At 38.0% G+C, this 51,548-nt stretch overlaps 5 protein-coding genes and 1 pseudogene across 5 annotated transcripts; 2 read left to right on the forward strand and 4 right to left on the reverse strand.

The window, feature by feature from the left end:
• Positions 1–2,096: 2,096 nt before the first annotated feature.
• LOC115230678 lies at positions 2,097–3,474 on the reverse strand (annotated as a pseudogene).
• Positions 3,475–9,614: 6,140 nt separating this feature from the next.
• Positions 9,615–31,479, reverse strand: LOC118761659 (enkurin-like). Its single transcript, XM_036499764.1, has 3 exons — positions 31,373–31,479; positions 10,264–10,396; positions 9,615–9,975 (listed from the first exon to the last, which is right to left on the reverse strand). Exons 1-3 carry the CDS (start codon positions 31,465–31,467, stop codon positions 9,658–9,660), a joined length of 546 nt encoding a protein of 181 aa, XP_036355657.1. The 5' UTR covers positions 31,468–31,479; the 3' UTR covers positions 9,615–9,657.
• Positions 31,480–33,699: 2,220 nt separating this feature from the next.
• LOC115230682 (smad nuclear-interacting protein 1-like) lies at positions 33,700–34,347 on the forward strand (the record flags this gene model as incomplete). The annotated part of the gene is made up of 1 exon (XM_029800817.1): positions 33,700–34,347. A coding segment is annotated over exon 1 (648 nt), but the record flags the coding sequence as incomplete, so codon positions are not given.
• A 325-nt stretch (positions 34,348–34,672) lies between these two features.
• LOC115230683 (lipase member K-like) lies at positions 34,673–35,577 on the forward strand. Its single transcript, XM_029800818.2, has 3 exons — positions 34,673–34,758; positions 34,793–35,174; positions 35,379–35,577. The coding sequence occupies exons 1-3, from the start codon at positions 34,673–34,675 to the stop codon at positions 35,562–35,564; spliced, it is 654 nt and encodes a 217-aa protein (XP_029656678.1). The 3' UTR covers positions 35,565–35,577.
• A 221-nt stretch (positions 35,578–35,798) lies between these two features.
• LOC115230684 (tektin-4-like) lies at positions 35,799–36,522 on the reverse strand. Its single transcript, XM_029800819.2, has 2 exons — positions 36,234–36,522; positions 35,799–36,035 (listed from the first exon to the last, which is right to left on the reverse strand). Exons 1-2 carry the CDS (start codon positions 36,482–36,484, stop codon positions 35,816–35,818), a joined length of 471 nt encoding a protein of 156 aa, XP_029656679.1. The 5' UTR covers positions 36,485–36,522; the 3' UTR covers positions 35,799–35,815.
• Positions 36,523–36,645: 123 nt separating this feature from the next.
• LOC115230685 (tektin-4-like) lies at positions 36,646–37,224 on the reverse strand. Its single transcript, XM_029800820.1, has one exon. The coding sequence runs from the start codon at positions 37,222–37,224 to the stop codon at positions 36,646–36,648; it is 579 nt and encodes a 192-aa protein (XP_029656680.1).
• Between the last annotated feature and the right edge of the window lie 14,324 nt (positions 37,225–51,548).

A 51,548-nucleotide genomic window follows, 5' to 3' on the forward strand; every position in this document is an offset into this window, starting at 1 on the left:
CTTTATTAAATAACTGTCAGAGAATATATAGCAAATATCATGAAAATAGACGTAGAATACAAATAATAATAAAAAATGAAACGCTCATAAAGAGCACTTCAGGGTACCCCAGAGTGATGAATGTAGAATTGTCACTTTGATTTACAGTCCTCACAATGTCCTTATTTTCGACAAAAGTCGACTGCTCTTCTTCGAAATCGCAAAATTCATTGCAAGAATCTGAATCGATTGGAGCCGATACAACTGCTGTTGACGAAACCTCCACATTCGAAGCCACCAACTCGCACTTTAAGGACTTTTCGAGAATGGGAATAGACGACACCAAACATGTCTTCTCAGTCTCGTCCTCCATGACTTCTGGGAGAGTTTGATCATGTCTGAACAAGTGAACTAAACACGCCCACCTGACCAGTAAAGGCTGGTGATAATGCCTCCGTGCAGAAGTATAGTCTTTGCGAACTTGATGGAAACTCCTTCCCGTAAACGTATAGTTGGACTGACGGAAACTGCCTCCACTGCGGAACTTGATATATGACGAAACCCCTGATCTGAAATATACACAAAACAAAACCGGAAGAAATTCATTTGGTCATTAGAGCATCTCCAGGCATATTTACAGGAGGAACGACTGGAGAACAAGAAAGTGAGGACTGTGTGTCTGTCTTCACTCCCGACTGGATACCTCAGTGCTCTCCTAAAGGAAAAGTTCTCTTAAAATAAAAATTGAGTACAGTTTTGAGAGAGGGCGCCTGCTGTACTGACTGCATCTAGAACTGACTAGTCAAACTAAACTGACAAAGTATCCGTTTGCAACTGGACTTTGAGGGTTGTGTTGGCAAAACTGATTTTACGTACTGACTCCCTTCAATATAACATTCTGTCCAACCATCTGTAAGTAAACTCGACTGTCTCCTTGCAGAAACAGGTCACTCCGGCATGTGTAAATGAAAGGAGGACATCCACGTTGGTCTTGTTCTTTGCTACATGGGGATCAATTCCATAAGACGCATGGATAGCTGCCAATTTGTTGAATTTGGTCTCCGCCACGGCCTTGTCCATTCCTCTGATAAATTGGACCAAAAGTGGACACCTCAGACTGTTGTAGGCCACAATGACTTGAGGGTTGACTCTTGAAGTGTCATCCCCGGACTGGAAGGAAAGGAACTTGTCGTATTGGTCAGTGTATTTGGAGACATAGTCACCATAGAAAGCTGGGAATAATAAGACAGGACACCTTGAAGTGCCAGAGACTTGAGGGAAAGGGTGTCATCAGGAGAACAGACGAGTCTTCCACACAATAAATCACGTTTTAATTGAAGAAAGAGGTAATATCTAAGATTGGTCCTCGGTGACCGACCCTGTGATTTGGTCCAACTCCAACAGAGCGGTGGGAGGAGGGTAGTATTTTATTCGGAAGAGCAGAATTCTTGAACAAGGATCTGTCAATGAATAGTCAGGATACGTGCCTTTTAATTGTTTCCCAATCGGCTTAGCCAACTGAATCCAATGCTTTCGAATAAACTATAAAACAAACACGTTGATGTGCTCCGTCAAAGAATCGAAGACCAAAGTAGTCCTTCTCCAACACATTCAGTCTATCGCAGACCCGGTGGAGTAGAGTGCTGCTCAATGTGTCCTTCTAAGGCCATAAGACACGTCTAGTACATTGACATCAAACTCGATAGGAGAATTATCGTCAAATGACTTGACAACCAGCCTGAGAGTATTCGCCATTGAACTAAATAATAAAACCTAAATCTATTACAAAAATAATTAATTAATATTTGTAAACCAAGAATATTAAAATTATTAAATCTATGAGACACACTCCTTCAAATATTCAGGTGTCCGAACGGATCTGACTGTATCCCCACATATCCTCACTCCCTCATACCCCTCTGGAGAATCAGGCAACTCAAACATTGGCTCGAGCAGTATCTTCTCCTGCCAATATGTGAGAAAAGACACACCACAATCGCTCTCAGTCCACGGGCACCAGTCCCCTTCCGCAAAGCCTGAGCTGCAATCTCCGCGAGTGCCTCCTCCGTGAACTCGAGAGTCATCTGCAGTTATAAACACAAAAATTGACCTTATCCATCATGAATAATGCCTTAAACTGAGTAATAATAGCGTTGTGTGGCTGTGTAAGAATTCTAATGAGCATGTCGTGCCCCAATCCGTGAAAGGGGACTAATATTGGGAATCTCCCCACAAACTCGGGGATCATTCCAAACTCAATCAAATCCCTTCCTTCCACCTACTAATTAAAATGAACAATCAGCCTGATTCACAAGCCTGTCGCTCTCCTCTTGTCTACGGACAGCCTCATCAAGAGAGTCATCATTGGAGGGCATTCCCAACGTGTTTGACGAAGACTGGACAAAGCCAATAGACTGAGGGTTAGTCAGCAGCCCACCTTAGCACTCGTTCGTCGGGATATTATTTTATCAAGCGAATTGAAGGCCCCCGAGGCTATAAACAGAATTTCAGACGTATCCACCGAGATGAGTTCTCCCCTCACTTTGGGACTCATTTTCTCAGGGACTTTAACGACTGTCCCTTCCAACATTCTAAGCATGGCCTTCTGGACTCCCTCCCCACCCACATCACGGTGGTGGGCAACAGTAGACCGATTGGTGGCCACTTTGTCCACCTCGTCAAAAAACACGATTCCTTGTTGAGCCTGGCCACATTATAATCCGCATCCTGAAGCAGACGGACAATCACGGAATCCACATCCGCCCCCACATAACCAGCCTCGGTGAGAGTAGTGCAGTCACATATCACAATCGGCACATTCAGACACCGAGCAATAGTATGAGCGAACAATGTCTTGCCTGCCTGTCACTCAGCACAGTCACCTGACCCCGTCGGTCCCAGTAGAATAATATTACTCTTCTCCACCACTGGCGGACTGTCGTTGTCCAAGTTGATTTGAAATGTCCCCTGCTTGTGGTCGTCGTCCACAAACACTTTGCTATTTTCTGCGGACTGTTCTACCCGAGCCTGGTTATAAAGTCGTTTGTAATGATTGTAGATTGCCACAGAAAGCACTTTCTTGGCTGTGTCTTGTCCCACGATATATCTTTCGAGGTACTTGTATATTTTACGAGGGGCGATGGGCTTGTATTTGGGGTCATTGTTTTGCACTACGTTTAGGTTAGCCAGTCCAGAATCAGTATTTATATAAAACAAATGATTGCATTTCCCACATCGTATAAAACGAGTCAAAACTGCCATTAAATCTTAAAAAAGTACCCCCAATGTTTTCCAGGCGTGACTCAGGGTGGAGACAGCGGGGACACAGTGATCCATTCTTTTCTCGACCAACACGTCTTGTCTTGGGTCGACGACCTCCTTCTCCACTGAGCAGTCTGGCAGGGATTCCCACTAATGGTACTCCAAGGCGACTGGTCCTTCCCCATAATTTGACCGTATCACGTTTTACAAGCATTCGTAGAAAGGACATTATAGGATAACCACACGCCTTTTTATTTATTTTTTTACTTAATAACAATTTGGTCGAATATTATTATGTAATTAATATAACCGGCTTAATTCGACCTGATTAATTATTTATCCTCTTTACTATCACTCTTAGTGTACCACTTATTGACTTTTAAATTAATTTATACAATCAGTTTTGAGGGATCCCCAGTCTTTGCCAACCGAAATCTTGACTGTGAGTGGAACAGCCAAATTGGCAATCCCTTCCATCACTTTTCGAATAATTTCCGAGACTCGAACCACTTGGTCACGTGGAACTTGAAGAACAATCTCATCGTGGACGACAAGAACAACCAACTGACGTGCTACACAAATATTAAAAATATTCCAACAATATTTTTCATAGAAAATCCCAGTCAATTCTTTTAGACACATTTTGATCAGTTCCGCTGCGGTTCCTTGCACTGTAAAGTTAACAGCCTGCCGTTCTGCCTGAAAAGGTTAATTAAAAATGAGACCTTCGTTCTTGACTGGCTATCCTGTGCCAATATTTCAGGAAATCGCCTGAATGAACCAAAAAGTGTTTTAACCAGACCATTCTCACTCCGACAAGTCTCCACTGTGCTTCTTATATAGTTCGAAAGTCCAACAAAATCCCCAAGAAATGAATCAATCATTTCTCTGGCATAATCGACAGTTTGGCCAATCAAGTTTGAGAGCGAGGAGGCCCCCATTCCGTATATTATTCCATAACACAACTGCCATCATGTCACTCAATACCATCTTTGTCTGATTACGGAGATCACTCCCCACATCCGCTTGGTCTATGTCAGTCCACTGAGCTGCCATTCGACGGAAAACATCCCCACCAGCATTCAGGACTGAACAAAGTCTCTGATCCCCCGACAAATGTGCAATTATTCTCAACTCCAATTGGGAATAGTCAGCAGAAAGAAGAACACAGTCTGATAATGACAGTCAAAATACCCTTCTCTGCAATAAAACAACTTCTGGGAGAAATACTGAGAATACACAAGTCCTTTGGGACACATTGAATGTTAGGACAAGTCGTATAGAAACGACCACTGGGACTGTATGTGTCGTAGAATGTTCTCACTTTATTATTGACCACACTTCTCTCAACTGCTTTCATCTACCAATGACCGAATGGGACACCAATTGGACGACAAAGGACAGACGTCGCCAATCCATTATCAGTCCCACCACTGGGTGCAGTCCTCGCAGTGGTTCCAAAGTCAGTTTATCCGTGCTCAGAAAGGGAAGTGTCTGGTTGTACCATTCTCCTGAGGAAGCACTGCTACTTGGGGGAAGTCTCAACTCGACGTAGAGCAACTGCCACTGATTTACATTCACAACTTTAGAAACATCCACTGGAGACCCCAAATCCACTTTCCGCCCAACCATCGAACAAATCTGGGACGAGATACTCTCCATCAACTCAGTCGATTTGCTAAGTACAATTTCTAGTCTATCGGGGGATATTTCTACAGTAAAAAAGAGAATCAACCCATTCCCACTGCCTCGACGGAGGGGAGCACAATACATGCAAATATGTGTTCGCGTTTAATCAGGTCGTAGTGCTGCACAAAACGAGGAGAACTCAGCATTACTTGGCCAAGTCTCAACTCGACCCGACTCCTCCAAATGACGTCTCTTGCATTCCCTTTGTCAATACAGTCCTTCAAGTCCACTGAGGACAGTAGAGGGCAGTCCTCCTGTAGTAAGTAGACTTTAGCCAACTCGGAGAGAGAAGGCAGTTTTTCGGCCCCTCCGCTGATTATGAGATGACAAATCAGAGGGTCTATGACAAAAAGGGTATCCTTCCACAGCCATTGAGAGGTGGTGACTGGGAGAATACATCTCCGCATATCAAACATACACAAACATCCCTGGTCATTACCAAAATAATGTCTAATAACATCAGTGACCACCTCCTTTCCACAATCAGACCAATCTGGCATGTTGATGACTATAAACAAACCAGGGTGATGAAGGACTACTGTGTTGTCCATACACACCACAATTCCAATGCAGTCAGTCTCTTCTATAATTGGACGAATTGAGAGCATTGGACATGACTCGAGTCTCCTGACAAATTTGGAATATGCATGACTGTCCAGTTCGATGTACTCCACTGAATCAGTGATCGAAAGTTCGGAAAAACTCCGCGAAAACTCAATTTCAATTGAATTCCGTCGGTCTTGGACAGAATCGTCGAAAAGTGAGGGAGAACAAAGAGAGGCTGCCTCCTCCAACACCTCAAAGCCCAGCAAATCTTCCTTAAGAATATCCTTGGCATTCCTCACCATCAATTCAGCCTTTGTTCGTACATGATCAGTCACTGCATCGACACTGCTGATTGTAACAAGAATAGTCAACGTGTGAACAATATTCGACAGGGTCCTGACTATCTTGAGAGGATCGGACATGGCCACCTGAGCCACGGTCGCATATCCTGCCCTGAACAATCCCCTCGCTTCGTTCACGCGGAGATCAGGCAGTCGCATTAACCCAGCCAATTCCCTTTCCACTCCAAAATGAAGACAAACACGCAATTGGTGCAGTAAAAGTGCCATGTTCGCCCTCCCCAGACACTCACACAATGTCGTAACCATCACTGACTAAGTCACCCACACTACCAGAATAGACTGCACAAGATCTTTGGAGTGACTGCAGAGATCCGCGGCTGATGTCATATTTTCTGGCCACCACGGAAAGTGAGTGTTCCATCACCAAATCAAGAAGGGCGAGGGAACAGTAAAATCTGATTATTGACCATGCCCAATGTGCCTTTTGCAATTATGACGGCTGGAGGAACGCCCTGTCACTCCCCGCAAGACAATCTGTTCGGTTATTTCCACACATTTAGCCACAGAATGGGCAGACTGTGGCAATGTAGCCCAAACGTCATAAAAACGAGACCACGAAAACGTGACATCATCAGTCACTTTGTGTGGGGTCACCAGATATATCAAATGCAGGTCATTCTCGAGATTGAGTCCCTTCTCAGCCCTTTCAATGTCCCGGAGGATATTCACTGCGTCAAATGGATCCAGTCCTGCCTGGAATGCCGCATACCCAAGTTGAGTCGTCGTTAGTTTGTCCTTCTCTGAAATATCTCATTATAAAACCATTATCCGAGCACTGGACAAAGTTACTGGCCTCTAGTTCCTCCAGTACAGAACCGACGTTGTCCTCAAGCTGATTTGTGAGGACCGAAGAATGGTAGAGAAATGTGGACTGAATATATAGATTGGGAGGACACTGAGAAATAGCCACCATCTTGACTGAATGAGCACATCTAACCTCAAACAGAGCTCTTCTAAAATTGTTTCCTTGAAGAGCACTCCTAAGGGGACTAAATTGTGCTTGAATAAGCTGAAATGAGTCGTCCAATTCAAGAACTGAGCTCAGTAAATATGATTCCCCCTCCTTCCGACATGTCCGCCCTCCACGCCCCGACATTTGGTGGTATATTTCGGGAGTCAATCCACGAATGGAATTATGGGCAATTATGACTCGACTGAAAGGCAGATTGACTCCACTAGACAATGTCGTCGTAGCCACCACTACTCGCACCTTCCCTGATCTTATCCACGTTTCAATCGACTTTCTTTCATCCACAGCCAGTCCTACCAAGTCTGATTAAACCATCCACCTGCGTGGTGGAACACGACTGAATGTCGGAGGGTCTTTTTTAGGTTCTCGTCCACTACTCCCAAAGCATTCCTCAACTCTTCGACAAGTCCCCGGCACAGTCCTCGTCCAACTGCTGACCGAAGACAGGAAACTTCAGATTCAGAAATATGGCAATATTCTGTCATTAAAGCACCGAGTTGGACGGCAATTTTTACGGCCAGGGCCTCACAGCTGGCCTTGCTTGAACAGAATATAAGAACGGAATGATCCCCCAGTAGACTATCCACCACCAATTCAACCACATTCCCAGCAGAAGGAAAAAGACGGGGCTTTAACTGGCTGAATTGTCAAAAAATAGACTAACCGAACAAGCCCGTGAGAAGTATTGTACACTGCATTCCCACATAACACAAATTGTGAGAGAAAAGACGGTCTAAAGTCAGTAGAAAAATACTCCGCCTTCAACCAACTGGCCAAAACGTGTCCATCCCCCATTGTGGCACTCATTGCTACAATTCGGAGGACAGTGTTGTGCCTTGTTTGTGCCAGTAGTAATTTAGTGAGGAGTACTTCGATCAGATATCCCCGAGAATGGTCAGACATAAAGTGAACTTCGTCGACAAGGACAAAACCTGGAATGGTCAGAGTAATTAACATATTTTGTCCAAGTCCTGCTGTTGTTCAAGACGGTTGACAATGTTATTGGCCTTCTCGATTGTACACACAGCAATGTCCACTCCCTCAATCCCCCCAATCGGAGAAATATTCCCAAAAAACCTCCGACTCTGAATCTTGAATTCTTGCAAATGTTCTGGCTGTTTAGAACATGTGGAACCTCAATGTGATTGACCTGTTCTTCAGCAATGGAGACATAGGGCAGAACTACAAGGACTTTTAGGCCCTTCTGCTTTAATTGTCTGAATGTGAGTATTTCTGAGACAAGTGTCTTCCCAGAACTCGTAGGGGCAGAGATGACCAGGTTTAGTTTGCCTGAATGGTTGTACAAGTTCAGTACTCACTGGATGTCGCCATTTTTGAGAGGCACTCGGCCTGCCAGTCGTATATTTCAGAGATTCCATTCTTTATGTAGTTTTCTGCAATTTCAGGTGGCAGGCCGACTTGAGTGATTTTCATTGAAGGGTCACCACACTTTAAACTACTTTTGGGCGCACATTTTATTTATTTAAATTTTAATTTTTAAATATTTTAAATTATTAATTTTCATGTGTATGTTGACTTTGTTTTTTGTCCGACAACTCCGAACTGAATATCCCCAAATCCGTCAATATTGTTCAACTCCTCCAAGTCGCGGTCAAATCTCCGTAAAAACAAATTATGGAACAGTTTCCGTCGACAAGACAAGGCGAAAATGTTCATTTCCTCTTTATTCTGTTAGCCTTTGATAGACTTATCCCTCACTCCAAAGAAATGTCCCTGGCAGCCCAAAAATGCGATTTTTACAAAGTCAATGAAACCACTAAGAGACAGCGAGGTTGTTCTTTCCAATATTTTAGTGAGCAATAATTCTGTTTATGAAGCCAAGCAGCAGTCGAGTTGTTTTTTGTTTCCTTCAAGCAGGTGGAAAAAACGGGAAGAAATAATAAATATTTGTCGTCAGAATATAATTCACAACGACGGTGATTTCCTGGTGGTCAACAAGCCCTACGGAATGCCAGTCACTCGAGGTTGGGCTATTCTGGTCTATTTTAGACCAATATCATCCTCATGACCTTCGATCGACGTTGCTTTGCATTGGGAATGAACTACATATTTCCGAACCCTCTTCTTTCCACCCAATCGGTCGGCCAGATATTCGGACTACTGGCGTTGTTATTTTCTGCAAGTCGTGTTGTGTTCATATTGTAGAACTGAGGCAGCCAATACGTTATGTCGGGCACACTACACTCAAGGGAGAGTGGACAAGTCGTACAAAGCAGTGGTTGTCGGTCACCCTAATCCAGCACAGGGTAGTGTTTATTTGAGATTAGTAGGTGATATTAATGTGCCCGTTGGACATTTCAAATGTGCTGACAATCGATTCAAGGTAACTCACTTTGTATGTATGTCTGGCTTCGATTCCCAGCAGTGCTTTTTAAGAAATGTTTCTTTTAAAAAACAGTTGCACTACAAAAAAGAAGCTCGGACATTTTATAAAGTGGAGAAGCACAGTCTTGACTCGAAATGCTCGCTTGTTGATTGTACGACCACGTTTGGGAGGAAGCATCAACTGCGTGTACATTTGTCATTCTTTTTGGGCACACCTGTGTTGGGCGACCACCGTTATTCCTCCATCATGGGACGTGTACCTCAAGTCGAGCTATTTTCTCACCTTAGAAACTGACGGAGGCCACTACACAGTGTTTGGGGATTACTTGCTCACTCGCTCGTCACTTGCCGATGCTTCTACACTGCCAGTCGGTCACCCTCCCTTCAGAGGACGGACTGAGGACTTATTCTGCTCATATTCCTGACTATTTCACTGAAATATGCCACTCTCTTGGGTTGAAATAGAGTTGTGGAATGTTAATGGTGTTATTAGTGTTTTAGTTGTCAATCTGCAATGTAGACTGTTTTATAACGAGAAAACAGCTCAATGTCTTTCTGCAGTGATTCCATTTCACTTTCCAGCCTTTCTTTCCTTAGTCGTTTAGGAATTGTGTCAATAATCACGGACAGTCCCAAATACTGTCGATAAACCTCCTCCCAATTTGCCGTCAGTCCTTTCAATATCGATTTCTGTTCATGACTGGAAAGTGTGTGTAGAGAATTGTCCTCGGCCTTATTTTGAGCCGACCTGATCCCACCTGCCTTTCGTTCTTCCTCCTCTTGTTTTCTGTTGTAGAGATACTTGGGCACTTGTCCGTAGTCCTAAGTCGTCAGGTCTCACTTTCAACCTTTTTAAGGACATAGACTGGTTCCAGTCCTGAGGGTTGGAGCAAATTTGTATGTCCGTGTACAGTGTCAATGTACACTTTGGTTTTGTTTTGGGCACAGATGCCTTTGCGTCTTCAATGTTCTTTTATAAAGTTTTTGTTGGCGTCTGAGAGGATGGTTGGTTGATCGCTCCTTGCGGGAAGTCGTGGTTTCCTTTTATCGAGATATTCAAATTTGTGTTCTATGGACGAGTAGGACAACAAGTTTACTGTCAGGAAATACAAAATCATTCGCGTGTTTCCGTAGGTATTGGGTTGTGGATGGCAGGCTTACTTCGGGGGGTCCCATAGTTTTGTAGGGATATCTGTTTCTCTTCAGTTCTTCTCTCGTCTGTTTGGCATATCCCGAGACATATCTACATTTCTATTAGTCACAACTTTATTTTTGGTGGTTGAGGTGCCACTTTTTTTGGTAATAAATCGTAAATGTATTCGTCCGACAGCATATACGGTGCTTAGCAACTTATAATTTATTCACTAAATTAATGTTTAGACAAAAATGACATCCAATCCCCTTAGAAGTAATCAGTTGTTTAGGAAATATTTATTAGTGTCTATTATTGTGTTAGAATTCTAATTTGATGTATTTGGCCAAACTAAGTCGTTTGAGAGTGAAACAGACAACAAGGGCGATTCCCAATCCGCTGTACAGAATTGTTGAAAAAGCCACTTTTGTTAGGTTTAATACTTTTCTGTTATTATTACTGATTGTGAATTGGTTTGCTGGGAAAATTATATAATTTGGGAATTTTTCAAATATCCCATGCCAACCAACATTCAGACTTTGATTTTTTACGCTCCATGTGAGACTAAGAAACCCTCTATTTTTGATAACAGTATCGTTTGTAGAGCAAGATGAGTCGGGTAGTGCTGCTATGTTTGGAAATTCACCTTCCGCATGAGTAAATGTAAACTTAGCGCCCGAGACGTGGACCACCAAGTCAACAAGAGACAATTTGTGGACTAAATCTCATCTTTTTATAAAAATATGAACTTCCCGAGACCTCCATATTGAAGACCACAATAACCCAGGACTCCCTCTCTTTTTTAATTTGTTTTATTCGCGTGTTGAGTTTTGTAAACATGTCATAGTCTCACTCTCAGTTACTCTAAAACTCACATCTTCAACAAGCACATTATAACATCCAATTGACCGAAGCTGTAGCAATCGATGGTGGAATTGTCTGGGATTCGGTTACTTGGGAGTGATATATACTGGAATGGGCGAAGAGAGCATTGATATTCCATTTGGTCGAATATTACGTCCAAAGAATCAGAAATGTTCTAGATTGGTTGGAAAAAGGAAAACTCTGTCGAGACCACATTGATATGTCTTTAAATGAGTAACAAAGGACACTGATGGGATTTTTCCAATAATGTCGTTAATCATATCAAAGGTTTTACCCAAGGAATTAAAGTTATAGATCATAAAGGTCGAATTCTGAAATAAATATACACAAAAAACCTCATCAATTTTAGACACCAATTCCAGTTTGAACTGAATAGTCTCATTGGCTGAGGTATAAATTTTAATCGTCCCATTTTGGTCTTCACTACATGGTACGAGATATTCATAATCACACAAATTGGTTTTACAATTATATTTAGTATTTTGAAGCTGATAAACGTGACCACTTAATATCTAATCAGTAACCAGATTACCCTATCGAAAGTTCACTTTTGATGACAGTCTGGTTACCATAAAAACCCATATTCCAACTTTGTATTCTGCTCAATTTTTTGATATCAATAGATATGCATTTATTGAGTAACTACCTTTATTGTAAGTAAAATGGAATCCCCAGAGTTTTCCTGTTTGGCAGATTTTTCGGTTGTCAGTTGCGGTCAGTTCAAATAGGCAGTTTGCACTAACTAAAAGTATTATAAGTTTCATTTTTGATTTGTGGATGATTAAAATTCTATTTAGTTATAGGTTTGAATTAGTAAAACTTTGATCAGATTAATAATAAATTTATCACAAAAATAACGAAATAAATAAATTTATTGTTTTATAGTTTATGTGTCTTAAATATGGCCAAACTCTATCCGACGAGCGAAAAACGAAATGGCAGTACAGAACTCTAAAATGCCCCAAAAGACAAGAATTAAAGCTTAAAATAGAAGTAAAACGTGAATATTCTTCGGAAAGTGAGGAAGAGAAAGTCGAGAACATAGTCGGGACCTTAGAACTAAGTGGCAATCTCTTAAATTAACTTAGAATTAGATAAAAAATAGTTTTAAATAATATGTCGCGACCCACGCTGGCGACCATCCCACGCTGGCGACCATCAGTGAAGGTTATGACCTTCAGTTGACAGGTGATTAGTTATTTAATTTAAACCGGAAAAAATTCATTTTAAGAAATGGTTTAGCGTCATTTTAGAAAAAAAATTATGGTTTCTCTCAAATATGTTAGCATGAAAAAAGCGACTCAATTTCATTATTAATGATCGGTATATTTGCGACTCCTAACTCATAGTCTTTATCTAAAGGACGAGAATAACCAAAAACACAAATTGGTCATTTGTCTGGACAATGAAATGGAGATGAGGACACTAACATTCGTCATTCACCAAGAATCCCACTAGGGAATACGAAAGCTTCAGAAAAAGTGCAGTGAATTCTATTCACTGTAAAACGTCCTGCAAATCTTTAAAAAATAAAACTGCTTCTGGTAAGACTTGAAATTTAATTGAACAAGTGGTGAATAAATCCAAAAATTGTTTTATCAATTGGATATTGTCAGATCTTGAATCCCCATATGAAGAAAAGGGAAAAATATAATGTCTAAATACAGATTAATGGTTAGTTGTCTTTCCTAACAAACATTTAGTTCGAATTACAAAATAGTTACTATGAATAGAGATAAAAAAAATGTTAAGTTTTTTGATTTTTTAGCAATTATCTTTAGTCAGTAATTAGTGTCAAACTATGTAGGTCGCCCTGTCAATCTTGTCAACAATGAAGGTCGCTCTGGTCGCCAGCGTGGGATGGTCGCCAGCGTGGGTCGCGACATAATAGATAACTCGGCAAAGAATGGAAAGACATTTATGATGATTAAATGTTTAAGTTACTGTATTTCACATGCTGTGAATCACAAATCTAAATAAAGTAGGATTAATCATTGGGATGTAATTGGAATGAGTTATTGTTTGATTATAATTTGACAAACATTATTCACCGCAGCTGCATCTTTAGAAAAAGAACAAAGTAATAAAGGCAAAAAATGCCATTAAAAAATTGAAATCCATTAAAATTTAGTATATAATGTCACAGGCATCGAAAGACCCAAGTTTGAAGGGACCCTACCCTAATTAGATTTTCATACACTTAATAATTGAAATACCCAAAAGGGGATTCTATAGGAATAGGAAGTTTTATTGGAAACAGAGAAGGGTTAAAGGTTAGGGGGGAGTTTGTATAATGAAACAATAGGACTACCCTATCGACTTCTTCCCAAAAAAAAAGAGACCCCCTCAAGTAAATTTTTTTTTTTTTTTTTTTTTTTTTCTTTTCTACCTCTGCAGGTACGTCCCAGTGACAATTGAGTTGGATTTATAACCACTTATAGCTTTTTCGACAGTTTCACCGACCATGGAGGATTTACTTTCAAGCCACAGGGGGATTGGATCTTCAACTTTTTGGTGGTAAGCAAGCTTCAAAGCGAGCCTGCGAGACTTTTCAAATTTAGTTAAGATGGTGTCCTTCTTTTTAGAGAAGTACCATCCCTCTTTTCCGTATAGTAGTCCCAGTAGGATCACCGTATTGAAAACGTAGAGGAAAGTATCAGGCTCCAAATTTAACTTCCTCAGGCAGAACAGAGCATTAGTTGCTTTCCTTTTACTTAATTTTGCGTTTTCGAGATAGTTTCCCTTTTCATCGATGAACAAGCCAAGATATTTAATTGAGTTTTGTCGAGGTATGTTCTTGATCAGGCACGGTAAATTTATTAAATTTCTGCTTTCTGTGATTCTCAGTAATGCGGACTTCTCACGCGCAATAATGAACATATTTTCATCGCACCATTGCTCCACTGTATTCATATATGATATAATCCTTTGTTCGGATAAGGCAGGTTTCGATGAAATGTCAAGGATTACAACATCATCGGCGTATATCAAAATTTCCGTCCGTGTGTTGACAGGAGACGGCAGATTGCTCATCACAATGTTGAATAATAGAGGACTGAGGACTGATCCTTGAGGGACGCCTCTTTTAAGTTTCAGTTCATCCGAGTCATAGTTCAGAAAGCTTATCACAGAGCGCCTGTCGCGGAGGAAGTCTTTTAGCCATAGGAATAGTCCTTTGTCTATGTGACACTTCGCCAGATGTCTAAGGAGACCGAGGTGCCAAACCATATCAAAGGCTTTTGAGATGTCTAGAGACACAATTGTCAGACACTCTTTGAAATCCAGAGCCTTTACAATCGACGAATTGAGTGTATAAAGACAGTCAGCACAGGAACGACCCCTCCGAAAGCCCCACTGCACGTCTTTGAGATAACCATTTCTCTCGACGTGTTCAGAGAGTCGTTCAAACATTACCCTTTCCATTATTCGACTGATGGTAGGAATTAGGCTTATAGGCCTATAACTTGTCGCCAAGTAACCAGGTTTTCCAGGCTTCCGTATCATCCTTACCTCCGTCAGTTTCCATGAAGAAGGGACGTATCCCAAGCTCACACTGCGGGAGAAGAGACATCCCAAATATTCGTAAAGTTGCTTGGGAGCTTCTTTGAACATGCGCATGGTTATCTTGTCCTTTCCCGGAGCGTTATTTTTGGAGTATCTAACTGCATTTTCCACGTCTTTGCACGTTATAGATTCCGAGCACATTGGTAATGAGCTAAGATTGTCTTCCAACTCTTTTTCCATATCAAACAAAGCTGAATCAGATAGATTTGTATCCGGATTGACTTCTTGTATTCTTTTGAGACTATCAGCAATATGTTCGGGATTTCTTCATGAGATGCAGGGGATCCATCTTGTTTTAGCAGTTTAGGTATAGTTTTCTCAGACGTCGAGGTTAATTTCGAGTAGACCTTCCAAAAATTTGGACTTCCTTTATGTAGCTTTTTGCACTCAGTATTCCATTTTTTATCCTTCGCCACCTTCGCCGATTTTCTTATTTCTTCCGTAATGGTGAAGATTTCACTTTCCAAAACGGACCGGTCACGAAAATCTGCGCAGCGCCGGAGTTTGTTCCTTAGACATTGTTTTTTCCTTAGTAGGATTTCAACATTCATGTTTGGCATGTGAGTTTTCCTATTGTTTGAGACGATTTTTGTAGAATATGTTTCCAGATAAGACTTTATGTATCCAATAAGGGAATTGCTAGACTTCTCGAGGTCCTCAGATGAAGAATTTTCGTCAAGTTTAGGAGCGAAATTGCTCAGATAAAGTGTAAAACATTTTCGGTAGTGTTCCCAGTTTATAGTCGAGAGGTTATATCGTATAAAAGTTGGTTTACCCTTTAAAGGTCCAAGGTTGAGTTTGTATAAAATTGGTAGATGGTCACTTCCAATATCATTTAAGGTGTACGGTTGTTCCATAAATTGAAGAGTAGACATAGAGACCAATGCTACGCCCAAATAGTCCCACCCTCCTGGTGAGTAATGATTTGGGGTTTTTGATGTGATGACCGAGAAACTGAGAGATTCTGAAAGCTTCTTAAGAATGATGCCATCCCTGTTGGTTCTCAGACAGCCAAAAGATGTGCATTTGGCATTTAGATCCCCGAGGAGTATTGACAAATGATTGTGTTTATCGGCAAAAAAGTCCTTGATAAGCGATGAGTAATTGGAAAGGGATTTTGAGTACATCCCTCCGATTGTTACCCACCCTTTTTCCAGAAGGACGTCGATTGTGAGGAATTCACACAATTCCTCGGACACAATTTTTAGATTTTTCACCCTTAGAGTTGATTTGTAGTAGATAGAAGTGCCTGTTCCAGCGATCGAGCCCGGCTTCCACTTAATATCAAGGGAACGATAGCCATCCAAGTAGTAATCATCATGTTTTTTGATTTTTGTTTCGTTTACGATCAAAAGGTCCACGGGGTTATGGGATAACATATCCTCAATCTCTGAACGCCTTCTCTTTAGAGAACGTGCGTTCACAGCGATAATAGACAGAAAGGGGCTCACGCCTGATCAATCCTTTCCCTTCCAAGAGAAGGGGACAACAGATTGTTGATATCGAGGCCTTTTTCATCGCATATAGCGATTATTTTGCGAATCATAGAGGTAAGCTCAACGTCGATAGTTGGTGCTTTCCTCTTAAAGCGGGTTGGAGGCTCTGTGTGTTGTGTATTGGGAGGCAAAGTTGCGTCTTCACTAACATCTGTTTGCGTTGAGGAGTCAAAACAGCGGGAAATTGTGGGTTTTCGCCATACAGATTCAACGGCCTCCGCTTTTGACCATACAGTTTTTGAGTGTTCTGCTTTGGCCAGTCTGTCCCTGGCACTGAGCTGCTTTTTTAGTTGTTCAGTGGCTGCCTTAGCTGAAGAGCAGCCACCGTAGCAAGCCAAATGCCCACTCAGACCGCAGTTTATACATTTTTTCTCAGTTTTTCCTTTAATCGGGCACATTTTCATATTATGATCACCACCACAGAAAAGACATCTTTCCACTTCTTTGCAGAAGTTAGCAATGTGACCAAATTGTTGGCAGCGAAAGCATCTTGTTGCTGGGTTTTTAAACCATTCGCATCGTATTTTTTGAAATCCCACTTCGATTCCCATCCTTACAAGCGAAGTGGCTTCTGCCCTCGAATTCAGACTCAACTTTCCAACAGGTATACTCCGTCCATTTTTGTAGAACCGTTGGAAAGTAAAACCGGGGTTGAGAATTTCTTTGAGGTAAAGATCCAGGTCTTCCTCGGAGACCCAAGATGGTATTCCCTTCAAGACTACGGTCGATGGTTGCAGACTGCACGCAGAAATATAATGGCCGTCCTGGCCAAATGGTTTGTTATACTCGAAGTCATTCACAAACGAGTCCCTATCACTAGAATTTGAGAATTCGAGGGTAAAGTCCCCAGACTTCCTGGCAGTAATTCGGGCCTTCTGTGCAGTCTCGGATTTGGTTAGAATATTAAAGGACTTTATTCGTCCAATCGCATAATTTTTTATCTGCAGCGAGAGGACAAGAGACTCAGTACAGTTTGGATTGTTCAAAGAGACTTGAGAGGAGTGTGACCCCTCCTCATCTTTGATACGGATTTCATCTTTGCGTTCAAGCTCTTGAGACACAGAAGATTTTGAGTTTTTGATAGTTTTATTTTTTGCACCACGAGAAACGAAACGTGTCATGGCCTTTTTTTTTTTTACCTAACGAAAGGGGATTCTAGAGATACTTGCATGACCTCAAAATATTTCTATATTAGTAAAATTATGATTACATTAGTACTGCTTTAATTTCAGAAAATAAATAGACTAATTATAAATAATATAATAAATATTTCAAATGAATGTCATTACAATTTACAAAGCCAATTATATATAGTTAAAAACAAAGTAAAGTAACCAATCGTAAACCCACTTATACCCATTTCCACCACTTCATAGATGTTACCTAACCCTAATCCTAACCCTACCCTAAACCTAACCCTAATCCTGACCCTAACCCTACCCTAATCCTGCCCCTAACCCTACCCTAAACCTAACCCTAATCCTAACCCTAACCCTCATGAGTAAGGTCACAATGTCGCATGCATGTCATAATTTGATATGTAAAAATAAAATTTTAGACAAGCCATTCTAAAATAATAAATTAAACATTAGAATTATTATAAAAATAATTAAAATACTATTTTTTACATATAATTTATGCCTGCCATTTACTTTTGCCTTTTTAATTCTTTCTTATTTTCCGTTTAACCCTGGGGGTCCCTTCAAGACGGTGACAATAATATCGATTAATTTATTTATTATAATGCCTTTCTACAATGCAATTCTTGGTTTTTAATTTGCTTCATTTATAGGGATACTTTTCTGTGGGTATATATACGGTACAATACGGGGAGTTTATGTTAAGGAACTGAATATGAAAACATCTATAATTATGACGGCTATGCATACTATTTTTTAAAAAAACAGACATACATCCCGGATCACTTAGAAGCATGTACTAACGATGGATACTACACAGCCGATATAACAAGTGCTACCGAAAATGACGTGATCGCAAGTAAGCAATCCATTTATATTCGAGGTGTCATCAAAAAGGACTATCTTCTCGGAATATATAGACATTACGGAGGCTCTGAATATTTTAGTTATCACACTGGCCTGGAAGCTGTAAGTGACAATAACAAGAGTCTAGAAATATAAAAACTTCGCCAAAGGTATTTCTTACTTCAAAGATGATGCCACTGCTGAAATGATGCATAAGAGTGGTCAGTGGTTACTTGCGTATCAATGGAGATATTCCTATGTTCTTTGTGAAATCTATATAATAAAACACTAAGTTGTGTGTCTGTCTGTCTGTCTGTCCGTGTACACTTATATATCTAAAAAAGGAAATGTTAAGATAAAGAAGATGAATTCAAACTCTTCAAAGAGATCGGTCCCTTAGGAACATGAAATCAATAAAGAGGTTAATATGATGAGATAATGAAGGTGATTCGACCTCTTCACGAGATCGGTCCCTTAGGAACATGAAATCAATAAAGAGCTTAAAAAGATATTCATGAGATAATGAAGGTGATTTGACCTCATGATGAGGTCCCCCAAAACCTTCAAGCCAAAAAATTAAAAAAAAATTATTTTCTGCGTTTTTGTTAAAATGAACAACAAGAAAGTCCTCGACTCACATGATGAGGTCCCCCAAAACCTTCAAGCCAAAAAATTAAAAAAAATTATTTTCAGGTGATTCGACCTTTCCACGAGATTGGTCCCTTAGGAACATTAAATCAATAAAAAGCTTAAATAGGATATTCATGAGATAATGAAGGTGATTCGACCTTTCCACGAGATCGGTCCCTTAGGAACATTAAATCAATAAAGAGCTTAAATAGGATATTCATGAGATAATGAAGGTGATTCGACCTCTTCACGAGATCGGTCCCTTAGGAACATTAATCAATAAAGAGCTTAAATAGATATTCATGAGATAATGAAGGTGATTCGACCTCTTCACGAGATCGGTCCCTAGAAAATTATAATTTTTAAAAAGTCAAAAAAGATACTCATAATAATAATAATGTAAATGATTCGACCTTTTCTAGATCGGTTCCCTTAAGAAATCAAAATTTAAAAAGAAATTCGTGATTGATTTTTAATGTTTTAATTAGGAAGTTATTCCCGAACCTAATCTTTCCAAAATTAGAAGTTTCACGTATAATATCATCTGAAATAAAATCCTACTTCCAGGCTAACTATTTTCATTGCTATCTGTGCGCGCATGCAAAATTAAGTAATGGAATTGTTAACAATTGTGCAAATTTGAATTTCAATATTATCATTATAGATACCACAAAAATACCTCTCTCTCCCCCTTAACAGAACTTCAAACGATCAAAAATTAAAAATAATTATTTTTTTGTCAATAAATTACTTTTTAACAATCATTCCATTATTGAGGATGCTATCAGAGGATAACTCTAAACACTAAGTTGTGTGTCTGTCTGTCTGTCTGTCCGTTACACTTAATATCTAAAAAAGGAAATGTGTAAGATAAGAAGATGATTCAACTCTTCCAAAGATCGGTCCCTTAGGAACATGAAATCAATAAAGAGGTTAAATATGATGAGATAATGAAGGTGATTCGACCTCTTCACGAGATCGGTCCCTTAGGAACATTAAATCAATAAAGAGCTTAAATAGGATATTCATGAGATAATGAAGGTGATTCGACCTCATGATGAGGTCCCCCAAAACCTTCAAGTCAAAAAATTAAAAAAATTTATTTTCTGCGTTTTGTTAAAATGAACAACAAGAAAGTCCTCGACTCACATGATGAGGTCCCCCAAAACCTTCAAGCCAAAAAATTAAAAAAATTATTTTCAGGTGATTCGACCTTTCCACGAGATTGGTCCCTTAGGAACATTAAATCAATAAAAAGCTTAAATAGGATATTCATGAGATAATGAAGGTGATTCGACCTTTCCACGAGATCGGTCCCTTAGGAACATTAAATCAATAAAGAGCTTAAATAGGATATTCATGAGATAATGAAGGTGATTCGACCTCTTCACGAGATCGGTCCCTTAGGAACATTAAATCAATAAAGAGCTTAAATAGGATATTTCATGAGATAATGAAGGTGATTCGACCTCATGATGAGGTCCCCCAAAACCTTCAAGTCAAAAAATTAAAAAAATTTATTTTCTTCTGCGTTTTGTTAAAATGAACAACAAGAAGTCCTCGACTCACATGATGAGGTCCCCCAAAACCTTCAAGCCAAAAATTAAAAAAATTATTTTCAGGTGATTCGACCTCTTCACGAGATCGGTCCCTTAGGAACATTAAATCAATAAAGAGCTTAAATAGGATATTCATGAGATAATGAAGGTGATTCGACCTCTTCACGAGATCGGTCCCTTAGGAACATGAAATCAATAAAGAGCTTAAAAAGATATTCATGAGATAATGAAGGTGATTTGACCTCATGATGAGGTCCCCCAAAACCTTCAAGCCAAAAAATTAAAAAAATTATTTTCAGGTGATTCGACCTTTCCACGAGATTGGTCCCTTAGGAACATTAAATCAATAAAAAGCTTAAATAGGATATTCATGAGATAATGAAGGTGATTCGACCTTTCCACGAGATCGGTCCCTTAGGAACATTAAATCAATAAAGAGCTTAAATAGGATATTCATGAGATAATGAAGGTGATTCGACCTCTTCACGAGATCGGTCCCTTAGGAACATTAAATCAATAAAGAGCTTAAATAGGATATTCATGAGATAATGAAGGTGATTCGACCTCTTCACGAGATCGGTCCCTTAGAAAATTATAATTTTTAAAAAGTCAAAAAAGATACTCATAATAATAATAATGTAAATGATTCGACCTTTTCGTTAGATCGGTTCCCTTAAGAAATCAAAATTTAAAAAAGGAAATTCGTGATTGATTTTTAATGTTTTAAATTAGGAAGTTATTCACCGAACCTAATCTTTCCAAAATTAGAAAGTTTCACGTATAAATATCAATCTGAAATAAAATCCTACTTCCAGGCTAACTATTTTCATTGCTATCTGTGCGCGCATGCAAAATTAAGTAATGGTAATTAGTTAACAATTGTGCAAATTTGAATTTTCAACATTACTCATTATAGATATCCACAAAAATAAATACCTCTCCCCCTTAACAGAACTTCAAACGATCAAAAATTTAACAATAACTAACGTTTTTGTCAATAAATTACTTTTTAACAATATTTCATTATTGAGGATGCTATCAGAGGATTAACTCTATTTCCCTTGAGATATAGAAGATATTAGTTGTTAATTATAGATTGTTTCATTTGTAAGATTTTAAATCAAAAGTGTTTGTAGAATCTGCCAACAACATCGCAAGTCGAAACTACAGTCACCAAATTCACTTTGAAATTGTTAATTAATCTTAATAAATTAAATGGATATACGGTCGTATTTATGTGAATTCTCAATCATCTATATAATTATGAAATAAATAGATTATAATTTGAAGTAGATAGTTTCAATTAAGGTTTTTCCAGGTTTAGAATTAAAACTTCCAATTTTAGAAAATTTGATAAATATCTAAATTAAGATGTTTCCATTTTAGGAAATTTTATTTGTATTAATATAAAAAGATCCGTAAAAATAGTATAATATAGTTTGTTACATAGAAAATAAACATTTCAATAGCAATAGTATAATATAGATAAGAATGTCTGAATTGAGAAAGCACAATAAATTCAGAAATACAAAAACAAAAGACAAGAAATCGGAAGAAAGAGAGTTTGGGGGGAGAGGAATAATCAAAAAAAAATTGGTATCTAATAGTGAGGATTTGGAAATTATAAATGAGCATAAAATAACTAATACTAGCTTACTAAATTTTGCAATATGCGCTAATAGTATGGAATTAGAAAGCTTGCACCAAAGCCATAAAAACAAATATCAAAAAATTTCTGAGAACAGGAATGAAAATAGTGATTTAACAAAAAAATTGATAAAGTAAATCACAACTTGACAAAGGTAATAAAAATTTTAATCTATTTTAATAGATATTTGAACAAAGAAAAGAAATAAACAAAAGACAAATGCAGAAAAAAAGGAAAAACGAATCTATACAAACAAAAATTATTCGAAAAGAAAACAACAGACAAAGGAAGACGATTGCAAGAAGTCAAGAAACAGAAGAAAGAAAAATTAACAGAAAAGAAAACGACAGACAAAGGAGGACGATTGCAAGAAGTCAAGAAACAGAAGAAAGAAAAATTAACAGAAAAGAAAACGACAGACAAAGGAGGACGATTGCAAGAAGTCAAGAACAGAAGAAAGAAAAATTAACAGAAAAGAAAACGACAGACAAAGGAGGACGATTGCAAGAAGTCAAGAAACAGAAGAAAGAAAAATTAACAGAAAAGAAAACGACAGACAAAGGAGGACGATTGCAAGAAGTCAAGAAACAGAAGAAAGAAAAATTAACAGAAAAGAAACAAACAGAATAAGAAACGTTACAATGAGAAGCCAAAAAAATCAGAAGATCGTTATAAAATATCAAGAAATTATATCACGGAGGAATACGAAATTATATAATTCTAAATTATTGGGAAATCTAGGATTTAATTATAATGCAGTTAATGATTTTAAATATTTGGGGAATATCGGCACTATGTCCGATATATGTAAATTTTGTTCGGCCCTAAAATTTAAAGGGGAAACAGCAGGCATGTGTTGCAATCTTGGTAAGGTAAATTTGCCTTCCTTATCGATTCCACCAAAACCACTATTGACGCTATTAAGAAATGAATCGCCGATCTCTAAGCATTTTCTTGAAAATATTCGAAAGTATAATAATTGTTTTCAGATGACATCGTTTGGAACAACAGGTAATTTTATTTATACGGGTTATATGCCCACATATAAGGTTCTTGGTCAAGTTTATCATAGGATGGGGTCACTACTCCCAAATGCAGGTGAGCAACATAGCTTTTTACAAATATATTTTTTGGAAAATTTTGAGGATCAGTCAACAAGAAGATTAGAAACAGAACCAAAATTACGTCAATCTATAATTAACATGTTACAAAACATGTTACAAGAACATAATTCATATATTTTATCTTTTAGGACTGTTATGCGGACTACAAGAGAAAAGGACTATAAAGTAATTATTCATGCAGATAGGACACCTACGGGAGCACATGAAGGACGGTACAACATACCAAGTTCTAATCAGGTTGGGGTTTTGATAGTAGGGCAACAATATGATAAACGAGATATTATCGTTAATCATAAAGACAGTGGACTACAGAATTTCAGAACACATCGTTCATATGATGCTCTACAGTACCCTCTGATATTTTCAAGAGGGGCAGATGGATATAATTTTAAGGTTATGCAGCAAAATCCACTGACAGGACAAAATACAAATAAAAAATTAGCTGTATGGCATTTTACTCCTATAGATTCATGCTAAGAAAAGAAGAATTTAATACTATTCATCGAACAGGACAATTGTTTTAATCAATATTTAGTTGACATGTATGCGAAGATTGAATCTGAGAGACTATTATACTTTCGTTTAAATCAACGAAAACTTAGAGCAGAAGAATATATACATCTCAGAGATGCGATTATTAATGATGGTAATGTTTCTGATGTAGGTCAAATGATCATATTACCCTCATCATTTACAGGAGGACCAAGATATATGCATGAACGAACACAAGATGCAATGACATACGTAAGAAATTACGGTACTCCAGATTTATTCATTACGATTACGTGTAATCCTAAATGGCCAGAAATTATTGATAACTTATTCATAGGTCAAAAGTCCGAGAATAGACATGATATAATTGCAAGAGTTTTTAGACAGAAAATTATTAAACTGATGGACCTAATAACGAAGAGTCATATATATGGGAAGACACGATGCCATATGTATACAGTTGAATGGCAGAAAAGAGGACTTCCACATTCACACATTTTGATATGGTTAGTTAACAAAATTAGGCCCACTGAAATAGACGACTGCATATCCGCTGAAATTCCAAATCCAGAAGAGGATCTGGAATTATATGAGACCATCAGGAAAAATATGATACATGGTCCATGTGGAATTCTTAATAGGTCTTCACCATGTATGAAGAACGGTAAGTGTAGTAAAGGGTATCCAAAAGAATTTCTTTTCAATACTCAAACAGGAGAAAATGGGTATCCTCTTTACCGTAGGAGAAGGCCAAATGATGGGGGACATACAGTGACTATCAACGAAGGCAAGGAAAATGAAATAACAGTGGATAACAGGTGGGTAGTGCCTTATAGTCCACTGTTATGTAAAATTTTTAATGCTCATATAAATGTAGAATTCTGCAACTCAATTAAATCAATTAAATATGTCTGCAAATACATCAACAAGGGGTCAGATCAGGCAGTTTTTACTATTGAAGGACGGGATGAGGTGACTCAATACATGCATGGGAGATATATTTGCAGCAGTGAGGCTGCGTGGAAAATATTTGGATTTCCCATACATGATAGATATCCTTTGGTAATGCATTTAGAGGTACATTTGGAAAATGGACAAAGAGTTTACTTCAATGAAGAAAATGTACAAGACCAAATACAAAACCCAAGGAATTCTACACTAATGGCTTTTTTTGAACTTTGTACATTAGACACATTTGCAAAAACATTATTATATTGTGAAATTCCAAGATACTACAGGTGGGAAACTACCGGTAAGAAATTCAAACGAAGGATAAGAGGAGAACCAGTGAATGGACATCCAGGAATTGTAAGTAGTGATGCATTGGGCAGGGTGTACACAGTTCACCCTAATAATGCCGAATGTTATTGTGTTAGGTTACTTCTGCATAACATCCGAGGACCGACATTTTTTACCGATTTAAAGACAGTTGATGGAGTAATCTGCGCAACATTTAGAGAAGCCTGTTTTAAATTGGGACTTTTAGAGGATGATAAAAGCTGGGACGACGCATTGACCGAAGCTGGGATTTTCAATATGCCATCAAAGATTAGATATTTATTTACATTGATGTTGGCATATTGTAATATATCAAATCCTCTACAACTGTGGGAGAAGCATAAAGAAATAATGTGTGAAGATATATTAAAGAGGGATGCAAAATCAGGTTTTGACGAGGACATTTTTAATGAAGGATTACTAATTATTAATAGATCACTCGAATCAGTCATTGGGAAAAATATATGTGAGTACGGGTTTAGCGTTAACAGTCAAAATATTACAAATAATTTGGAATATGACAAATATAATTTAGAAGAACTACAAAAAATACTTAATGAAAGGGAACCGAATTTATTGGAAGGTCAATTAAGAATCTACAATGAAATAAACAGAAGATTGAAGAAAATGATGGTAAAATATTCTTCATAGATGCACCGGGAGGTACAGGTAAAACATATCTATTAAATTTATTATTGGCAAAGGCGAGATGCAATAATAAAATAGCTATAGCAGTTGCTTCTACAGGTATTGCGGCTACGCTTTTAGATGGTGGACGAACAGCACATTCAATGTTCAAACTACCATTAAATCTAGCAAAGGATATGGAGCCAGTTTGTAATATTAAAGGAAATTCACTTATTGGGACTATTATACGTGATTGTAATCTAATAGTATGGGATGAGTGTACAATGGTAAGTAAAAGAGCATTTGAAGCAGTTGACAGAACTTTTCGCGACATCAAACATTCAGATTCACCTTTTGGTGGATCGGTGTTAGTATTAGCAGGTGATTTTAGACAGACACTGCCTATTATTCAAAGAGGAACACCAGCAGATGAACTTAATGCATGTTTGAAATCATCGTATTTGTGGACCTTGGTAAAAAAATAAGTCTAAATGTAAATATTCGTGCACAAAAGTCAGAAACAAATTCATTCGCTAAGGTACTTTTAAATGTAGGGAATGGAACACTCGAAACAAATTCAGAAGATTTTAAGGTATCACTACCTCCAGAGTTATGCATAAATGTAAACAGACCAGAAGAATTATTAACCTCAGTTTATCCAAATCTAGAGGAAAATTACACATGCTTTGACTGGCTTAGGGAAAGAGCAATACTAGCACCACTAAATGACGAAGTACATAATATTAATTTAGATTTGCTCATTAAATTACCAGGAATGGAACGTATTTATAAATCTGTAGATGTAATTATGGATCAAGAAACAGCATGTGAATATCCTGTGGAATTTCTAAATTCTTTAGAACCGTCAGGGATGCCTCATCATACTTTAAAATTAAAGGTAGGAGCGCCAGTTGTTCTATTACGAAATCTAGAATCTCCAAGGTTATGTAATGGTACAAGATTAGTAATAACAAATTTAATGTCTAATATTATAGAAGCAACGATATTAACGGGGAAAAATAAAGGAGAAGATGTTTATATTCCAAAAATTCCAATAATTTCGGATGAATTACCATTTAGATTTAAGAGACTACAATTTCCATTGAAGTTGAGTTTCGCAATGACAATCAACAAATCACAGGGACAAACCCTTAAAGTAGTAGGTTTATTTTTAGCAAGTGAATGTTTTTCACATGGACAATTGTATGTAGGTTGTTCTAGGGTAGGTGAACGAGAAAACCTATTCATATACACCAAAGATTGTCGTACAAGCAATATAGTGTATCAACAAGCATTACAATAATAAGATCTATATAATATTTGATAATTTTTACTATAACAATCAATTTTTTATTATATAGACGAGTGCTTTTCACATGGCCAGCTGTATGTGGGATGCTCAAGGGTAGGTAGAAGAGAAAATTTATATTTGCCAAGGATGGACGGACTGCAAACATCGTTTATCCACAGGCCTTAGAATAAGGTTATATCAAAGCAGGTCGCATTTATATATCTAAATAAATTTATAGTTATTTAAGGAAACTGCGAGCGTAGCGAGCAGGCCTCCGCAGGAGCTAGCTCGCAGTGAGCAAAGCGAACTGCTGAGCTAGTAGTAATAAGGTTTTGTGTCTTTTAAGATGAAATTTCATCATTGGGCGTAAACATAACTTCAAATAAACTTCTAAATTGTAATGCAACTGTAAAATATTAAAATAGTAAATTACACCATTTGTTGTATTCGGGGGACACTCGTACATATTTATTCTGTAGAACGACTACAATACTTCTCAAAGATTTGCAAACATGATCACGACGGATATGTATTCATTCGGACTATGGACTAGAAAATTGTGCAATACAAAGTATAATCTTTACTTTTAAATAAAAGGTGATAAAATTGGATCGGTATACGTCGGAATCATCCAAGAAACGGGCGAGTTTGTGACAAGTAAAGGAGATTTGGCGGTATTTGAACATTATATTTGTTTAGTCGTACCTTCCTTGGAATTCCAGTCAACCTGGAAGTAAAATGTGTGTAATAAGAAATGTAAGTAATAACGGTAAGTTCGAAACAAACGATTGCAATATAGGAAAGCACATCATTTGTGAAACAGGTAAGTTTTATTTGTGTCAATCTGTAAGACAAAGTTGTGTCGGAAGCAACTTTGACGGCATGCAGTTCAAAGAGATCTCATTGTATGCGGTTGGAGTGACTAAGGATTAGTTTTCAATGATAAAATACTGGAGCATGACGGATGGAAATTTAGTCTATTTAACATGAATACGACGCTGTCTGTCGCCAAAACTATCTGTAGTACACTGGGAGACGACCTCTTTGTTCCTCACAATGAGAAAGAAAATTGCGTTATTTCTGGTTAATAGTTATTTTGTAATGTAAAAAGATAATATGGAATTAACTATTGGATTAAACTTTAAACAAGAGTACGTTAAGAATGCGTTTCTTCCGGGAGACGATATCAAGAGTGTAATTTTTTGAATGAATTTTTGTAGAATTATAGCAATTGGAAAATAGGATACCCTAACTCGGATACTAATCGAAGTTGTGTGTATATGAATCCCGGAACTGGAATGTGGGAAAACGATGTTTGTAGGAATGCTTCATTTGTATGTCGGGGACAAAGTAGTATACAATCTACGATAAATTGTTCAAACAATTTTTTAGGTCTCTTTATGTGAAATAGTTTCTAGAGCCACAAACTAGAGCTTACTCATTTATATTTGGCTCTAAAAAATATGTAATGTTTGGTTATCGCAAGACTTTCTACGAAGCAGTACGACTGTGTTCATATTATGGCCTAAACCTTATTCAAACTACAAATAACTCAATAATTAATGAAATAACTAAATGTATATTCAAAATATAATACTAGACATTATTAATGAGACTTTTTACATGAATTACAGATAACGTGGAATGACCAATTGAACTGGATAGATACAATACCTTCGGTTAAAATTATTTATGGGCTATATTTAGGGTACTCCCAACTGGAAGTCTGGAGAACCCAAAAATAGAGACTATCATATTTCATGCGTTAGCGTTTCATCTGACAAGACATGGGCGACCAATATGTGCAGTGAAGAACATATCCCAGTGTGTGTCCAAGATTGTTAATTATTCATAACATACACTCATGTATTTATAGATAAAACGACAAAACCTACATTAATGCCTACTGTTCCAACCACGACTACCACACCGACCATTACAACTACTACTTCGACTACTACAACGACCACCCCGACAACAACCACCACAACTACTACAACTCCTACAACCACAACTACTACAACTTCTACGACAACAACAACTCCAACAACCACAACTACTACAACTCCTACTACAACTCCAACAACAACTACTACAACACCAAACACAACAATCCCTAGAATTTTCAACACCACACGCACTACAACTCTCAACACTACAACTTCTAACAGCACATCTAATTCTACTATCAACAAGACAAGCAGTATACTTTTAACACACGACATCCATAATAACTCCTAACAGTATAACAAAAAGACATCAAAGCCAACAAATCAATCACCAAAACCTCCATAAAACCTTCTAAAAGTAATATATTAGGATAATATTTTAGCAACATTTGATCCAAATATAGCAGCTTGTAATAATAAAATAATTTAATGTTGCAGCTCAAGTTATTCATCTGGGACTAGGCGCTGGTGTCTCTTTTGGAGTTTTTTCATTCCTAGCTGTCGGATTCGTGGTTATAATTTTACGCAGGTATTTACTTTTATGATCGATAGAATAAACACTTCAATTAACAAGTTGTTACCACTTGGAAGCTTTCGAAATATTCAATCGTCTTCATTTTAGGGCGGTTTGATCAAATTCAGTGCAATAGTAGAACAAGCATTTAATCTTGCTAATATCATTTACTAACAAATACCTTTATTAATAAAAAGAAACTAATTAGCTTTGTATTTTTTCAGATTTTTGATGTGAGCCGAGGATGACACACCACGCACCTCCTCTTCTTATTCCTCATTTTCTCTGGAACTGCAGACCTCCGAGAAGCTGCAGTCTAGGGCTTTTCTGTAATTAAACGTCAGCAAAAAGCTGGATCAGCGAGACACTCTCCAGAGTCCACTTAAAAACAGTTGACTTCATATAAAGACTTATCTACACCCAACTGTCTTAAATACCACTTGTGGTATTCGGTGACCAGTTCAACGCATGTCTTCACAGACGGAATGACATGGAGTTAGTAACTAATAGATTAATTTACCAAATAGGCTATTTTTACAAAAAAGTTCAAATACAAAGTTTACTATACAATTTCGCTATTAAAATTTAAATTTCATTCCAAATATAGGCAGTGGAATGGTTGAATATATAAGAAAAACATTAAATTTATTTATCAAATTCAAAAAAGCTGGCAAAATCAACAATGAAAAATAATCGCACTTTAGCATTAATTTCATGATTCGAAGCCACCAACTCACACTTTGAGGACTTTTCGAGTATGGGAGTAAGCATAAACGACAAAAGCATGTCTTCTTATTCTCGTCCTCAATAACTTCTGGCAGAGTTTGAAGTGAATGAAACACTCCCACCTAAGCAGTAGAGGCTGGTGATAATGCCTCTTTGCAGAAGTGTAGTTTTTTGCGAACTTGATGGCAATGAATAGTCAAGAAACGTGTCTATTTTAGACCAATACCATTCTCATAACCAATTTTCTTCCGACAGAAGACAATCAAACATACATCCCATCCTATCTCTCTTTGGCTCTGTTCTCCCACTATCAAAACACCCCACTGTTCTCGGACTAACCTTCGACCCAACGATGTCCTTCAACAAACATGTCTCGAAGATCTCTGGCAAGGCTAACAGGCGTACAAATATCCTGAAAGCAATAAGTGGTCACATCACTGGTGCGCAGAAACCACTTCTCAAACGTGTGTATAAACAATACATTCGCCCTGTCCTAAGCTACGCGAGTCCGAGTTGGGCTCCCTGTCTATCTATGAGCTCCTCTTTGGCTCTCCAATCAATTCAAAACAAAGCCATGCGCATCATATCCGGGTGCCTGAAATCAACACCCATCGACCATCTGCACTGTGAAACCAACCTCCTCCCGATAGAGGAACATCTCAACATGAGAGGAGCACAATTCCTATTCGCTTCGCGAAAATTCTACCACCCTTGCACTGGCACTGCCCTAAACACGCTAAATGACAACGGCCGTGCTTTGAAGAACACGCCTGCCAAACTATACTCCCGGTACTTGCCAAAATCAATGGCCTAAACCATGTTCACAGCCAATGAAAAAAATCCACGACTTCATTTCAACGTCGTCCATTCTAAGGCTGAAGCCTAACTCTGTCCTCAACAAACTTCCTCCGGAAGTTCACCCCTCCGAATTGCTTCTGGAGCGTTCCGATCAGATCAACCTTGCTCGTTTCCGCTCGGGCCACCACCACTCACTAAACTCCTACGCTCACTCATTGAACGCCGTGATCTCCCCGGTATGCAACCTCTGCTGTGCCGAAGATCACTCAACTGACCACCTTTTCCGCTGCCCTGTTCTCCTCCCTGTCCGCAGGAAATTTGCTGTCCACTCCCCCGAGGTCCTTTGGGAACAACCCGCGAAGGCGCTGTTGTTTCTGCTAGCCGCCGGTCTCATACCCTAATGTGAGACCGGGTTATGCAACAACAAACAACAATTTTCAGTCCCATCCTGTTTCTTTTCAGTTCTTCTCTCGTCTTTTTGGCATATCCCGAGACATATCTACATTTCTATTAGTCACAACTTTATTTTTGGTGGCTGAGGTGCCATTTCTTTTGGTAATAAATCGTTAATGTATTCGTCACTTTTGATGACAGTCTGGTTACCATAAAAACCCATATTCCAACTTTGTATTCTGCTTGATTTTTTGATATGAATAGATATGTATTTATTGAGTAACTACCTTTATTGTAAGTAAAATGGAATCTCCAGAGTTTGCCTATTTAGCAGATATTTTGATTTTCAGTTGTGGTCACCGTAAATAAGCAGTTTGCACTAACTAAAAGTATTATAAGCTTTATTTTTGGTTTGTAACTGATTATTATTATTAGCACTTCCCGTAGGAACATAAACAAGGAAAGGAAAGAGTTATATCCCCACACGTGCCACACACGATACAATCTTCTTAACCATCGTTTGCCATCCTCTGCGGTTTTGTGCAAGCCATCGCAGTTCGTCCAAGTCCTCGCATTGTTTCAGGGTTTTGCCCACGTGTTTCAGATCGTGTTCCAGCGCAACCGGCAGTGTTGTGCGGGGACGTCCGCGAAACTTTGGGCTATCCGAAAGAAAGTACTCTTCCATGGCTTGGCAAGCAGGTGAGGACGGGTCCATTCTCAGGACGTGTCCGAAGAGCCTCCAGCGGCCATCTATGATGTCCTGGCTGACTGGCACCGAGTTACTGAGTTTGTAGAGCGAATGAGTTGTTAATTTTCTTAGGCCAATGCAGGCCATTTAGGACGCGAAGCTGTTTTCTGTGAAACGAGTCAAGATTCTTTAGTTCGGTGTCAGAGATGCCCCATGTAGATGAGTTGTACAGTAGTACCGGTTTGACAAAAGCGTTGTAGATTCTAGAGCGTAGTGATGGGTTCCCGGGACAATATCGTAGCCAATCTTTCATGACAGATTTTAGAGCAACAGCGGCAGTAGCTTTCTCCGCTGCATGATTCTTCTCGGTCTCCAAGCAGAGAGCCAAGCTTCTTCGAAAGTCTCCATTTTTCCATAGTTTGGGTATCCGAGCGTGATACATCGACCACGTCAGTCTTGTCCGTGTTCATGATTAAGAACCATTCTCCAAGTTTATCCGGTGCAATCTCCAATAGTCTGAGTAGGGCGGATTTGTCAGTGGACACAAAGTCGACGTCGTCAGCGTAAATCACTTCAGTTATTGACTTGTCATATAGACCTCTCAGCTCTCGTAAAGCAGCCTCAAGGTAGATCACAAATAACAGAGGCGAGAGAGAGTCTCCTTGGGGGTTCCCACATTTGTTGGGAAGGATCTGGACGACGTTGTCCCAGGCGAACAGTGAGGTCCGTATTTGCCAATAAGACCTGTATCATTCTGATAGCATCTTCATCTAAGAAACTCCGTAGAACCCTCATGAGGAGATCGCGATGGATGGAATCAAAAGCTCTTGACATATCGATACCCAGGATTCTCGTGGCACTTTTGTATCTTTGGTGGGTTCCACACCGCCATCGGTGGCCCCAAAGACATCTGCGGTTGAACGTCCTTCTCTGAATTCGCTGTGACTCGGTGACAGAAAGTCATTGACTTTGTCTCCAATACGATCCAGCACAATCAGCGAGAGAACCTTCCTCAGGGAGTTTAGAAAATGACTGGGCGGAGATTTTCTACTGAACCAAGAGGTTTGTTCGGCTTTTGAATAGGGATCAGAACTCCAGAGCCCAGCGGGAGTGAGTCATTTGTAGCAAACATATCGTTGAGGATGTTCGTGATGTTGCATAGAAGAGATTTGGGCCCATATTTCAGCAGTTCCACATTAATGTTGTCCGGTCCCGCAGCTCGGTTATTCTTGAGCCTGCTAACAGCCTTTGTAACTTCCTTCAAGGAGATTGTATTCTTCAGTCGTCGTGCTGGGCCAGAGAAAGGCGAGATTTGTTCGGTGTTAGCGTTAAATCGTTGTTCAAAATAGTCCGCAATGACTCCCACCTGTTCTCCCGGGTCAGATATTTGAACCCAATTACTGGTTTGGAGTCGAAGTTTGGGGCGGTTTTTCTTCTTCTTAAGCAACCGTAAAGCCATAAACGTGCGTGCATTATCTTTGAGGGTTTCCAGTTCTCCAAGACGGGAAGCCAGGATATCCCGGCCATATTGGAGGTTTAGGGTCTTTATTTGTTTTTGGATGGCAGCACGCCGGCCTTTCAGTGCGAGTTTGGTATCCATATCTTTGGTGTTCTCAGTCCTCAGCTTAAGCTCCTTTTGTAACTGATTAAAATTCTATTTATTTCTAGCTTTGAATCAGTAAAACTTTGATTAGATTTATAATAAATTAATTACAAAAATAACGAAATAAATAAATTTATTGTTTTATAGTTTGTGGTGTCTTAAATATGGCCAAACTCCATTCGACGAGCGAAAAACGAAATGGCAGTACAGAACTCCAAAATGCCCCCAAAAGACAAGAATTAAAACCCGAAATAGAAGTAAAACGTGAATATTCCTCCGAAAGTGAGGAAGAGAAAGTCGAGAAAATAGTCGGGTCCTTAGAACTAAGTGGAAATCTGTTAAAAGACACGAACATGGTCAACGGAGTCATTATCAAGTACAACGAGCCTCCCGAGGCACGAAAGCCCACAATTCGCTGGAAATTGTACCCCTTTAAAGGCGAGGAGAGTTTGGATGTCATTCCTGTGCACAGACAGTCCGCATACCTTTTGGGACGAGACCGAAGAGTGGCTGACATTCCCACAGACCACCCTTCCTGCTCAAAACAACATGCCGTCCTCCAATTCAGAGTTGTGGAAAGCAGGGAGACTGATTCGAACAAGACCGGGTCCTCTCTGACTGCCCTGGGAGTTGCAGAGGCCACAGATCAAAAGTCTTTTGTGGTGAAGCCTTACATCATTGACCTTAATTCAGCAAACGGGACATTTCTCAACCAGGAGAGGATCGACAGTCTCCGTTTTGTGGAGTTATTTCCTCGCGATGTACTTAAATTTGGGTTTTCCACTCGAGAATATGTATTAATGTATCAGGATATGTTTAATTAATAATAATTAATTATTTAAATTAGCTGGTTTTGTGATGTTATGTATTCTTCTGTGTTTTATTCTAGACCGCCCCTCTCTGCCACAATTTGGCAAAATCCTGTTGGTCTTGTCGGTTTGTGTGCTTACATGGGATTACATGAGCACTGGGAACCTTCATAGACTCGAAAAGGTCCTCAGTGGGTTTAATGTGAAGAAAGAAGTCTATCTTTCTCTGGTTTTAACTCTCTGACTACTCTCAGTACGATATTGTAGTCCAACGGGGGTATTCTTGGCGTGAATATTCAGTGGTGACCCGGACGGGTATATTCTCACCATGCAGCGAATAAATGGAAAAAACATATCTCGTCCTGTTTTTATCCAACATGGAGTCCTCTCCAGCAGTGTGGATTGGCTGATTGGGTCCTCCTGTTTAGGTGCCCCACATTCCAATTAGTAGAATAGCGTGTGTTCTTGCCGACAGTGGTTTTGATGTATGGTTGGGCAACGTTCGAGGAAATATATATTCACGTGCTCACTCTACTTTGTCCCCCGATGAGGATGAATTTTGGAATTTTTCATTTGAAGATCACGCAGCGTTCGATATCCCTGCAATGGTCTCCTTTGTCCTCACATCCACCAACAAGGACCAACTTGTTTATATTGGGCACTCACAGGGGTCTCTCATTGGACTTATTCAGCTTTCGAGGAATCAGGAATTCGCTGATAAGGTCGCTCTTATGATTGCATTGGCACCCACCCTCTCCTTCCAGGGAGTCTACTGTCCATTTCTATCCCTCGCCCCCTACCACCGACATTTCTATGTTTATTCATATTTGGTTAGAATAGAACTTTGTGGGCAAAAAGTGGTTTCTTCAGCCCACTACTATAAGTTTGTTTATTGGACGGACAGTGTGTGCAAATCCACTCACTCGTTGGGTCTGTCTGTTTGTTATTGGACTGTTCAACGGGTTTAACACTCAGAATTTTGACTTGGTATTCCCGGGTCATTATTAGAGGATATGCTCCCCACATACCTCCAGTTCCAACCTTCTTCCACCTCCGTAAAGAACATGGTCCACTACTCCCAAGTCATTTCCTCTGGACAGTTACGACATTACGATTACGACCAAGATAACATGCGATTTTACAATCAAGTATTCAATTTCTGTCACTCAAGACCACACCCCCACTCTACAATGTATCCAATATCCACACACCCATTGTGATCGTGGCTAGTGAAGACGACGTGCTCTGTCCTGCTAGTGTTGGCATTTTGTTTCTCAGTTCAGAACGTCCGTTTTCTAGAATCCACTTTCCCTAACGTCGTCGAATCCATCTGGCTTGACAATTTTGCTCATCTGGACTTTGTGCTAGGAAGGGAGGTTGTCGACAGAGTCTACAAACCACTGATTTCTGCCATTGAGAGACACTGACTTATAATCAATGATATTAATGCTTGTTAGTATTGTGAGTATGTCTAGTTGGGGTATCCCAGGAGTGTGATAGTGCTGGGGTACCGTCTTCTCACCGGCAGAAACTTGTTCCGGTCAATGAAGAGACTTTGTTCCTTTCGTTGAATTTGGTCTTGGGTTTGTAGTTTGGTCTCATTGCATCTCTTCAAAGCATTTTCAAGCTCGTTCTCTTTTTGTTTGAGTGTAGAAATGGATTCGTTTATTAATTTCCAGTTCCGTTCGAGTCTGCCATGTGAATAAGTAAAATCGACTTGGCCTGTGGGTCATCGCCGCAAAGTTCTACTCCTGGTCTCATGTCGTGGGTGTGGAGTCTTGTTTCTGCCAAACGGAGTGGACCGTCCTTGGCTCTGATCTCGAGTTGACAATTTTTAAGGGCATTTTCAATTTTTTTGATTTCTTGATTGGTCTACAGTACTCATCTACAGAGTTACAAGTCGCAAGTTGTCCTTCAATTTTTCAAGGGCGGTCTCGACTTGGTTTATTCTGAGCCCCACGGACATTTCAACTCGATCACTCATTTCTCTCAAATCTCGGGATGTGTCAGTCAACACTGAGTTGATTTTGGCTCTCAGATCTGCCGACTGTTTGACCGTTTCCGTGTTTCTGTTTATGTTGTTGAGAGAGAAAGTGGCCCACTCCATTGGGGTGTTTCGCCTGGGGATGACTGTTTTCATTACTTCAAGTCTGTCGAGGAAGGGTAGTTGATAGTTCCCGAAGATTCCTCAGTCAATCGGTGAGAATAGTCGTCGAGGTTCCTGGCGATTGTTTTGTTCGTGAGGTCTGACTCCAAGTCCTCTCTCCGTTGAAGGTTGTTCCTGGCAGTTATAATGACTGATTACGTAATCTGACTCTCACAATCATCTAATGTCTTCCCTATTATTTGTTTTGACGAGTTGAGGAGACAACACTCCTTACCATTAGTCCCTAACCATACCTTTAATAGCAATTCCTCCACCTGGTCGTCGAATATTTCAGATGTGTTTTTCATTCTTTTGCAGTTGCAGTTATCCATGTTTATCTGTGTGGGCAAATCCATTGAAAGAAGAGCCAATCGCAGTCGGTCTCGTTGCCCACGCAGATCTCCGGTCTCTTTTATGTTTGTTTGAAGTGATTTCTTGAGTTCTTGTTTCCAAAAGTCAATGTCTCTCAATCGTTCTCGGAAGGACGTGTCGACTGCATTTATTGAATCCACGATTTTGTTGTTGTAAAAGTTTTGTTTGGTTTTTGTATCGTAGCATTGTTTTTCACCCTCACAACGAGCAGTCAACGAATTGTTGAAATTGTTGTTATTTTCGCACTGCCACTCTTTTATGGAATATGAAGGCCTTCCACAATTTTTTGTGCAGTCGATCAGTCCACATCCAATTTCCTCATTGCTCGACAACCCGTACGTGGACTCATATATTGCACTCATCACTATTGCTTAGATACTATATGTTCTCGATTCAACTTATTTAACCAAGCTTATTATTTTATTCTGTCATTTTAAATCGAATTCTAAGTTTCCTAGATTTTTCTTTTGAGAGATTAGCTCAAACAATGTGCAGATACAATATATTGAATTGCCTTAAAGGAAAAAAATTATGCTCATTGAGAAAAAAATACGTTGATAGGAGATGCTTGTAGTCTCTCCAACTACAAAATATAGACTTCTAGGTAGCACACGACAGGCTATCGAACAACCTGGAATAGATCCCAGCTACTTGGCTTGTGGGCTTGGCATTAATGGTACTGAAGAGTAATTATTTGCCAATACACATTGTCAACAGCAAGAAAATAGCCCTAAATAGCCCTGGAGTATTTCGCTGACCAAAAATTTTTTTATAAAAATCGTGATTATATTCCGATAATAAGAGTTATTAATTTAAAAATTATATTTTTTCAAAAATTTATTTAATTTAAATAATTTCAACACAGGAATAAATTCTTGATTGGTTGCAAAAGAAAATTGACGAATAGTAAAGATTTTGACGATGGTTCAAATATTCAAAATGATTGGAATATAATCAATACCATTCCAAAGACAAGAAAATACTGTCCATCTTACTTATTGTTAGGATTCACACGCATCATTGTTGATTCCTTGGAAAAACCCCTCTGTTTGCTTTGCCTCAAAACACTTGCAGCAAATAGTATGAGGCCATTAAATTAAGAAGACATTTTGAAACGATACATTCTGAATATGTCCAAGTCCGAAGAATTTTTTAAAGAAAATTAGAAGAGCTTTTTGCAAAGCTGTGTGAAGATATGGATTTAAAATATACATCGCTTTTATACTATTGTGAGGTGCGCTGGCTATCTCGTGCAAAAGTGATTCGAAGGATGTTTGAACTCAAAGATCAGGTTGCAGATTTTCTTTATGAAAATGATATCGAAGATGCAAAATTGTTCAGACTTTATTGTCAAATTTTCCTATTTAGTTGACATTTTGGGAAATTGAGTATATTGAATAAATCAATGCAGGGACCACAACTACATTTATTCGCTCAAAAGAACAAAATAAAAGCATTTATGAAAAAATTAGTATTATGGAAATCAAATATACAAAAAATATTTATGACATGTTTCCACTTTTAATTACCTTCTGCGCCATAGTGAAAATTGAAGCAAACAAAGACATATTTGAAGCATTTTGTTCATTATTTTAAAGATCTCGACTGTAAAACGTTCGAATGGATACAGAATCATTTATTGATGAAGAAATTTACAACTTTTGAAAAAGAAAAATTGATAGAATTGTCATGTGATACATTATTGAAACAAAAATTTGAGAGAGAACCGCTAATTTATTTTTGGTTGAATTTAAGTACGGAATATGAATTTTGTTGAATAAAGCAATAAAAGTTTTGTTGCCATTTGCTACCTCATATTTATGCGAAACTGGATTTTCTGCACTAGCTGCAATGAAATCTAAATATCGAACTCGTTTAGTGGTGACTAATGAGCTAAGAGTAGCACTCTTTTCAATGACACCAAGATTTCAAAAACTTTGCGCCAAGATGGAATAAAATTATCTCACTAACTTTTTGTTTTAAAAAATTTGTTTTGATAAATTAATAATTGTTACATTCTTTAAATTGTTCATTCCGAAGTTTTTCATTAAAAACATTTTTGTTGGGTGCATTTCTTTTGGAATGTTCATTATTAGAGATTGACTTCCGTTCCGACTGGACATTTTCCAATTTATGCATACTCCCGCATAAGAAGCAGCGCAAAGACTCCTTGCAGAAAGATGCAGTGTGACAGAAATTTGGACATCAAAAACATCGCATTTGTGATTATTGAACCATTTAAATTTCATTTCAATGAAACCAATTTTTATTTCCAAAAGTTATTAGAGTTTGTGCTTCAACTTTGTCGGTGATAAATAATTTTTTAATCCCAAGAACTTTGTTTGGTTTAAATTGTTTTGAAAATATCGAAAGTCCTCCTCCCTGTTGAATAATGGCTCCGTTGACCAATTTTGTCGCCTTGAGATCCGTGTTTTGCAAGCAGTGTGTGAGCTACTGAGTACATTTGCAACTTCCTAGCCCTAGCTGTGGATTAAATCTTATTAAAAATAAACAAGTGTCCCAAGACTAATTTGACTCACTGTATGATCCCGACCTTAACACTAATCCTTTCCTGGACGCAAACTCCAACTGATTATGTTTTTTTGTATTCACGTTGTTATCAAAATCAGATTTGATAAAAACAGTACCGGATATATTACGTAAACAATTGTCCAGAATTCAAGAGACTGATCCAGTCACCTTTATTCCACAAGAAGTGCAAAATGCAAGAAGTAATTATAAAGAAACGTCGAAACTGAATAGTCCCTTGTGTCAACCTATAACACAAGAAGAAATAAATACTGCGATAAAAGGTTGCAAAAATAAAGCACCAGGATGGGATTTTATCCCAATGAATATCTTCAAGAATGCGGACCAGATTTTAGTTGGATTACTAAATATATTATACAATTCTTCGTGGAGTTTTGGACATGTTCCGTCGACCTGGAAACGAACAATTGTACGTATGGTCGTGAAAAAAGGAAAGCCTAAGTCAAAAGCAGATAGCTATAGGCCAATTAGCTTAATCTGCTCAATGTCGAAAATTATGGAGAAAATTGTTTTCAATCGTCTCTCAAGGCTTGTTGAGGATAATAATTTTCTCTCTGACAATCAATTGGGTTTTCGACATAAAAAAAGGACTGGAGATTGTCTCAGAGAGCTAAGATCTGCAATTGATAGTTCGAGGAGAAAAAAGGAATTTCTTACAATAGCGTGCTTGGATATAACGAAGGCCTTTGACAGTGTTTGGCACTACGGACTTCTTGATACGTTATCAAAAGCAGGAATTGGGAGAACCGCATTATTATGGATAGAAAACTTTCTTTCAAGAAGGAGGCCGTATATACGTGTTGGAAATTTAATTTCTAAGAAAATTGAATTACGAAGAGGGGTTCCGCAGGGATCAATTCTCAGCCCGCTACTCTTCAATTGTGTAATGAGTGAGTTACCAAAAACCGAGAGCATAAATAGTCGTATGATTATTTATGCTGATGACATTCTTGTGCTTGATTCAACCATAAGTAAACAAATTTCATGGAAAAGAGTAGAAACCCATATAAAAAATATTGGGAGGTGGTGCCAAAACAATGGGTTGACTCTGTCAAGAGAAAAATCAACAGTCACATGGATTGCAAGTAAAAGAAAAAATATCGATGAATATGTAAATACAGGAGATATAAAAAACTCTGGAAAATTGGAGTATCTCGGAGTATCGATAGACCGAAGAGAATCTTTTAAGGATCATATCAAAACACGAAGAGAGAAAGCTACAGGAATGTTGAAATCCTTAACTCGATTTCATTTGGAGCCTGAAACTTTCCTTTTTGTGTATTCTACATGTATTGAGCCATTCTTGATATATGGCCATCAAGGATGGTATAGGTCCGAAGAAGATAGCATTTTTGTGAAAAAGTTGGAAAAGACCAGAAGATTTGCTATTAAATTGGCATTTGGATTGGACTTAAAATCAAAAATCGAAGATGCTTATGACGTTAAAGTCAGAAGGATAGAAGATCTGTTACGTCACTTATGGAAATTATGATGTAATTTTTTCTTTTGGGTATATGCGAAGAAGAGACATGTGGTGTCTCATAAAATGACCCTATACAATGAAATCAAACCCACATTAATTAGCCTCTTGTTCTGCTCTGGGCTTTCTCCCTAACATTAATTTATGGGTTTGTTGGGAAATAAAACTTGTCTTGTCTTGTCTAACAGTATCGCCGATTTTTATTGGAAATTTTTATTGGCGTTTTCTTTTACTTTTTTTCGGTAATTTTTTAAATGCTCCGACGTTTGATAATCTGATTCAATTTAAATTTCATCCTCCGATGAATACTCCGTTCTTTCGAATGATGATTCGATTTCTTTATTATCAAACAAAGAAACAGTACTGAATCCCGAAGTTCCAAAAAATAATCTAAAAATAAAATTTACGAAGCAACCTAAAAGGTGACTTTCCGGTAGCACGATGAATAGTCGTGTTGTACTTATAGACAGTATTCTTCAAAATATCAATCCAATTATTGGATTCGGATTGAAATATTGTTTTTGCTAACCAACGCTTTAGCGTTTGATTATATCGTTCTACCTGCCCTTGTGATTGAGGGTGTCTTGGTCTTTCATGAATCGTCTTTATCCCCCAATCAAGTAATAAATGAAACTTCAGAGTTACAAAACTCTTTTCCCTTATCCGTGTGTAAGGTTTCAGGTGGCCCAACTGAGTAAAACAAGTCTTCAAAAGAATTTCTTATATTTTGAGAAGTTTTACTCATTAAGGGAAATGACCATGCAAATTTTGAATAACAATCAATTATATTAAGAATCCATTTATATTCTCTATTATTAGAAGAATATCTCCGAAGATCTATACAATCCGCCACAAATCTTTCGAATTTATGTGAAACGGAAATCATTTGAATATCTTCGCATGTCTTTAGACTGTTGAAATGGTTGCGAGAATCACAAGTTGATATAAAATGGCAAATAACTTTTCGATTTATACCAATATATTTTTGGGAAATTAAATGGCACATCTTGGAAACTCCAGGATGTCCGATAGAATGTTCTTTAGTTAAAATTGAATTGATTTTGGATTCTTGAAAGGAACAGACAACAGTACGAAAGTTTCCATTAAGTGCAAGAATTAATTCTCCATTTATAAGTTTTAAATTCTGACACTTTCGGCGTAACGTACGCTTTTGATTTTCATTGAAATCATTAGGATACTCATTATATTCGACATAGTTCATTATGTTCTTTAGTTCATAGGGTGTTTTAATGCTGAACGAGCGAGTTAGCTCCCCTTTGGTGAGTGTTCCACACTGCATAATCTTTGTTGAGAATCAATGCTTTAGTTATTACGTCTTCGGAACCATGTTTATATTCTACGAACTTTCCTTCCAACGTCTTCTTTAATGCAATCGTTTGGATGTACGCCAGAACACTGTCTTTAATGCCAATCAAATCCATGTATATTTTAAAATACTTGGAGGTGATCGCATCCCAGGTAATGACAATTGGAAGTATTTTGAGTTTGGCTTTGTAAATGATTTCTAATTCACTTGCCAGGATATCATATTTATGAAGTTTTTCAACTTCAACTGCTTTTAAATTATCCACACATGTCACTCCAATCCCTATTAGCCACATCTGGTTTAATTTTTTGTCGTATAGAAAAATGTCCTGCTTGTTATATTGAATTTTTGATTCGGTAGGGATAGTAGTGTCAACTCGTAATTCAGCACGATCATTGGTAATTACGCTTTGGATAGAGTGTAAGTCTTTAACCTTATTGATTTTTGAATCCAAATTTTCTGCATATGTGCATGTGTATGCATTTAACAATTTCGTTATGTCGCCTTGTATAATCGGAATTAAGCATTCTATTGCATCGAGTTTCCAAATGGTTGACTGTCTTATTAGAAGATTTCCATGTGGGCATTTCGAACCAAGCTCGCGGAAGAAAATATTCCTGTCATGCAAAAAGAAGAACATGGCTTCAGATTTAGGGGAAATATTTCCTTTTACAATCCATTTTGAGGATGTCTGTATATCGAAAGTCTCATTATCAAGTGATTCAAATAATTTTGAATGAAGAGTTTTCTGTTTAGTGTCTGTTCAATGTGCTGGGTTTATTCATATTTTATTTGCAAGAATTCTTTGATTGTGGCCATATGTGACTTTCTTTGTTGTTCAGCCCACAGAATTCCTGCACTCCTTAGAGAAGTAAATTTTCGTCTTTCCAGACTTGTTTTGAAATCAAGCAACATTTTCTTAGCTTTGAAAGTGATTGATATCAATCCCCTTCCAAACATATTCCTCGGTAAGTAAAGTCTTTCTTTGCAAGCTGGTTTCATATGCACATTCAAATTCATAAGTATCTTGCTGACTAATTTATCAATTTCTTCAAATCTAAGTCAATGAAGCCAATATAGTAATTGCACAGTGATAGAGCATGTTCATTAATTGCTTTAAATAAATTGACTGAGTTTAATTTAGTTTCTGATAACTTTTCAATATGGTTTTGCATTTCTTCTTTAATATTTTTAAGTACGTCTTCTTTGAGTACTTTACTACATCTGTTTTCTAAAACTCATAAATATCTGTAGCTGTCCAGACCATCCATCAATTTACCATCATTTCTTAATAGATAACTATTTGTTGCTGATTTATCGAAATTCTTCTCCAATCCAGATGATTCAAAGTAATATTTCACATCTTCCATCATCCACGCCAATGTCTCCTCTTCTTTGGACAATAGCTTCAAGTCGTCAATGAATAGGAAGTGATTTGTAGAAAAGGTTAAGGAATTAATGCCACCAGAATTTATCGATCAAAGAGACTTTCCAGTTTTGAATAATTGACATAATAAAACTAGTTATCCAATTAGGAGTTCAGAGTTTTCGAGGATTTCAACTGAGTCAAATGCTTTCTTGACGTCAATCAATGCATAAAATATTTATTATCGTGCGCACTGTTGACACATCTGTTTAAAAGTGCAAGTTGAATTAAATAAATAAAAAACAATCAAATTTAAAATATGAACGAATAAATGATAGCATGGTCTCTTACATTAAAAAATGGAACCCAAATGGACAATTTTGACGGCCAATTTATTATCAGAAAAGTCAAAAAAAAGGAAATAAGATAAAATTAAGAAGATTATTATGAAAAGCAGTCAAAGAACAAGAAGGATTCAGATTCGGATTAAAAAAACAGCCAAAAATATTCTTGATTACTTTGTTAAAAAAACTTGAACAGATTTTTTATCCTATTATTGGCCAACTTTTAGAGATCTCCAACATTGACAAATAACAGAATATTCACTTATGATTTGTGCAATAAATATTATTATAATCAATTGTGATTGGAGATTATTTAATAATTAATATTTTTATTTAAATATAATTTCCTCAAAGGCGAACGTGAAATTAAACAAACTAACTATAATTCTCAAAGGATTACTTAAAGCTGTGACAAATGTTTGATCCAGACTCTCCCCGCAGGCGTAATTCTAAGCATGTAATGATTTATGGATGAGACTTTAGTCTGAAGACTCAGAGGAAGATTCCATGGGACTGCCCTCTGCAGAGGAAGTCAGAAAACTAATTCCACAGTCAAGTTACCAGGATTATCAATCACTCCGAAATGTCCCACCGAAACTAAGAAATATGGTCATCCGAATTTTGATCGGGTCTTTGCTTATTTTGAGTTTTATCCTCGTCATCTTCTTTGGTCCGACTGCAGTGGTGTCACTCGTATGTCTGCTCCAATTAATGAGCTTCCACGAAATCATAAAAGTGGGCTATGTGGTTTATAGATCACACAATCTGCCCTTCTTCCGTGTCCTCAGTTGGTATTTTCTCTTTGCCTTCAACTACTTTCTTCACGGAGATGCCTTAGCTCTTATTGTTGGCCAAAAACTGAATATAAGCGTAGAACATTTTCTTTATTTATAGAGAGGAATATATTTTTTGATCAGACATCACCCACTGATATCCTTTGGATTGTATTTGACTGGTCTGGTCATGTTTGTTCTCTCCCTTGTTAAGAAACACTACACCAAACAATTCACTCTGGTGACTGGCTTATTAATTCTAGTTCGGGTATACACACGTCGCTCTTATGATACTGAGCTGTGCCAACTTCCAAATAAAGAACACTGCGAATGGACTTGTTTGGTTTGTCCTCCCTGTTCTCCTTATCATCGTCAATGATATCATGTCATATTTTGTGGGGTCATACATCGGGAGGACTCCTCTTATTAAATTATCACCTAAAAAGACATGGGAAGGTTTTATTGGGGGGTTTGTCTTCACTCTTATCTTTGCTGTGCTGGTATTTTTATTTTTACAGAGTAGTGTGCCCAATCCATGGCTCCTTATGACTTTTTTGTGTGTCCTTCGTCAAGTGACATACCCTGCCACCGCCCCTATCCTTTCCAACTAGCCACTCTGCAACTTCCTGCTTTCGTATTTGTGATATGACTATGGCAGATTGGAGGGAGGACAGTCACCTACTACCCCTTCGTGTTCGATGCAGTGTTTTTGGGACTGTTTGCGTCTCTTATTGCCCCATTCGGTGGCTTCTTTGCTAGTGGATTCAAACGGGCATTTCGTCTTAAGGACTTTGGACAAATCCTGCCTGGGCATGGAGGACTATTAGATAGGTTTGACTGTCAGTTCCTGATGGGTGCATTCGTATATGTCTACTACAGCAGTTTCATGGAGTAATCCCTTATCTTATTCCCACAGCTGTTCAGCCGACACAGTCTACAGAATGCTGCGCTATTTGACACCCGAAGAACAGTTGGATGTCTACTTTAACTTGACTAATTCCCTAACATTAGCTGGTTATTTAAATTGATTTGTCTGGTTATTTACATTGATTTTTTTCCGAATGAATTCTACTTGAATAAATAAGAAGATTGTTAATAGTTATGCAGGAATTTGATAGATAAAGTCGATCACCTTCACCAACATAATCGTAAATGTGCGTAGCCAAGGATTAGTGTTTGCTGAACTGAGAATTCGACTTCTCACAAGCTGAAGACAATATCTAAAAGAATTAATGAAATATCCAACCTGGAGTAACTATTCCTACGGGAAGCAATCCTCATAAGGATATACTGGCGAGACAATATGGCCGCAATTAGGGATGCCTGTCCTCTGCAGTAGAACAAGAGGACTAACCTGAGGATGAGAACTATACAAATGGGGAAAAGACACAACTCAACATACGCACTGGCAGTCAGGAGAGTAGGAGTGAGTCCCGACAGATATTTGAAAGTGGGAGAACTGCCTCCGAACGAACTGAGGACTCTGTTGAAAAAGGAAAGGACGGAAACGAATGAGTAGACAGTAACAGGGACGAGTATAACTACACTTAATTCGACTAATAAAACAGGCAGTGGGGACGACATTCAACATGATCAGAGAATAGAAAACAAAGTGGAAACTGTCCTCTCCAGACAAGGCACTGAAATAGTCACATATCCCTTTGAAGGTCTTTTCCTTGATCGGAGGACTGCGTTGATAGAGTCTTCCCAGGCTGGTTAAGCCAAAGGAGTAGAGCAAATATCGGTAGGCCAAAAAAGACGAACTAAAGTAAAGGAAAAAGCTCACGAGAAGACAAATGTAACCACCAAAGAAAGAGTGCTGAGTCTAAACATGCACAATACTGCATCGTATTTGTTATTGAGTATAAATGACTAGGGAATATCACACAATCACTAACTATGACCATTATAAATCGCGTGTATGATATTAATTATTTAATATTATACAAATTTATAATTTACTATTAATTTAAGTCAATCATTATGGGAAACCAAACATATCAAATATTCAAACACGCAAGAACTCTCGTACGTGACCTACAAACCCGGCCAGGTCTTCCCTATATGGACAATGACCACAATTCTCCATATATATCAACGTATAGTTCGGAAAGTGGGTAGCCAGTCTCATCACATTGTCCCGACTGGGCATATGAGGACTCAATACCTCATCATGTCTGACCTCATCCCTCCAATAAAGAACACTCTCCCTTCAAACCTTCCCTCAATTTCCAATCCCGACGGACGAGCTGACTCATAGAACTGTTTAAGTGAGTTGACATTAAAATTGAGTGTATAAACATTCATAGATGACACTACATTCAGTCGAAGGAACTTTTCCAGCTTCCTCGCCTCAAATAAATAACTTTTCTACCTCAAATGGGAGACCAGGACTCTCCAAAACTTCAGAAATGACATCATCAATTGGAATTTTATCAGAATAGTTGGCCAAACGTGATTCCAGTAGTACAAGCGAGTGCAAAAGTGGCTCGATTTTGTTGTTGGATGTATAATATGGAGTGATATCGACAATTATCAATTCAGCGAGGTTATTTGACTAGAATATAAAGAGAAAGGCCAACATATGTCAGTGCGTAGAGAGAAGCCACCAGTCCGCCCATACTGTGTCCCAATATGCTTATTCTAGAATGGCCCAACTTGGTTCTGAGACAGTCAAGGTCGGCAATCATCAGGTCGCAGTTAATCTCGTCGGTGTACTCACTTTCTCCGTGATTCCGTGCATCAACTAATACAACCTGAGAGGATTTTTGACGTCGTAACCTGAACACCGAGGTTACATAGTCCTTCGGCTACAAGGGACCAGTCCTTTTTAGTGCAGAGTAATCCGTGGAGAATATAAAGTGGGTATTTGTATAATTGTTGGTGCGGAGACTTCACCACGTAACATAGTTCGACTTTTAATTTATTTAAAAGCCTTACCAGGAGTAGATGGCATTTTAAGATTAGGGTTTTATTATTTTGAATATTTAGATTAAATAGTAAGCATATAAACAATATAAATTTAACATGGATAGAATGCTCTGAAGATAGAAAGCCAGAAGAGGCTAGACCGAGCCACTTTGTTGGCGAAATGTGTTTGAAAAAAGACAGTCCCCCGAATAAAGATTTCTTGTCCTGAGAATTTGAATTTCTTTTTTCCTCTTATTTCAAGTTTTCACACTATCCCATTTCCCATACTAAATGGAATTAATACCAAACTAAGTGGGATTAATAACAAAGGAAGTGGGATCAATAAAGGATTACGTTTATTATAAATAGTATATTTCGATCCAACGAATAAAAATGCTACGTAAATTGTTGGAAAAAGAAAATCAAATGCATAGAAATAAAATACATTTAAATTCAGCCGCCGAAAAAAAATGGACAAAAACAACAATTAAACTCAATATCTCGAGAACAGCAGCTTATCGTGTAAACCTGACACGAGAGGTGGTAATTATAGAAAAAAGCTTAAAAACGAACATGTCGATAACACAATTACCCTTAATGGAATAAAACAAAAATTTGAAACAAAATTTGAAATGTGATTTAGGATAACTCAGAAAGAATAAAGCAACTAAAGATATTTTATCAGAAATATAAAATGACATTAAGTTAGTGAGATGGGCTGTACTTTATCTGATCGGAGGTTTATAAAAGACGGACTTACTTAATTAAAGACAGTACTTAATAGTACTTAATTAAATGAGAAGGCATCGAATCCACTTTCGACGTATTTCGATCAAAATAAAAGTAAAACCGATTAAAAAATTTATAAAAAAAAATTTTCGTTCTCATAGATTTCAATATCTTCCATCATTAAAAGATGCCCCCCTAAAAAGTACATTTTGTTGATGTAGTTTCCCTGATAGATCCTGAGCTCCGGATACTGAAATAAACCACCAACATAAACCTTTTCCATCATTGAAAAGAACAATTTCCCAGTAACCCGACTATCACTCCCTGCGTGGTGGGATTCTCCTTCCCTTATAACCTACCCAATCGACTTCCATTACGTCATACTCCAAAGTTGTAGGCGATGTCATTGAGTCCTCTTTCATTTTCGAAGGAATCTACGCAAATGAGCTTAAGATCAAAGATCTGATTGAAGTATATTTTGAGTCTTTTGAAGTAGTCGACCTCCCGCTCCGGAAGCACTTCTGGCTTGAGGATTTTATACAAATAGGCAAAATCATAGGCACTATATTGAGCCAAAATAGGTACCAGTGGAATCCTATAAAAACGTTTCTCGGGTTGAGAATAAGCCCAGAACTAATCAGCAGCGTTCCAAATTTCGTTGGATCTATTCCATATTTTTTGTGCATAAAAATTTCGAGTCCTTGGTTTTGGAGGAAGTTGATGGAGTTAAAGTTTTGGATTTCCGTCCTGAAAATGTGAAAGAGTAATACTTATAATCCCAATGCATGTTAAATTGCCACGTGTGGGTGCCGACAGGGCTGCGTCCATACTGGTCGAAAAGCGAAATTCCTATCTGGATCACATTGGTGAGGTCCACGTTAGCTCGCATATATTTGTACCCCATGAAGCGTATCCCGTAAGTGTTTCCCGAAACTACATTTCCAGGGAACTCAGTGTCCTTCGAAATAAGATGGAATGCTTACAATTGCAATGTGGTTATAAACTTTCGAAATTCTCGTTATTCTTGCAAACTCAAAATCCACGTTTGTTTTCCACACGTCTATGATACCCGCAGGTTCGATGTATTCTTTGACTGGGTAGGGATGATCAGGGTTTTCAGGGGTGAAAGGAATCTCTACATAAGGAGGTGGGATTGGCATTTCTCCGCTGTAGTTATATAATATATGTTTCTCCTGTGGTTTGTCTTTCCACCAAAATTTTGGAACCAAGGGAATCTCGAACTCCATCATAGGAGGCAAAGGAGGCCAAATCTCGAATATTTTTGTACGTGGTAGCTGAGAAATTTTTTGTACACGTTTTTCGATTTTAAACTGCAAATATTCCTCAGGACAGGAATCTTCGTATTCCTCGGGACGGGGTGGTACATAAACTTCACGGAAACGTTGATGGGAAGAGTCACAGATTGCTAGTTGTGGATCTATGGGTTCGGGTGGGAAGGATATTTCTGGAAAGGGTTGTTCGTAGAAGTCTGGGTAAAATTGTTGGTACATATCAGGATATGTTTGGTAAAATGGATCGGGATACGGTTGTTGATATATATCGGGATAAGGTTGTTGATATATATCGGGATAAGGTTGTTGATATATATCGGGATAAGGTTGTTGATATATATTGGGATAAGGTTGGTTGTATATATTAGGAAATGGTTGGTAAAATGGATCAGAGTACGATTGTTGGTATACGTTTGGTGAAAAGGGTTGTTGAAAAGTTCCATAAGGATTGTAGCCGTAGTATAGGGAATATGACCCCCGTGATGTGTATACCGTGCTTACGGGGAACATATAATATTGGTTTTGGTAAGTTCGAGGTGTAGGTCTAAATGAGCGATTGAAAGGCATTATTATGTATGATATTAGTTAATAGACACTATTCATTGGGTGACCATTTTTTACTCATTTTCTGACTTTTTAATTATAAACATTAATAACAAATCAAAATATCTCATTTTTGAGGCTTACTATACATTTTTTATTTCATCCGAAATTCTTTACGCTATAAACGAATTTTACGCTAAAACGTCAAAAAATAATCTGTCAAGAAATTGTCTTGGTAAACTGTCTTTTTTTTCGATGTCACCTTTAAATTTTTTTTCGATGTCACCTCTCAACTTTAGACAAACTCTGATTTTGTCCCAAAGTGGGAGGAGTACAAGTTATATACTAGAACATACGGTTTATTAAAATTTTTTTCTAGAAAGGTTAAAATAATAGTTCAATATTATTATACATTTTATTTGTTAAATACTTTTATATTTAAAATATAATAGTAAATATTAGAACGTTTCAATGTCATCGGTTGTTGTGTTATGTTTATTTATTGTTACATTTCTAATAAAATATAGCTACAATAAAAATTTTAGAATATATTAACACCAAAAAGACTTTTGAATGACCTCGCAGGGAAGGTTGTTTCTGTGAAAACCAAGTGGGGTACTGAATATAAGGGATACCTCGTGTCTAGTGACTCCTACATGAATTTTTATGTAAAAATTAGTTATGTAGTCCTTAATTAGCTCGCCAATTCAGAAGAGCACGTGGATGGAGTTCTACAGAGTTCGTTAGGGGAGATCTTTATTCGGTGCAACAATGTAATGTACGTGCATGGCGTCGAGGAGGACGACGAGGAAGGGGAGACCAAGGATTAGTCTTCATTTTATTTGATTCTTATCTTTTTCATTTGTTTTTCTTCTCATTTTCTAACATGTTTTGTTGGGCTTATGTTTTCTGTTTAATTACTGTTTTTTGTAATGACTTTACTTTTCAAACATACAAATTTGGTGAGTGATCGACTAGTAGTGATTTCTACGTTTTGTATAGATGAAATTGAGTGAATGGAAGGATTTCTGCATATTTTTGGGATTCTCTTCCTGGGATTATTCTGAGTAAATTTAAATTAAAGGACATGCTCACATATCGACTCTCGGCATTCTCAAGACACTTGTCTGCCTCATTCCAATTCTGATTGAGCATGAGTCCATTCGCAGCGAGGATGTAGGCTTCCATATTTTCTAAACAGTCCTGGTCAGGCTTTACTTTTCAAACATACACATTTTGTATGGGATGTACATAATGACCAGCCTTCGTTGTGCCAAACGAGATCCCGATTATCTTGAAAACCTTATCTGCTTTGATAAGATTTCTCACTTCTACGGAACTATTCAAGTTGTTTCTGATTAGAGTGAGCAGA

Source organism: Octopus sinensis, unplaced genomic scaffold, assembly GCF_006345805.1.
Source record: "Octopus sinensis unplaced genomic scaffold, ASM634580v1 Contig16134, whole genome shotgun sequence".
In the NCBI taxonomy this organism is placed as follows: Eukaryota; Metazoa; Mollusca; class Cephalopoda; order Octopoda; family Octopodidae; genus Octopus; species Octopus sinensis.

Excerpts from the sequence above, each read along its gene's own strand:
- LOC118761659 (XM_036499764.1), bottom strand. The coding sequence starts at position 31,467 with ATGGGTTTTTATGGTAACCAGACTGTCATCAAAAGTGACGAATACATT. Across the intron at positions 10,397-31,372 it reads CCTCAGCCACCAAAAATAAA|ATATGTCTCGGGATATGCCA; the intron begins GTTGTGACTAAT and ends ATAGAAATGTAG. Across the intron at positions 9,976-10,263 it reads GGAAACACGCGAATGATTTT|GACTACGGACAAGTGCCCAA; the intron begins GTATTTCCTGAC and ends CTGACGACTTAG.
- LOC115230685 (XM_029800820.1), bottom strand. The coding sequence starts at position 37,224 with ATGAGTGCAATATATGAGTCCACGTACGGGTTGTCGAGCAATGAGGAA.
- LOC115230684 (XM_029800819.2), bottom strand. The coding sequence starts at position 36,484 with ATGAAAACAGTCATCCCCAGGCGAAACACCCCAATGGAGTGGGCCACT. Across the intron at positions 36,036-36,233 it reads AACTTGCGACTTGTAACTCT|ACTCGAACGGAACTGGAAAT; the intron begins GTAGATGAGTAC and ends TTCACATGGCAG.
- LOC115230683 (XM_029800818.2), top strand. The coding sequence starts at position 34,673 with ATGCAGCGAATAAATGGAAAAAACATATCTCGTCCTGTTTTTATCCAA. Across the intron at positions 34,759-34,792 it reads AGTGTGGATTGGCTGATTGG|TAGAATAGCGTGTGTTCTTG; the intron begins GTCCTCCTGTTT and ends CATTCCAATTAG. Across the intron at positions 35,175-35,378 it reads TCTATGTTTATTCATATTTG|TTCCAACCTTCTTCCACCTC; the intron begins GTTAGAATAGAA and ends ACATACCTCCAG.